Source organism: Oncorhynchus kisutch, linkage group LG2 (genome assembly GCF_002021735.2).
Source record: "Oncorhynchus kisutch isolate 150728-3 linkage group LG2, Okis_V2, whole genome shotgun sequence".
NCBI classification, from domain to species: Eukaryota; Metazoa; Chordata; class Actinopteri; order Salmoniformes; family Salmonidae; genus Oncorhynchus; species Oncorhynchus kisutch.
The window spans coordinates 56,583,683-56,655,771 of record NC_034175.2 but is presented as its reverse complement, the minus strand read 5'-3'; the positions used below and the strand labels follow the sequence as shown (position 1 = coordinate 56,655,771).

Here is a 72,089-nt window from a genome sequence, read left to right as displayed (position 1 = left end):
CTGTTTGTGTGTAGATGCTTGAGGGCTGAACGAGGAAGCAGAATGACTGTACTGATACTAAATGTATGTATGGTGCAGTAGCTTTTATTGACCTTTGAACTCATAAACAACAGCTGTTGACAGTTGTATTCTCTGTGGGTCGGTGATGTCACACAGTAGCAGCCCTGACTAGAGAGGAACCAGGATTTTAGACTTCCTCTCTGATACAGGATTTCCTTCTGGGCTAGAATGCCACTGGGCGGCCATTAGACAGGGTTAAATTGGGTTTGTTGTTCAAAGCATGACACACAATATTACTCTTTCTCTCTCTCTCTCTCTTTCTCTGACCCCCTCACAAATCAGTGTGTGCCCTCAGAGGCCCAATCTGTGTCTATTACTCTGGAGAAAAAAATTATGCTCTGCTATTACACACACACACATACACTAAATATACAAAACTATGTGGACATCCCTTCAAATTAGTGGACTTGGCTATTTCAGGGACACCAGTTGCTGACCGGTGTTTAAAATTGAGCGCACAGCAATGCACTCTCCATAGACGAACAATGGCAGTAGAATGGCCTTACTGAAAAGCTCAGTGACTTTCAACGTGTGTACACACAAACACTACCAGTCAAAAGTTTTAAAACACCTACTCATTCAAGGGTTTTTCTTTATTTTTACTATTATTCTACATTGTAGAATAATAGTGAAGCCATCAAAACTATGAAATAGCACATATGGAATCATGTAGTGACATCAAAATATATTTTATATTTTATATTCTTCAAATAGCCACCCTTTGCCTTGATGACAGCATTGCACACTCTTGGCATGCTCTCAACCAGCTTCACCTGGAATGCTTTTCCACCAGTCACGAAGGAGTTCGCTCATGCTGAGCACTTAGCTGCTTTTCCTTCACTCTGCGTTCCAACTCATCCCATTGTGGAGGCTATGTCATCTGATGCAGCGCTCCATCACTCTCTTGGTCAAATAGCCTGTACACAGCCTGGAGGTGTGTTTTGGATCATTGTCCTGTTGAAAAACAAATGATAGTTCCACTAAGCACAAACCAGATGGGATGGTGTATTGCTGCAGAATGCTGTGGTAGCCATGCTGGTTAAATGTGCCTAGAATTTTAACAGCAGTGTCACCAGCAAAGCAACCCCACACCATCACACCTCCTCCTCCATGCTTCACGGTGGGAACCACACATGCGGAGATCATCCGTTCACCTACTCTGCATCTCAAAAAGACACGGTGGTTGGGAACCAAAAATCTCTCATTTGGACTCATCAAACCAAAGGACAGGTTTCCACCAGTCTAATGTCCATTGCTCGAGTTTCTTGGCCCAAGCAAAGTCTCTTCTTCTTATCGGTGTCCTTTAGTAGTGGTTTCTTTGCAGCAATTCGACTATGAAGGCCAGATTCACGCAGTCTCCTCTGAACAGTTGATGTTGAGATGTCTTTTACTTCAACTCTGTGAAACATTTATTTGGGCTGCAAATTCTGAGGCTGGTAACTCTAATGAACTTATCCTCTGCAGCAGCCGTAACTCGGGGTCTTCCATTCCTTACTTGAAATGTTCCGTATTGACTGACCTTCATGTCTTAAAGTAATGATGGACTGTCGTTTCTCTTTGCTCATTTGAGCTGTTCTTGCCATAATATGGACTTGGTCTTTTACCAAATAGGGCTATCTTCTATATACCACCCCTACCTTGTCACAACACAACTGATTGGCTCAAATGCATTAAGAAGGAAAAAAATTACACAAATTAACTTTTAACAAGGCATACCTGTTAATTGATATGCATTCCAGGTGACTATTTCACGGAGCTGGTTGAGAGAATGCCAAGAGTGTGCAAAGCTGTCATCAAGGCAACGGGTGGCTACTTTGAAGAAACTCAAACATAAAATATATTTTGATTTGTTTAACACTTTTTTTGGTTACTAAATGATTCCATATGTGTTATTTCATAGTTTTGATGTCTTCACTATTATTCTACAATGTAAAAAATAAATAAAAATAAAGATAAACCTAGAATGAGTATCTGTTTCCATACTCTTTCTGGTACTGTGTGTATATGTAGATAATTTGTTCATATTTTTTTAAACTCCAAACATAAACATAGAAACAACAACTTAAAGACACACCCATACAACTACATCTCTCTCATCTGCCCAGACCCCCATGCTCACACCCCCATCCCTAGTGCCTGCATTATTGTTTGCCACCTGGACATAAATTGCACCAATAATTTTTCGGTCACCCATATGCCATTTTTATATTTCAATAATAAATAGATTTTTCCATTGTATTAATGATAGCGAATTGGATTGATTTCAAAAGAATCGTCCAGCCCATTTGGTATCTCACTACACCCCCATATGCTATGCCTTGAAATATGCAGACAGACGGATTCAAAGTAAGTTCACATTGTAATACTTCTGACAGCCAACTTTTTTCTCCGCCCATAACTTTTGGATTTAATAGCATTCCCAGAAATCATGGATTATTGAGTCATCATTAGTTTTACACTTAAGACATGACTCTGCCATTGTGCTGTAGAATTAGAGAATTTTGTCTCTTGTATAATGCATTCTATACATTATAGCCTGGATTAAGCATACATTTTAGTTAACTGTAATTTCATTAGTTATGCTCCAACTTTCTCTCCATCTTGTCTCAACATCAGGTCTTTTTAAGTCTTGGTTCCAATAGTTCCTTTTCTTTATGAGATTGTCAGTTGGATATGGGCTCTGCAAGGTTTTGTATATCTTCCCTAACATAGGAACATCCTTTTATGACTCAAATATGATTTCCTCAAGGTTGCTCTGATGTCCAAAATATGTCAAATCCAAATGTTATGTGAAAAGTAACATGTCTCTTTCCATTGTTGTATTGTTAAATGTTACTCTTACCTCTTGCTAACCACATTTACAACCTCTAATGATCAACATCCTGTTCTCTTTATGGCGAAAGTGGAGGGTGACCATCGCCCCTCGCTGTTCCCCTCTACCCACTCTGATAGTTATCAGCCAGTCATGCTTCTGGATGAGGCCTGTATGTGTTTATCTCTAACTTCCTTGGATAGCCCCTCAAGGAGCCATTTCCCTGTGAGAGATGATCAGATGGGCCTGTGTTATTAAGGCCTAGTGTGAATACTTCAGAAATGCATTCCCCTTCCCTTTTCCCCAAGCATGGGTTGAACAATCCAGTGACTCTTGGGCTCCCTCATGTGGTCTGACTGTGTATCACAAAGCGGAGCTACTGAACATGTGGTGTGTCACTAAGCTGTATATGGTGGCTGTTGCAGGGGAGATTTATGACTAGAATATAGGCCACTGACTGGTTTAGTAAATGATTCAGTCCTACGTTTTAGAATGTGATCATAGGCCATGCCTGTTTTTCACACACACACTCTGATTACATTTCCTCCTCCCACACAGTTTAAAAAACACACATACACATTTCTCTGTAGCTTTGACTTCCATATTTTGTGCTTACCCAGTTTAAAATACTGATTTGAGATTTGAATAGAATACCAATGAGAGAAGACTTCTGCTTTTAATGTACAGTAAGATAAGAATCTTCAGTTCCATCAGTTCCTTGAGGGCTTGCTATGCCATCTGTTGGTATGCAGGATTGACTAAGTGGAACGCCTTTAAGAAACACAATCTTCCACATTCACTCCTCAGTGCAGATGACTGTTTCCATGGCAATGAATGCAGCCCAGAGCCCAGCACTATAGAGTGCATCTGCATTAGTGGATATGAATAAGGGGTTATGCAAGTGTACGGTAACAGTAGTTACTCATACACTTGTAAGTGAAAGTGTGTTTTCCATGTCAGTGAATATTGCAGTATGCATTTATGTATGCTACAGTATGTGTGGTTGTATGGGTGTGAAGTGTGGGTGTGAATTACTATATGTACAGTACAATATGTGTAGGTGTTAGTTACTGACTTCCTGTCTAATGGATGGCGGCTGTTCTCTCCTCCTGCATGTTGGGGGCAGTATTCCTGAGGACCCATAAGAGCCTGGAGTCTGTTGACCCTCAGTTCACTATGAGGAGGAAGATGGAACAGCTGAGAGAAGAGCTGGAGCTGATGGAACAACTCAGAGACGTGAGAGCTTCTCTCTCTTTCTCTCTCGCTTCTGGAAGTTAACTCCCCAGTATTAGCATTATGTCCTCAGTTTGTGTGTGTGTTAAGGTGAGTGGGTTTTTACCCCTCTTGTCTCTCCTCAGAGCATAGAGAGCAGACTGAAGGTGGCTCTTCCTGAAGACCTAGGCTCCTCCCTCATGGACGGGGTGGTGCTATGCCATCTGGCCAATCACATTCGCCCACGCTCCGTGGTCAGCATCCATGTGCCCTCGCCTGCTGTGGTACGTCTTGGGGGTCAATGAGGGGTTAAAGATGGATGTGGGAATGGGTGATTTTATTTTTGTTACAATTATAGTCTCCGTTGAGCTCTGCGTTCTGTGTGACCCCGCAGCCCAAACTCAGCATGGCCAAGTGTCGGCGGAACGTAGAGAACTTCCTGGATGCCTGTAGGAAAATGGGCGTTCCTGAGGTGAGACACACCCCCTCCTTTCTGTTAGATAGTGGCACCTCATTGGTCCTGAATCAGCCACTTTCAGATTCACTGTTAGTTAGGATTTAACTGAGGTAAACTGATCTTCGATCTGTTAAGAATTTGAATAAAAGCCACAGTGCATCATTGGGTTTGGAATCAAGTTGTGGGTGGGCTGACTGGGAATCAGTGAACACACAGCCTGTATAGAACACAGATACTATACACACTAGTATTGAGGGTCAGAAAGGCTGGTTGCTAGTGCTGGGATGAGACTAGACCATTTGATAAGTCTACAACAAATTTATTTTATACAGTATTACCGTTCTAGGATATGTATTTGATATCGGGACCAAACGACTTTATAATCATCGCCTCAAAACAATCTGCCCAGTCAGAGCACAGAGTTTGATCCCAGAACTGGCACATCTAGCCAATCACCTTCCCATCCTCCTCTACTCCTCCTCCTCTGAGAGAGATGCATTGATAACACAAGCATTAAAGCTGCATTAAAGCTTCATCATCATCATCATCATCATCGCTACTCACTCCGGCTTTGGGCACCCTCTATACTTCAGAACTTTGACCTGGCTCTTGCTTGGTTCTGACCCCAGCTAGTGCCAAAGAAAAAAATGGAGCTGGTGTGCTGTCATTCCTGCAGAAAAACATGGCAGAAATTTTAGAATTTACTTGACTGAAAGATGTCCTGTGTGCATGGGATGGTTACTGTGTGTGTGTGTGTGTAATATGTGTGCGTGTGTGTTTGTGTAATATGTGTGCGTGTGTGTTTGTGTAATATGTATGCTTGTGTGTGAGAATCAAATTGACCCTGCTGACTCATTACTGTGTTGATTTCTCCTTTAGTAAATAGTCAGTAATTATAACCACTGTTTCTGTCACCCAGTGGTTACACATACAGTGGTAGTGGGACTCTTACCATGATGTAGTAAGCCCTGCTGTGTCAAAACCTCACACAACAAAAGCTGCCTTTTGTTCAATGTTTGAGTAGCCTGTTGGGACTGTACAGCAGAATGCACAGCAGTACCAATACCAACAGTGAGACTGTTGGCTGCTTCCTTAGACCTCCTGCTTGCTTGCTGTGGCTAGTCTGGTTCTCCTTGTATAACCTGGCCCTAGCCAACTTGTGCTCCTGCTGCTGATTCTACTGCTGCTTGCTGGCTGAAATGTCGCTGCCTCACTGAAACAGGTACTTTGCGCTGGATTGAAAGCTAATGCTAGCGAATGCAAGCGAAGGTGTAGCTGGCTAACACCACCCGCATCCTCATTGCTCCTAACGCTCCACACCCCAGCATGGCCTGCTTTCTGAAAGAGACAGAGTTCAGTTTTATAAATGTAAGTCACACACTCACCCACCCACCCGCTCGCTCTCTCTCTCTCTCTCTCTCTCTCTCTCTCTCTCTCAAAAAGCAGCCCTGCACATCGCCCTGGTAACCCACGCCTGCGCAGCCCTGCAAATAAATACACCTTGACCTCTGTTCCCACCGGTTAACATCCTGCCTTGTTTCTCTCTGTTCTATTTTCCTGCTGGACCACCCTCCCTCTTTCTTCTCTTCCTTTACCCCTTATTTGTTTTTTCCTGGCATTCCCTTCCCATTTTCTTCCTTCTTCCTATGGTATTTTCTGTTCTTCTTCCCTGTCTCATTGTTCTCCTCCACTTCTATCTGACTGGATTTCTCTTCTTCGTGTGCAATATCCATCGATGTTCCTCTGTGACCCCTTTCCTTTTATCCATCTGTATCATTCTTTCCCCCGTTTTTCATTCTTCTCCTTTCATTCCTTCTTCTTCATTCACCTTGTATGTTTCCTCCTCTTCCTCCTTGGGCCCTCAGTCTTCCCTCTGCTCAGCTTATGACATCATCCAGTGTCACCTGCGGCCGATCCGGGTCACCGTGTGCGCCCTGGTCGCCATGGAGACCCCCACAGAGGGGCGGGACTCAGACAGACAGGGAGAGGTCCCAAACCCAACCCCTGCCCCCGAGGCTTCTACACAGGTGGCCCAGGCTCCGCCTCCAGCATGGCAGCCGTGGGATCTGATTTGCTCGAGCCTGTTACACATGTTCTGTCTTCTCCTGCTGTTTGTGGCCTATAGCTGGAGTGAGCTGACGTAACACTACCTGTCAATCTCCTGTCAAAGCCCGCCCTCCTCTCAGCCCTGCCCTCCGCATGTGCCAACACTTCTCCTCCCCAATCCTCCTCTTTTTCTTCAACCTCTTGTTTCTGTGCTCTTCTCCTCTGTCTGATTCACACACACAAGTGTCTCTCATACACAGTTGCATTCATGCACAGATTGCAGATGCGCACCATTAAACTCTAATAAATACCGACTCACAACCTCACACACATGCATTCGTATACTGTCCCCACCAATAATGCACATTCCAACTGTTGAAAAGAATCCTGGAGCTTGTACACAAAAGTTACCTGAAGTCTCTCTACAACTCTTTGGCCAATGCGTCAAGTCAAGCCTGTCATGTCCGACTGTTCTTTTTATTAATGCCCTCCGGGGACACAGACACTGATTCCCCATGTGGTCATACGGTCTCTTGGTTCCATACAGCTTGTCTAGTTTGGGTCCAGTCCAGGTAAGCACAGAGCACTAGTAGAGCTCCTCCATCATGCTGGATCTTGGAGCTTTTTTGTTGCATTGGTCAGTCTCTTCAAGACTCCTCAAATACATTATATCAACTGTATTTACACCTGTACGTCTGTTTGAAGGAAATGGCAACGCTCAGTAGTAATGCCATCCATGAGACAACGACACAACAAACAGTGTATAGGTTTGGACCTAATAAACACACCACTTATGACTAGACTGTAAAATGTCACACGGCACACTGTCACTAAATAAAGTTCAATAATCACATCACTACTGCACCTCTCTACCACTCTACGTTACTCTCGTTCTAATATAGTGTATTTACCCTGGGGTAGTTACATGACTACGGTTCAGTATGTATACTTTTTGGCCCAACTGTTGTACTATTCTGTCTATTCTGTCAGGCCATATATTACGTTTCTTATTTTAAAACCCCAAGAGGGTACATTGGATGGAAGTTTGGAAGTTTTATTTTACCCAACTTTCTTACTCCCAAGCACCTGGACTGAATACAAGGTGTGAAAAGATCCATCATTTCTAAACATACAAACCATTTGCACATGCAATATTTCAGAACGGACTAATCTGGAGGTCTTATGTTGAAGGGCTAGTGAATATGATATGTGTTCAGTAATATGTGAACTGTACTAGAAGCTCATTCCTTTAAATGAGAACTTTGATACTTTGAGGCCAGCAGTGCTGCTACTGTCCATTGATTGATGTATGTATGTATGTCTGTAGTTGAATTTAAAGCAATGAGGGTTAACCTTCTTTTCTGACTTAATTTAAAAGCCATGGATGTAGTGTCCACAATTTCCCCCAAACCGTCCATCCGTTTCTATCCATATTTCCCTTTTAACTCTGTTAGCTTATTCACTGTTGTCATGTCAACCTTGCCAGCGACTATATTGGAGTGCAATTGGTTCGCCATTACTGTATACTATTAGTTGGCTGTGTTTTAACTCATAGTCAGTGCTGATTTTGATGGACCTTGAGACTTTTTCTGACTTGTATATCTGATGGTGTGAATGGAACTGGTAATAAATGTACAGTTTGGGGTTATTCTATTCGGTCTCTGTGTTGCTGTTCTCTGAAGGAGGATGATGAATTAAGTGCTGTTTCTTCATATAGGTTATTCAGCATACTTCCACATACACCTGTACTGTCTGTATGTTCACTCATCACCATAGTTGCATTGAGGTGTCTTTTTGATTGACTTGTTTTTTTCTGCCTCCTCGTCTCTCTCTTTATGTCCCACTCACTATCTCCGCTCCCTCCTCCCCTGACTCTCGCTCCCTCCTCCCCCCACTCTCGCGCTCTCTCGCTCTTTCTGTGTGTGGAACCTCGACAGGATAAGCTGTGTTTGCCTCATCACATACTAGAGGAGAAGGGTATGATCAAGGTGAGCGTGACGGTCCAGGCGCTGGTGGATGAGACCTCAACCAAGCAGGCTCTCTTCACGTGAGAGGGAAGGAGACCAACCTATAGACAGACACACACCACTTAGTCTGGGGTTCATTTTGTCAAAGTGACGAACACCGTTGCCATTGTACCTCCTGAAATAGTATTTTCCAAGGACCTGTAGCCTGTATCGCAGTCTTCCTTTCGTCATTCTTACAACCATGGTTTCAAGTTATAATGTGATGCATGGGGTGCCCTAAAACACAGTAGTGGGGTGTACTAATGTGGATATTCGAAGCTGACAGAGGTGTCCACATGGATGATTTTTAATTCTTACAGGAGTGCCCTGGTTTGTTATGGGAGCCTCCAGTACCCTTGGACACTCCTGTAGCTTGATCCCTGCCTACAACAACTTCTAGCATGCTGCACTGTGTATGATTGACTATGCATTTCATGGGCTGTCAGTTTCTACCCCTCTATTTCTAAGGCCAGGTATTATCACCCTCACTAATTTCAGACTAGACACCTAACACTCCAACATAGCGGTCTCTCTGCTACAGCTTCCCTATTTAAAGATATTTATAATAAATATGGCCACGTGGTTGAGAGTTGTATCCATTGAAAATAATCCCCAAAATATTTTTCTCTAATAGCTAATATATTTTAGGTATAGTTCTGTATACTGTATGTTTTACTTTGAATTTGTCTCTCACCTCGTCTGTAGAGGTTGAAATGTTGTCCTAAGATTGTGGGAACCTGGTGTTTATGAATTGGAATCTGTGGGTATGTAACTCAGAGGAGGTTGTGGGCTTACTACACTGTTATGATCCATTCCCTAGACTGCTTATTTGTCAATGGTATTACTTGCGTGTGTGTGTGTGTGTGTGTGTGTGTGTGTGTGTGTGTGTGTGTGTGTGTGTGTGTGTGTGTGTGTGTGGTGTGTGTGTGTGTGTGTGTGTGTGTGACTGCATGCGTAAGAGACAGAAGAAAAGAGTTAGATGGAATGAAAAAGAGCGAATGAATGGGTTTGTATGTCCTAGTACATTCTATACTGCTAAATAGCCTTGAAGTGTCTGGGGATGCTGACCATGTCAGGTGGTCATGTAGGACCAGCAAAGTAACTGAAATGCATTCACTGATTTAGAGACACTGTTGGCAGCATCTGAAGAGTAGTGCTTGAGTGCCCAAAATCCTACTACTACACAAACAGCAGAACACTCCAATATAAGCATACTAGGTGTGTGTGTGTGTGTGTGTGTGTGTGTGTGTGTGTGAGCGGTGGTGTTTTTTTTTTATTGTACAGATATAATGCATTTTCTACAGCTTGGTATCCAAAGCTTAAGCTTAGCAGTAAAATCAAACACAATGTTTCACTGGATAGATTTGACAGTTGCCAAAACAACTAAACAGTTTTTTTTTCAGAGCCACTTATGATCTAATGTCTTTAGTATGGTAATATCTTTTTTTATGAGAAGTGGTAATGTGAAGCTGTAATGTGATGATGGTTTGTGCAAGTGGGTTTCGTATTTAGAAAGTATTTCTAACTTTATTAATAGTATTTCTTTTAATTATTTTTGTTAAACTAACAGTCACTGCCATACATAATCAGCCACACTTCTCAGGCAAAGTGAACCATCTCTTAGAATCAGGATCTGGAGTGATCTTGTTAACATAGCTATAATGCAAAGTAATCATATTTACAACAGTACGACAATTCATGTACAGCTAACTGCCAAAACCGCTTCAATACACTTAATGCGCCTTAGCTGGAACTCTTGGAGGGATGCAATGCCATTCTTCCACAATTTGGTGTTTTGTTGATGGTGGTGGAAAACGTTGTCTCAGTCGCCTCTCCAGGATCTCCCATAAGTGTTCAATTGAGTTGAGATCTGGTGACTGACACACACACACACTTAAAATGATGGGCAACTGGGAATTTTTCTACATACATGACCCTAAGCAGGATGAGATGTCTTAATTGCTTAATTAACTCAGGAATCACACCTGTGTCGACACACCTGCTTTCAATATATTTCGTATCCCTCATTTACTCACGTGTTTCCTTTATTTGATCAATTACCTGTATATAATGTAGCTTATATTTAAAATAATTCACAATGCATAAAAAATATTTTTTTAAATATGCACATTAATGCTACTTTAATACTCAAAGTAATTGCCTTTCCACTTAGCTAAATATAACTACTAACGGGTAAAATTACCAGTATCCCCTTCTCCCAGTTCTAACGTTTCCTTCAATATTTGTATGATCGACCAGAGAGATGTGGAGACTGAAGGGAAATGTGACAGGGATATTTGTTAAGAGAAAGTTGCTGTGTAGTTTGTTTCACTTTTAGTCATTATGGAGGTTTGGGCCCTGCGCTGCAAACCTTTTTAGAATCTTAACGAGGGGACTTTACATGAAAAGAGATCATTACTTTACTATTCATTGATTAGTCATTCAATCCTTTTGACCTTTTGGGAGGTTGATGTTTATTGTCATGAATCTTGCCCTGGAGACAGAATTAAGGATTTATGCTAGATGGGCCAGCTGCAAAGTCAAAGTTGGCTATATTGAAAAAATTCATAGGTTTTTAAATTTATGGTTGGGCATTAGGGTTAGCAGTGTGGTTATGGTTCAAATCTGATATGACTTTGTGGCTGTGCCAGCTAGTGACCACTCTGCAGAGCTGCCTGCAGGGCAAGATTCATTACAATAAATGCCAACCTGTCTTTGGGAGTGGCTGTGTGGCTGCCTACAGGCCTGAAATGATCTGCACTTTAAAAATAAGTATTTATAGTTGTTTGTTTTGGCAACTAACAAATCTGAGCTCCATTTTGATTTAGAAATGTGTGTATGGCATAATATGAAATGAATTTGAACTATATCATTGTGAGAAATGTTATAACCACAGTGTAACTGTTGACTGCTGAGTGTTGAGCAGTTGTTTTCTACCTTTCTCTGTACATAGTCCTGAAAGCGTGTACTCAGTTTTGTACTTATGATTGGGAGGACATTTATTTTAAAGTGATGGTTTTTTTGTATGTTTTTTTTGCATTTTGATGTACCATATACAATTTTGTACCTTTTGTCAAATTGGTGTATTTGTTGTACAGCAATTTGGATTTGATTGCATGAAACACCCCTTTAACGTCACCGTAACTGCTGTGAATACTGTATATATTTCTCATCACTTTGAGTAAAGACCTTATCTGAAAGAAACAGTCTTATGTTTGGTCTTTAGTCCACATGTGTTTTGTATTGGTCTCAGATGTCAGTGTGTGAGCCTAAGGTCATAAGATGGAAACAAATGTAATCAAAAGGAGTAACATTATTTATTTTTTATCCAGTTGGAGTGACCATGTGGGTGGCAAGCTCCTCTTAACAAACATCCTGCTCTCACTATTGTATTTTTCTCATCTTGACTCAACACAGCAGGTGTGTTCATTTCAGCTCACCAGGCGTATCAGGTTAATGTCAGTTCACCAGGCACCTACGTCTCTCTGTATGGGACAGGTGCATAGTAGCAGGTGCACAGTTGGGAGGAGAAGGCATAGAGGAGAACGCCTGGTTGGGTTCTGGTCCAGCAGTCATGGTCTTAAGGGTTGAGGAACTTGGCATGGTGCTTAATGTGGTCGTTGATGAAGAAGTAGCTATGGTCGTAGCCCTGAAGGCGACACGGACATTACAATAACACTTCATCTGGTACAATACACAATAATTCCAATTCCAAACTAAAGTACAGCACATTAAATTGTTAAATATCAAACAGTTGCTGTAGTTGGCCACTGGGTGGAAGCACTGACCGGCTGCAGCCTGAACACCACAGGGATCTTCTCTGAGCAGGAGGCAATCAGGTTGTCAGGAAGCAAATGACTGGCCGACAGGAACTAGTCATCACTGCCCTGGTCGATCAGGATGTCCAGCTGAGGGCCGGAGTAGGATGCTGCAAGCACCGTGACATCATATGCCTGGAGAGCGGGATGATTCCATTTATTGGTCTGGAATTCTATTCCGCCAGCAGGAAACTCTAGTTGGTGTTTAGTATGAATTGATCCCTTTGATTTCTTCAACCCCCCCCCATACTATACCTCCCAGGCTTTCTTGTCTTTTCCCAGGTACCCATTGAAGGCCTTCTGGCTGGGGTTGCAGATGGTGGCAAACAAGAAACACAGACTGTAGAGAGGGGTGGGGGCTTCCTTCACATGTGTATATTACATAATGACTATATCATGAGTTGTAAGACTGTGACTTGCCATGCCTTGTGTTTTCCAGGGTTCTTCAGGGCTCTGTTCCCCCCCCCCCCCCCCCCCCCATGGAGTGGCCAGAAATATACATGTTCTCTTGGTCAGTGGGGAAGTTAGCGTTGATCAAATGAGAGAGTTGAGAGAAGAAAAAAAAAGAACAAAGAGACCGGGGGAGAGCTGTATCAGGGGACAGCAGTATCAGGGGATTCACAATAGTAAATGCTATCATGTGACCCACACACCTCTGACGTAGGCGTACATGTGGTAGTTGCTCTTCCAGGGCTCCTGGGTGGCGTTGGCATAGAAAACAGCCCCTGTGCCAAAGTCCCAGCTCTCATTTTTACCCTGTTACAACCACCTGAACACCAAAGAAAGAGGGGGAACAAGTGAGGGTGGGAGTGGTCGTAAGTGGGCTGGTGTCTGGTGCAACGATAATGGTTCCATGCTCAGAAGCTGCCTGCTGACTGCCAGCATTGGTGATGAAGTTCTGCTCCATGCAAGTCAATCCCGTTTAGTACAGACACATTAACATTCTCAGAGTCAAATCCATAGAGATACTGTGTGTTTATCTGCAGATGGTAGTTCATCATACATTATGTTAGTTTGTAGAACTCACCTGAGAGCCAGTACAAGACAGGACACTTCCCATTCTCAGTCTTTGGAGGCAGGTTGATGGAAAAATTTATTTGACACTTGAGCTCAGTGCTGGACAAAGACATGCATTATGTTACATTAATGACTAGTTTTCCACCAAAGGTGGATTCGAAATCAAAGGTATATAATATATAAAACGAAATTAATTCAAAAACTGCAGTGTGCTGCATTGATGTATTACAAATGTGGCTATAGTCACGTGAGATTGACCTTCTGGTAGCCACTTGAGTGAGGGCCATAGTTCAGTTACCTTTGACAAGCCCACGTAAGAAAGTGTTACATAATTATTGGACTTCTTTAAAAAATCTTGCTGCAAAAGTTTTGATTAAAATATAACATTGCATTTTTTTTAAACTACTACTAGAATGTTATGCATGCTAAAAATGAAAGTCGCGGCTCATAGTCCACAACTGCATGCAAAATTAGAATAGAAAATTGTTCGAATGTCATTGGACAGCCAGGGCAGAGGACTCGACAAAGAAGGGTCCAACCAAGGAGAGGGTCCCAAAACAACACGAGCTAGATACCAGCCACATGAAGACTTCCGGTTTTCGGACTTTGCTTTCAAAATAAAGGTTTGTGATAAAACGCTATGCGTGTGATACGAAATAAATATTTTTTTGAGCTTTGCAATCAATGCATGTTAAAATTCTGTAAACATGTTTTTTTATGAACAATTATAAATACAATGGGTAAAATCTAAACTAAACTACTAAATATAAACTGCTTTAAGATAAATAAGAAAAAGCCTATATGGTGGAGCACATTGAAAAATGGTTGGAGCTTAAGTAAATTAATGTCAAGAACATAATATACAATTAATTATTTTGATTGTATGAGTCTTATTTATTGGTGCTATTGTTCAAGGATTCAATTTTGAAATGTAATTTTTAAGAAAAGTATTACTGTATTTTTGTTGTATTGCACAAACAAATTGCACTGTACAGGAAAAAATATAGGATTGTGTCTATAAAACCAGGGTCCAGTCTACTCACTAGGGTCCCTAGAATACAGATCAGATGTGTTTGAACAAAAAGCTAAGTAAATAGGAAGTGTTGCAGGACTTTTAATGTGGTCAAACAGCTTAAAATTGGGTGCCTGGACTCTATGTAGAAATATAACACTGTATAGGAAAAAGGATGATTTGTGCCGATGTAAAAGTGGGGTGGGAAGTACTCAGAATCTATATATGGTGTTAACTTCAGTGTTGCTGGCCTTTCACTCCGCCCATTACATGGGCCACAATGCAAATCACTGCATATGCATACATATGGGCTTATAGAGAGAGAAATATGATTTGTGCTGATGTAAAAGTGGGTAGGGGAGTATGCAGTAGGCTCTGTACAATCTATATATGGTCTCATTTCACGAGGTTCTGATATATGGAGTGTTTCTGGACTTTTACTGTGGCTAAACAGCTTAAAATGGGGTGCGTGGACAATACGGTACAAATATAGCACTGTACAGGAGAAACTATTATTTGTGCCGATGTTTCATTCTCAACTTTTTCTTTCAGTAATTGCAGTGAATTGATTTAATCAGAATCCAAAAGTTATTTATTTGTGCGTTCAGATTTTATGTTTCTGAACACTGATGTATCTAGTCCAATGTCACTTCTGTTCTGAGCGTCCAAACATCGGAGGTCGGCGTTGGCTATTAATTCCCTGTGCACCTTATGCGGCAGTATTATGTAATGGCAATGCAAGTTGGTCCATCTCTGGTGCTCGAAATGGTCTTTATATACCATCTTCATCTGAATGTATGATATCGCCTGAATATGAGACATGGAAATCTAGTGCATTCGCAGTGTCCAGAATAACACATTTTATCTTGCATGAAGAATGGCTACAGTATCCATTTATTTTAAGATATGTCTTTTTATATCCTTTTCTGAGCCACTGAAAACTGATATGGAAAATGCACTACCCAGTAAGGATTGGACTCTTTAATCTTTCCTGCAAATAGGCTTACCCATTAAAACTTTTTGAAATACCTACCACTTCGTTTGCCTCATCTGACAAAGCACATTTCATTGTATCCTCGCTTATTTCAGTGTATCCTCGCTTATTTCAGTGTATGCTGCTCAGTTGTCAGTTTTTACGATTTCCTCATCTGATAAACCTCTTACACAACTTTATCTCGAAGTGCTAGTTTCATTCCCAAAGTCTTGGAAATTAAAACGACCACTTTTACATCGGCACCACTGACACTTCCTCATACAAACTCTTGGCCACATCAGGATGAATGCAGTTTCTTTATCCTCAAAAGTGTATACATTTTGCATATTAAGTTTTGCAGTCTAAGGGTGAATGTCAACTGCTTCTCTGAGCAGTTGACATTTCCTCATTTAAACTCTCCACAGGCAGGCAATCGGTTTAGAACCTGAGCCTCATTTACATGATCTGTTTGTACCATTTTGTTTAATTTCACCTTGTCACTAGCAATATAATGTATAAATGTGTCACAGTCGTGTAGATATGACAGTCTGTCTTTGAAGAAGTTGGCTTCTTAACTAATCACCTGTTAATAATCGGTATTTGGCACCTCCATTAGCGCAAGGCAAGTACATGAAAGTCGTGTATGGAATGGTATTTTATTTCACAGTAGCTAAAAACATTTTTTTTACTGTTAAGGTGTTTTGTGTTTCCAACTGATATTCAACAGAAAAACAGAAAATTAATGTATTGTTTTGGAATGAATATAACATGCAGGATTAAATGTAGGCATGACAAGAGATGGAACATTTTGGTTAGTAGAACCCCAACTGAGTATTTTCCACCCCAGTTTATTTGCAATTATTAAAATATTACATCACATTAATATGCTTTTGGGTCACATATTTGCCATGTATTTGGAGATGACAGTGACAACTCTAAAAGTGTAGCTGTCCATGGTGCAAATGTCAACATAACATTTCCTATGAACTGTTTTGTATTGTAGGGATTCTAGTGAGTAGACTGGACACACAATTATGGACACACAATCTATTGTTTTCCCTGTACAGTGCTATATTTGTAACATACAGTGTCCAGACAACCCACTTTAAGCTGTTTGACCACAGTAAAAGTCCAGAAACCTATGACATGACACAATATATACATTCTACAGACCCTACTGAGTATTCCCTACAATACTTTTACTGTGGCACTAATAGTTTTTGCTCTATATGCCAATATGATTCCATATTCAGTGATTCGCATTGTGGCCATTTATTTGACCTTGGAACATGTTTTAAAACCCAAATTGACTCAACGTTAATGTGTAGACAATTATAAATGCACGTTTTTGACACGTTTCCACTGTTACGTGGGGGACTTTTATTTTGAATGTTTCCGAAATTCCTTGACCCGGAAGTACTTTTCTTTTAGCGTTGCTGACGATACGCTGATCAATACAGTCAACGCTCTATAGGTAGCCAAATTGAACAATAACATCTGCAAAAAGCACCAACTTGAATGCATGCAGCCTCTGGAAAGCGCTAGGTAAACTCACGGGGCAAAAAGTCTTAAAAGGATGAGCATGCAGCTACTGTAAATTACAGACAGAACGTGCAACATCGTATAGGTTTATGTATAGCTGTCTGGCTTATTCTAGCCATTCCTATCCTACAAGCAAGCTGCAATTTTGCATGTTCCCGTAACTTGTACTTTGTGATTATAGCTAGATACATTGCAAATAATGATATGATGTACACTGACATACATTGTTTAAATTACGACTGAAGGGAATAACTTCACTTTGGCTACTTCCCCACTGTTTGGGTTCCAGAGTCCAGCGTGTGGTTAACTTAAGACGTCATGAGGACGCATCCCCTACCATCTCCATTCTACAAGTATATGACGACAAGCCACCGAAGGGTGGCGCTGTAGTCAAAGAAATGTTGAGGCCCCTGAGTAAACTGTAAAACTATTGCTGTCTCCCTATTGAAAAACATAATTTAAAAATGTATGACTTAAAAAAGGAAACAAATAGTAGCATGATCTATTCTGTTCATCAGAGTCTGTCTGTCTGCCTTACTAATTATTATGTATTATTCTTAAAAATATGTAAAATGTGTTTTACTTGTCTGATTCACTTCCTGTAATTAAACCATTACACTAAAATCATGTACTTCCAGATAGCAATTGCTTCCTGGAATAAACAATGCTTACATTTCTGCTAGGACTAGGCCCACATGAGTGCCTCCCCACTGGGCAAAAACTGGTTGAATCAACATTGTTTCTACTTCATTTCAAAAAAAATATTCCATGTGATTCCATTAAATCAATGTGGAAAACTGATTACATTTTCAAAAGTCATCAACGTAAGGGAATTTAGTATTTTTTTCACCCAACTTTTAACCTAAATCCAATGACATGGTGACATTTTGTGTTGATTTCAAGTTAGATTCACGTTAGTTGACAACTCAATCAAATGTAAATCAAAACTAGATGTGGAACTGACATCTGTGCCCAGTGGGTCATCTCCCCGAATGCAATCAGGGCTGGCGGTAATACGTTATATTGGTACCTGTATTAACACGCCTCATCCAAAAACAAATTGGAACCAAATTGGAATAACAAGAAGCTCGCTGGAGCGAGATGACGTTAATCAGCAGAATAATTAGCTCTCTCCAATATAATGATGTGTCTTACAGACCTGAGGTCATTTAAGTTGCTGCAGCATAATCAAAGTGGAAATGCTCATCAGCTCAAAATAAACCTTGCTCGGCTACAGTCTAGTTTGAAGAAGCCATCAGCCATCTCACTGTTTTGGATGGTTGAATGATCCTCATTCGCCAGCACTTTTGTTGGTGACACATGCATTCTGCGTAAAAGTGTCAAGTAGCCATTTGGATTGAGGGCCCTTTTCTTGTCAAATAAGGTTCTTTATGATTATGCAGCTGTGCATGTGCTTGTATATGAATCCTTTACAGTGACTTCAGAAAGTATTCACACCCCTTGACTTTTTCCACATTTGTTGTGTTACAGCCTGGATCAAATTTAAGATTTTTTGGTTAAAGGGAAATTATTATATTTTAGAAATTTTTTACAAATCAATTAAAAATAAATAGCGGAAATGTCTTTAGTCAATAAGTATTCAAGCCATTTGTTATGGTAAGCATAAATAAGTTCACGAGTAAACATTTGCTAAATAATAATATTTAACAGTGAATTTCAAACACAGATTCAAAGACAAAGTACAAGGAGATTTTGCAGTGCCTCGCACAGAAGGGCACCTATTGGTAGATGGGCCAAAAAATAAACAGACATTGAATATCCCTTTGAGCATAGTGAAGTTATTAATTACCCTATGGATGGTGTATCAATATACCCAGTCCTAACTCAGTAGCCGGAGAGGAAGGAAACCACTCAGGCATTTCACCGAGGCCAATGGTGACTTTAAAACAATTACAGATCTTAATGGCTTTGACAGGAGAAAAGTGAGGTTGGATCAACAACATTGTAGTTACTCCACAATACAAACCTAACTGACTGAGTGAAAAGAAACATACGTCCTGTTTTTAACAATGCACTAATGTAATACTGTAAAAATGTGGCAAAGCAATACATTTTTTGTCCTGAATACAAAGTGTTGTTATGTTCAGGGCAAATCTAATACAACACATTACTGAGTACCACTCTCCATATTTTCAAGCAATAGTGGTGGCTGCATCATGTTATGGGTATACTTGTAATTGTTAAGTACTGGAGAGTTTTTTCAGGATAAAAAAAGTAAACAGAATGGAGCTAAGCACAGGTAAAATCCCAGAGGAAAACATGGTTCAGTCTGCTTCCCACCAGACACTGGAGAAGAATTCACCTTACAGCAGGACAATAACATACTATAAAAAACAAGGCCAAATCTACACTGGAGTTGCTTACCAAGAAGGCAGTGAATGTTCCTGAGTGGCCGAGTTACAGTTTTGACTTAAATCTACTTGAAAATCTATGGCAAAACCTGAAAATGGTTGTCTAGCAATGATCAACAACCAATTTGACAGAGCTTGAAGAATTTTGAAAAGAATAATGGGCAAATGTTGCACAATCCAGGTGTGGAAAGCTCTTAGAGACTTACCCAGAAAGACTCACAGCTGTAATCGCTGCAAAAGGTGCTTCTAAAAAGTATTGACTCAGTATTAAGTTAATGAGAAATTATTAATATAATTATAAAACATTTATATATATATAGTTAGTTAGTTGGGCAAGTGTTGGTCCCATGTTTCATGAGCTGAATAAAATATCCCAGAATTTTTCCATATGCACAAAAAGCTTATTTCTCTCAAATTTGGTGCAGAAATTTGTTTACATCTCTATTAGTGAACATCCTTTGCCAAGATAATCCATCCACCTGACAGGTGTGGCATATCAAGAAGCTGATTAAACTGCATGATCGTTACACAGGTGCACCTTGTGCTGGGGACAAGAAAACACCACTCCAAAATGTGCTGTTTTGTCACACAATCCAATGCCACAGATGTCTCGTGTTTTGAGGGAGCGTGCAATTGGCACATTTATGTAGTGTATCAACATCTTACATAATGTATGGAGTCAATATGAGACAAAGAAATATGTAAAGATCCATCTCAATATCACGCCTTGTGGATACTTAAGATATGAATACATTAACATGTGTGACATGGAATGTCAATGGAATTGTGCAGCCAGAGAAAATAATGAAGGTATGTTCTTATTTTTAAAAGAAAACATCTGTTGTTTACAAGAAACTCATCTATCAGCATTAGAAAGTGAAAGGTTTGGGTGAGCTTGAGATGGATTGGCGTTCTCTTCCACTGACTCCTCAAGATTCAAAGGAGTATCAATTCTCATTAATAAAAAAAGTCCCATTTAAGCCTACATAAATTACAACTGACCCAAATGGACGTTTTATAATGATAAAAGGAAACCTGTCACAAGAAAAAGTCACTTTATTGACTTGCTATTGCCGAAATGAAGACGACCCAAAATGAATTAACGACTTTATACTAAAAGGATCTCAATGTTACAGGAATATTATATGGCGGGTGATTTTAACTGTGTGTGAGATGCAACGTTAGCCAAGTCGTCAACTAAACTATATACTCTTAGAATGCCAGGGATGGGTGTTCCCCAGTTTCTGTGTTGTTGTGGGTTTGTATGTGTGTGTATTTCAGGAAATGGCTTCCTGGATTCTAAGAAGCTGATTGGTCGGCCCCATCGCAGGGGATACAGCTGTCTCTGCAATTACCAACTCCTTCTCCAGCTTGATAAGAGCCAGTGTTCCTTCCCCATGGAAGAGGGCTTCTTTTTATGTCCTGCGTTGATTGTTGTGGTGGTTAGTAAAGGTTTTGTGGATATTATTTTGTAGTCGCTCCTTCTGAGGTATGTGTATGCCAATAGGACTTAGTGTTTTTTGGTTATTGAAATTGTTCGCTTAAAGTATTAGTAATTATTCTGTTTAATTTGTTCCCAAGGGAGGAAGGGGAACGCACCTTGGTAGTGTTTAAGCAAGAGTCCTGTGGGCATACATAACCCGTAGTAGTTCATCTGTCTATGCACACTAGGTAAGACCTGGGCGGACCACCCCCTGTATTTTGGTTAGCGCGCCAGGTGGTGCTAAATGTTAGGTAGGTAGTGGGAAGGCAGGTAAGGTAGGAGAGGGGACTCTTTAATTTTTACTTTCTTTGCTTTGGTTCCATCCAGCCCTTTTTCCCCACTTTACCGTGTTAAGGAATAACTAAATTCCCTGTAAACGGTATTTTTCTCTGCCTCTGTCGTCCTTCCCTGCACCTACATTCACATACTTTTTCACTCCATGTGGAGTTGAGATGTAGCGGGGTGTTGCGTTCCCTCCAAGAGGCGTACGTAACAGTGTTCGATTACCACATGGGACCAGTATGACAAATGGATGCACTGTAAGTTTCTCTGGATAAGGGTGTCTGCTAAATTTCAAAAATGGAAATGTCTAAGGCAGGAGTGTCAAACTCAGAGGGCAGAGTGTCTGCGGGTTTATGGTTTTTCCTTTGAATTAAGACCTAAACAACCAGGTGAGGGTAGTTCCTTAATAATGAATTACCTTAATTAATCCAACAAGTACAAGGGTGGAGCGAAAACCTGCAGTCACTCTGCCCTCCGTGGAATGAGTTTGACACGTGGTCTAAGGTATGAAACCACAACATCAAAGAGATGGGTCTATGTGAACTGTGGAGATATAAACATCCAACTAAAAATCAATGCTCCTATTACTCTCATGCCCACAACTCATATTAAAGTATTAACTTTTTTAATGTAAACTGTTTTTTAATTGACTGTCTTTTTAAATGTAATACCTTCTTAGAATAATTACGGACCATAGCCCATTGTATTTCACGTTTATGCTTAAACCTCCTATGCCAATATCAAAGACTTGACGATTCAGCATGATGTTACTTTGAGATAAAGAGTTTACCTCATATCTCAACACACAGACATGTTTTTGGAAATATGCTCAACGGCCAGTTTATTAGGTACTGGGTCGGACCCCCCTTTGCCTCCAGAACAGTCTGAATTATTCGGGGAATTTTACAAGGTGTTGGAAACTTTCCATAGGGATCTTGGTCCATGCTGACATGATGCCATCACACAGTTGCTGCAGATTGGATGGCGGTACATTTATGCTGTGAACAGCCCATTCCCTCTCATCCCAAAGATTCTCTATTGGGTTGAGGTCTGGGGACTGTGCAGGATACTCAAGTAAACTGAACTCGCTGTCATGTTCCAGACAATGTTTTCCACTCCTCAATTGTTCAATTTTGGTGATCACATGTCCACTGGAGCCGTTTCTTAATATTTTTAGCTGATAGGAGCGGAACCCAGTTTGGTCATCTGCTGCAATAGCCCATCCCTGACAAGGATCGAGGCGTTGTGTGCTCTGAGATGCAGTTGTGCACACCACTATTGTACTGTGCCTTTCTTTCTCTGTTTGTGACCCGCCTGTTAGCTTGCACGATTCTTGACATTCTTCTTCAACCTGGCACCGACAATCATACCAAATCATACCATAAAAGTCACTTAGGTCTCTCGTTTTGCCCCATCAACTGAATGCCTCGATGCCAGTCTGCCTGCTTTATATAGCAAGCCACGGCCACATGACTCACTGTAGGATCGATACCTTTTCGTGAACAGGATGGTGTACCTAATAAACTTGCTGGTGAGTGTAATTGTAGATAATGAAGTATGCCCTACTGTTGTGTGGGAAGCTCTTAAAGCATATATGAGAGGTTGTACCATCTCTTACTCTTCACATAATAAAATGAAGACCAAAAAAGAGTTTGAAATAATAGAACAGAAAATCCATGACTTAGATAGACATGTGCATCGCGTCACAAGGATCTTTAAACAATTCCTGGAAGCTGAAATTTCCCAGTTCGTCCATGGTCCGCATACTCACCAGACATATCACCCATTGAGCATATTTGAGATGCTCTGGATCGATGTGCACGACAGCATGTTCCAGTTCCCGTCGATATCCAGCAACTTCTCACAGCCATTGAAGAGGAGTGGGACAACATTCCAAAGGGCTCAATTAACAGCCTGATAAATTCTATGTGAAGGAGATGTCACACTGCATGAGTCAAATGGTGATACTGACTGGTTTTCTGATCCACACCCCTACCTTTTTTTGTGACCAATGTGCATTTCTGTGACCAACAGATGCATTTCTGTTTTCCCAGTCATGTGAAATCCATACATTAGGTGTCACGCCCTGGCCTTAGTATTCTGTGTTTTCTTTATTATGTTGGTTAGGCCAGGGTGTGACATGGGTGATTTATGTGTCTTGTTTTGTCTAGGGGTTTTGTAGTTTATGGGATTGTGTTCAGTTAAGTAGTCTAGGACAGTCTATGGTTGCCTGGAGTGGTTCTCAATCAGAGGCAGGTGTTTATCGTTGTCTCTGATTGGGAACCATATTTAGGCAGCCATATTCTTTAGGTATCTGGTGGGTGGTTGTTCCTGTCTCTGTGTTTTGCACCAGTTAGGACTGTTTCGGTTTTTCCACGGTTTCTCATTTTGTATAGTGTTCACGTTTTCATCTTTCATTAAAGATGTTTATAAATAACCACGCTGCATTTTGGTCCTCCTCTCCTTCCCAGGAAGAAAACTGTTACATTAGGGCCTAAATATATTATTTAAATTGACTGATTTCCTTATATGAACTGTAACTTAGTAAAATCTTTGAAATTGTTGCATTTATATTTTTATTCAGTATAGTTAATGTAAATTTGTGCGATTTAAGAACTCTGAAAAAACATCCAAATGAATCCCAGTTATCTTCGGTTAATACAGACTAATTTGAGGAAGTGTATACTGGCTTCGGCTTCTCAAGAGGGACAAACAGTACTATTGCCTATTTATTCTCGTTTTTCAAGCAAAGGTCTTTTTAAGGGAGTATACGAGGCACAGATGTTCACTTTGCCTAGCTGAGTACTGCTAGGAGAAAACCAAACCTAGTATGCAGGTGACATTAGGACTCGCCACTCAGTGGTTGTGGTGTCTGTTTGGTTCAGTTGGTGTAGCCTTTGATGGACCAATATGGGCCGAGAGTAAATCTTTACTGTTTTCCTTCTCTTTGAACCATGTGTGGACAAAGTGATGCTCCTATTCTAACTGTTGAGCATTGAAGACAGAGTAAAACACACTTGCCTGATTAAAGGTTTGTGTTAAATTACCTACCTGACAAAGACGCCAATGACCTCATAAATGGATTGTGGTTTATGTGTGAGTGTGTGTCCCGAGTTATATGTGTCTGCTAACTCGCACGCACTCCCTTGAAGATGTAACCAAACAATCAAACTGCCCACTGCTAACAATGATTTCATTGGTTGTTGCCACATTGAGATGTACTGTGTGCCTCATAATCAAATACCACCACATTCCACCTCATGATGTTGGACTGCCGGTCGATGACTGCCATAGGCCAGAGAGTGAAGTCGGAATTGTTCTTATTATGACAGCCGTGGAACTCCAGATATGTGCCATGTGCGAAGTGGATATGGAGAGTACCAAGTGACTGAAATTCCTACCAATACTGCAAATGGCACAAGTACGAATTTGGTCTGAATTGTTTTGGTTTTCTAAGCTGTTTCAAATTCCACTCTGTTTTTCAGTTATATCTCATTGCTGAGATCAAACATTGCCCATTGAGGTGTATTAAAATGCATATTGATATTTTTTCATCATAAAATCCATACTGATTTTAATACCTACTCCAAGCACTTCAATATGACATTCTTTTTCATTTGTCTTATGGCGAAAGATTAAAAGGAATCGATTAAACTGCTCTGCTGTTGTGAAAATCCAAGCCAAATACACAACAACAAAAAAACAGAAAAACAGCTTGAATGAGATGAATTAGAGACTAAAGCCCTTGATAGAAACAGTATCTGTGAGAACATTTTCAAAGGCTTATTGAAGTAAAGGATAAACAGCCTGGTTAAAAACCCATCACCTGTCCACCATTATGATTGACACTAGGGTCACAGTAGCCAGCACTCTGACAGCATCTCTCACTCTCTCTCTCTCTCATTCTTCCCTCCATCCCACTGACTGTCTTGTTTTCCCGTTTTCAGTTGCTCTAGGTCTCTTACGCTCCTTTCTCCCCATTCTTAATCAGTACCACTCTAGACTGACACAAGCTCAGTCCCTAAAAGAAACCATGGAGACTGGAATATGAGCCTACTATACCCTTTCTCCTCTCTCCTTCCCTCTCTCCTCACATTTCTAATTAATCCATCCTTCTCCCCACCCAGCTACTGAAGGAATTCCCAAATAATAATTAAATTAATGAGACTTAAATTAAACCCCTGTACCCCCTTCTTTTACTCCTCTTAACATTACCTTAGGTGGCCGTGTCATGATGTAAGACAGGAAGGACCATGTGGCCCCTGTCTCCAGGCTGGGAATTGCCTTTGTTGTTTTTCATGTATATGTTATGTAGTTATGTTAGGCTTCAACTTGTTTTAATTGGGCTTTTTTATTATTTCCCTGTGAGAATATCCTCATGATCCCATGACATTTGCTTTTTTCTTCCTGGCTAATTACCCATTTCTATGTCTGTTGATGGATCACCCAAGTTTGATTTTAAATGGTGAAGAAGTTATAATGATCAGGGCTGATGGCTTCATGAATCATTTAGTGGAAGTTGGGTAATTTCAATAAAGAGGGATTGGGGAGCATGACAGGTGGGTTTACAGATGGGTAATGATGACAGTGAATGGTGTATGTGTGTGTGGCACTTCACTAATTCTAATACATATCAGCCATCGGGGACTGGCATTTCACATCCCCACACACTACCTTCATGGATATGATTCTCATACATGAATGATTATCATCATCATTATCGCATATTCTTGATCAGACATGCACCCAAACAAGCACTCAAACATGACAAGCAATTGGGGTGGGTGGGGGGTGTGTGTGTGTGTGTATGTACACATCTGCTTGAGTGTGCGTGCATAAGTGTTATCGAATAACAAGTTTTATCCCCTGAGATTTGGGGGATAAAACTCCTAAAAGAGATGTTTATTTTTACGTGCTGAAAATGAACATTGCCCACACACTTAGACACTTTGCTTCTCCTTGGTCTGCAGTTTAAAAAAAACAGGTCTGCTTTGACCTGTCAGACATACACACTAAAATGACCCCACACACTCATAAAGGCTTACATTTCTATTTTACTTTAATCTGAAAAAAAAAAAAATCTCATTTGGGTCAAGAAAAAAAATCGACTCCATAAAATACACAGAACTCTCTCCGTCGGAGTTAAAGTGGTCACCCAGGCAACATCAACATTGTCTATGTTTCAAAAAGAAGCATCAGTTCAATGCTTGAGTAGGGTTGAGATCAGAGGAACTGGTGGTAGAGTGGCGATGGTGGGTTCCCTATGAAAAAGAGGGAGGGGTTATAACAGATCACATCAACCATAGGTACAACAACTCTTAGTGCAAATGAGTCCCACACCTTTAAAAGGAAGGTCCTTTAGCCCCCTGAACTATGCCTAGGAATCTGTCAACATATACACTACCATTCAAAAGTTTGGTGTCACTTAGAAATGTCCTTGTTTTTTAAAGAAAAGCTAACTTTTTGTCCATTAAATTAACATCAAATTGATCAGAAATACAGTGCAGACATTGTTAATGTTGTAAATGACTATTGTAGCTGGAAACGGCTGATTTTGTTATGGAATATCTACATAGGTGTACAGAGGCCCATTATCAGCAACCATCACTCCTGTGTTCCAATGACACATTGTGTTAGCTAATCCAAGTTGATCATTTTAAAAGGCTAATTGATCATTGAAAACCCTTTTGCAATTATGTTAGCACATCTGAAAACGATTGTTCTGATTAAAGAAGCAATAAAACTGGTCATCTTTAGACGAGTTGAGTACCTGGAGATCAGCATTTGTGTGTTTGATTACAGGCTCAAAATGACCAGAAACAAAGTGAATAGGCGACTCCGGGATGCTGGCCTTCTAGGCAGAGTTGCAAAGAAAAAGCCATATCTCAGACTGGCTAATAAAAATGAAAGATTAAGATTGGCAAAAGAACACAGATACTGGACAGAGGAACTCTGCCAAGAAGGCCAGCATCTGGGAGTCGCCTCTTCGCTGTTGATGTTGAGACAGGTGTTTTGCGGGTACTATTTGATGAAGCTGCCAGGACTTGTGATGTGTCTGTTTCTCAAACTAGAGACTCTAATGCTTAGTTCGTGCACCGGGGCTCCTCACTCCTTTTTCTATTCTGGTTAGAGCCAGTTTGCGCTGTTCTGTGAAGGGAGTAGTACACATCGTTGTACGAGATCTTCTGTTTCTTGGCAATTTCTCGCATGGAATAGCCTTCATTTCTCAGAACAAGAATAGACTGACAAGTTACAGAAGAAAGATCTTTGTTTCTGGCCATTTTGAGCCTGTAATCGAACCCACAAATGCTGATGCTACACATACTCAACTGGTCTAAAGATGGCCAGTTTTATTGCTTCTTTAATCAGAACAACCGTTTTCAGATGTGCTAACATAATTGCAAAAGGGTTTTCCAATGATCAATTAGCCTTTTAAGATGATAGACTTGGATTAGCCAACACAACGTGTCATTGGAACACAGGAGTGATGGTTGCTGATAATGGGCCTGTATTTCTGATCAATTTGATGTTATTTTAATGGACAAAAAGTTAGCTTTTCTTTCAAAAACAAGGACATTTTCAAGTGACCCTAAACTTTTGAATGGTAGTGTACATCTTCATTAGACTACATCCCACCTATACACATTTCTGTATCTTTATACTGCATGAAGGAAACACAAGAAAATACAAAAATTAGCTCCGTATCTTCGGATAACGACAACAAAAATACACAAATTTATTTACGGACTGGCACAATGTATTTACACAAATATATATTTGTATATGGTGTATGAAACAGTTCCTTACAAACATATTCACCCCCTTGACATTTTTCCTATTTTGTTGCATTACAACCTGTAATTTAAATAGATTTTTATTTATTTTTATTTTATTTATTTGGATGTAATGGACATACACAAAATAGTCCAAATTGGTGTAGTGAAAAAAAAAAAAAATGTATCAGAAAAGTGGTGCGTGAATATGTATTCACCCCCTTTGCTTTGAAACCCGTAAATAAGATCTGGTGCAACCATTTACCTTCAGAAGTCACATAATTAGTTAAATAAAGTCCACATGTGTGCAATCTAAGTGGCACATGATCTGAGTATACTTCCACCTGTTCTGAAAGGCCCCAGAATCTGCAACACCACCAAGCAAGCAGCACCATGAAGACCAATGAGCTCTCCAAACATGTCAGGGACAAAGTTGTGGAGAAGTACAGATCAGGGTTGGGTTATAAAAAAACATACAAAACTTTGAACATCTCACAGAGCACCATTAAATCCATTATTAAAAAATGGAAAGAATATGGCACCACAACAAACCTGCCAAGAGAGGGCCGCCCACCAAAACTCATGGACCAGGCAAGGAGGGCATTAATCAGAGAGGCAACAAAGAGACCAAAGATATCCCTGAAGGAATCTCCACAGCGGAGATTGGAGTATCTGTCCATAGGACCACTTTAAGCCGTACACTCCATAGAGCTGGGCTTTATGGACGTGTGACCAGAAAAAAGCCATTGCTTAAAGAAAAAAATAAGGAGACACATTTGGTGTTCGCCAAAAGGCATGTGGGAGACTCCCCAAACATATGGAAGAAGGTACTCAGCTTAGATGAGACTAAAATTGAGCTTTTTGGCCATCAAGTAAAACGCTATGTCTGGCACAAACCTAACACCTCTCATCACCCCGAGAATACCATCCCCAAAGTGAAGCATGGTGGTGGCAGCATCATGTTGTAGGTATGTTTTTCATCGGCAGGGACTGGGAAACTGGTCAGAATTGAAGGAATGATGGATGGCGCTAAATACAGGGAAATTATTGAGGGAAAACTGTTTGTCTTCAAGAGATTTGAGACTGGGACGGATATTTACTTTCCAGCAGGACAATGACCCTAAGCATACTGCTAAAGCAACACTTGAGTGGTTTAAGGGGAAACATTTAGATGTCTTGGAATGGCCTAGTCAAAGCCCAGACCTAATTCCAATTGAGAATCTGCGGTATGACTTAAAGATAGCTGTACACCAGTGGAACCCATCCAACTTGGAGGAGCTGGAGCAGTTTTGCCTTGAACAATGGGCAAAAATCCCAGTGGCTAGATGTGCCAAGCTTATAGAGACATACCCCAAGAGACTTGCAGCTGGGGGGGGTAAATAGTTATGCACGCTCAAGTTTTCCGTTTTGCTGTCTTACTTCTTGTTTGTTTCACAATAAAAATATTTTGTATCTTCAAAGTGGTAGGCATGTTGTGTAAATCAAATGATACAATCCCCCCAAAAATCTATTTAAATTCCAGGTTATAAGGTAACAAAATAGGAAATATGCCAAGGGGGTGAATACTTTCGCAAGCCACTGTAGCTTAGGTACTAGTCTGTTTAGTTAATAATCCACTCCTTGATGTGTCATTGTGAAACATCTTTGGCACACAAGGAGTGGAATGTTAGCTAAACAGTCTGGTATCCAGGCTATGATCATTTTGGGGAAATGTATCCCCTCGTGGCCCCTGGCTATTGCTGATAATTTTGCTTTAGCTCAGTTGTTCTCTTCTGGTGTAACTAGTTTAAGTGTTTGTGAGGCAGGTTGTGTCTTTTCCTCTCTCTGTACTCCCTGCTTCCTACAGCTTATCACTGTATTCGCGCGTGGACAGATTTTGACGGGAGTGGACCCTCTCTCTTCACATATTCCTCTCTGGCATGAGTCTCACCACAGAGCTACTGAACACATTCCAGCACAGGAACCTCCGTTCCAAAGGTTTCCTTCCGGAAACAAGGTGAGATCGTGATCAAAACACAGCACATCTCACTAGGATTATGGGAGATTCAGTCCTCACAGGCTCACAACCTCTCACACAGCTGATGCTCTCATCTTGGTCCCTGGGTGCCTTGTCGTTGTCTGAGTTTGATTTGGTCCTCCACCACTGTGGGCCCCATTCCTGAGGGACCCCATTTCCTCCAGGGGCAGGTGGGTGGAGTTGTAGGCCAGTGGAGGGATGGTATTAACCAACATGAGCTGCAGAGGCTTCCTCTCCGGGCTGTACTGGCAGCGTACGTAGCGGGAGAAGGCTGCACGGTACGTTTTGTTGAACAGAGTGTATACCAGAGGGTTGACGGCTGAGGAGAGGTATCCCACCCACACGAACACGTTCAGCAGCCCCCCCATCACCCACGGGTCACAGTTCATGGGGTTGCACACCACTGCCAGCACATTGGTGATGAAGAAGGGACACCACATGACCACGAACAAGAAGAAGACCACACCCAGGACCTTGGTGGCCTTCTGCTCATTGCTAATTGACTGCATGGTACGACGCCCGTACCGCGGGTCCACCCCAGCCCCGCCAACCCCTCCTCCCACCCCTCTCGTGTCGCGGCTGAGCGAACGCCTGAAGAAGAGCTTCTCTGAGGAGAGCGAGGACTGTGGGAAAAATCCCAGGGTCAGGGTGGCACTCCACTTGGGCCTGGGCACGAGCTGGTCCAGGCAGAGTGTAGCCTCATTCTGCAGGGCGCTGATGGTGAGGAAGTAGGTGACCACCATGATGGTGAGGGGGACGAAGAAGGCCACGAAGGAGCCTACCAGGACGAAACTGTCATCTGTCAGCAGGCAGCTGCCATCTTTAAATACCTTTGTGTGGTCCCGCAGGCCTAGGACAGGGATGGGCATGGAGATACCTACAGAGAGACACAGAGAGAAGTTATTTTGGTGTGAGGTTTGTGTGCTTGTGTGTGTTCCATTTCTTGAGATTTCAAAGTAATTTTCTACAGCTCGTCTCTGCCTAAACCAGAGCACTGTGGCGCTTCAAGATTGTACCAGTAATATCAAAAAGTAAAGAAAGTCAACAATCATAGTCAACCTGTTGCTCATTCCAACCGTAAATCAAGCCACCAGGGCAGGATCCTCTTGCATTATTAATGCAATAGCCCTCATATCGCCACTGTCTGCCCACCAGGACATATAAACCCTGCAATTTCCCCTCACAGATTCAGTCAGCACTATTATCATTAGCGTCCAATAACTGGATTTGGGAGAGTGAGGGACAGATACATCTGGAGCCATTCACTATGGCTTTCATCCCCACAGCAACACAGTTTGATGCAGAGACCCTAATGCCCTCAGGGAGGAGGTGCAACTGGCCTGACACTGACTGACATTTTGGGGTTCAGAGCAGGAAAATAGACATGGAATTAAGATCCCATCACTTTAGGCGCATGGGTAACATATTCAATGATTTATAACCACCCATTTGCAAGTATACTGAACAAAATTACAAACACAACATGCCACCGTTTCAAAGATTTTACTGAGTTACAGTTCATATGAGGAAATCAGTCAATTGAAAGTTAATTAACATTCCACTCCTGGACATGTCATTGTGAAACTTCTTTGGCCCAGTTAATTCCTTTGCATCCTGATCCGAAAGAAATTAAATAGTCCCTCGTTTTATTACACGTTCATGACTTTGCTTGGAAGAAGGATGAGTACTTCCTGTTTCTAGCTTCATTATTGTATATTCTATTCCTCTTGTGTTACTATTTTTAATATTTATGTATATAAATATTAAAAACTCTGCATAGTTAGGAAGGGCTCGTAAGCAAGCATTTCAGAGTAAAGTCTACCACCGTTGTATTTGGCACATGTAACAAATACAATCTTATTTGATTTTCTGACAAGGCCACAGTCAGCATTTTATTGTCATATTTAGGAGGCCAAAAATCCATCAAAATGCTTGTATACCCAGAATTCAGAAATAATCAAAAGATATGTTTTGTCTGCGTTTCTCTTCACCCTGATGATCTCCTCCCACTTGGCACAAACTGGTTAAATCAATGTTGTTTCCACGTCATTTCAATGAAATTACTTGGAACCAACAAGAATAGATGTTGAATTGACGTCTGTGTCCAGTGGGCCCCCTCTAAAAATATACAGTGCATTTGGAAATGTATTCAGACCCCTTCCCCTTTTCCACATTTTGTTATGTTAAAGCCTTATTCTAAACTGGATTCAATCATTTTTTTCCCTCATCAATCTACACACAATACCCCATATTGACAAATCAGAAACAGTTTTTTGCAAATGTGTTAGAAATAACTATTCAGAACTATTCAGACCCTTTACTCAGTACTTTGTTGAAGCACCTTTGGCAGTGATTACTGTCATGACTTCAGCCGAAGTCGGTTCCTCTCCTTGTTCGGGCCGCGCTCGGTGGTCAGCGTCGCCGGTCTTCTAAGCCATCGCTGATCCACTTTTCATTTTCCATTTGTTTTGTCTTTGTTTCTACACACCTGTTTTTCATTCCCCTAATTATTGTTCATGCATTTAACCCTCTGTTTCCCCCATGGTGTTGTGCGGGATTGTTTTATGTCATGTTTGGTTAGTTGGTGACTGGTTATTTCGACGGGTGCTGTTTCTTGCCCGTGCGTAAAAGTTGATGTTTGTGTGTTTTGTGTTTGGGCAAGTCTATTGTTTTACCTTGCACCATTCATTATTCTGAGTAAAGTTACATTGCTCCCAATTCTCTGCTCTCCTGTGCCTGACTGCATACACCAGCTACACCCACCATTCTGACAATTACAGCCTAGAGTCTTCTTGGGTATGACGCAAAAATCTTGGCACACTTGGGGAGTTTCTCCCATTCTTCTCTGCAGATCCTCTCAAGTTCTGACAGGTTGGTTGGGGAGCATCGCTGCACAGCTATTTTCAGGTCTCTCCAGAGATGTCCAATTGGGATCAAGTTCAGGCTCTGGCTGGCCACTCAAACTCCAAGTGGGCTGTCATGTGCCTTTTACTGAGGAGTGGCTTACGTCTGGCACTCTACCATAAAGGTCTGATTGGTGGAGTGCTGCAGAGATTGTTGTCCTTCTGAAAGACTCTCCCATCTCCACAGAGGAACTCTGGAGAGCTCTGTCAGAGTGACCATCGGGTTCTTGGTCACCTCCCTGACCAAGGCCCTTCTCCCCCGATTGCTCAGTTTGGCCAGATGGCCAGCTGTAGGAAGTGTCTTGGAGGTTCCAAACTTATTCTATCTAAGAATGATGGAGGCCACTGTGTTCTTGGGGACCTTCAATGCTGCAGAAATGTTTTGCTACCCTTTCCCAGATCTGTGCCTCGAGACAATCCTGTCTTGGAGCTCTACAGACAATTCCTTCGAGTAATGGCTTTGGACTAGCTTCACGTTGCCCTGGGTCTTCAGTGGTTTCTGTAGAGCAGTGCAGCAGCACACCCGGCACAGCAGTTGGAGACAGACCAAAGAACACATACCTGATCCAGACATCTCAACCATCTCTGCCATGTTTCCACACTAACAAGTCCACACCAGAACCACAGACACAAAGAGCTCCGGGTTGGAGACCACACTAGACACAAAACATGAGCTTAACCCCAGGAAGAGGAAATGTTAAACTGACCTTAGGTCAGTAACTCTGCTCTGTAGGAGCAATTTACTACTACTCCAATAAACACAGCTCGGCTAATTATTTATTTCAGTGGCAGTTACATTATCATGGAACTGCTGATGCCAATACGTACATTTTTACGGCTTTGGTTATTGCGTGTTTCTTTGTTCGAGGAAACTATAGCTCAGTGTGTCTGAAGTGAGAAAAATAGCCCCGGGGGATGCTTTCAGTCTCTGTCTGTCAGACCAATATTGAGGCACAATACATGACAGAGATACAGGAAGCTGTAGGAACCTCCTTAATGATTCAACAGGAAAGAAAATAACTGCTGGTTTCAAAGACCAAATAGTACTATTTTTTAATTGAGCTTGGCAGTCTTACAAAAGTTATTTTGTTTGATATGAAAAATTAATAAAGTCCTGGTCATGGCAAAGGAACATTCCTTGGTCATGGCAGGATGAGGTGGGTGTGCGTGTGTATAGGATGAGGTGTGTGTTCTGTGTATGTGTGGGGTTTTGTAAGGTCTTCAGGGATGTCTCTCTGTGGTAGCATTTTTGTGCAATAGGCTGGGCAGTAGCAGCACTGTTCCAGGGTTTGTTTAACACCATACATCATCTCAGTTCTGTGTAACATCAGCTACACTTCAGCTTCTCTCTCTCTCTCTGCCATGTGCAGATAAACGAGAGGAGAGGGGGATGAGACCTAACATGTAAATAAGCAGCAGTGACATACATAATCTTATTTAATTTGCAGGCGGCAGCGTATCATATTCTAGCGCTCCGCTTGGGACCAGGAACCTGTGGAATGGTGAGTCATATCTGTAGTTCATTTCTCCCTACATTGTGTATTGTCTCTCTCTGCTTCCCTGGTTCTATGTGACATTGTCCCTCCCTGCCTCCCTGTGTCTCTACACAGCATGACTGGATCATTAGTGGTGGTATTGAACCATTGGAAAGGAGCCACACAAGTCATTGACTACAGCTCAGTGTTCAACACCATAGTGCCCTCCAAGCGCATCATTATGCTAAGGACCCTGGGACTGACCACCTCCCTCTGCAACAGGATCCTGGACTTCCTGACTAGACACCCGCATGTGGTGAGGTTAGGCAACAACACATCCCCACGCTGACCCTCAAAACAGGGGCCCCTCAAGGGTGTGTGCTTAGTCCCCTCCTGTACTCCCTGTTCATCCACAGGGAGGAAGCCAGAAATCTGTCAGTGTGGTGCCAGGACAACAACCTCTCCCTCAGCAAAGGCGCTGATTGTGGACAACAGGAAACAGAGTGCCGAGCACTCATATCGACGGGGCTGAAGTTTAGTGTGTGTTCTACATCACTAAGGACCTATCATGTTCCAAACACACCAATAGTCATGAAGAGGGCATGACAATGCCTCTTACCCCTCAGCAGGCTGAAAATATTTGGTATGGGCCCTCAGATCCTCAAAAGCTCTACACCTGCACCCTTGAGAGCATATTGCCTGGCTGCAACACCACTTGGTATGGCAAATGCTTGGCATCTAACCGCAAGGCACTACATAGGCTAGTGACTATGGCCCAGAACATCACTGGGACCGAGCTACCTGCCATCCAGGACCTCTATACCTCTAAAAATGGTCAGACTCTAGCCACCCAAGTCATAGACTGCTCTCTCTGCTACTGCACGGCAAGTGATACCGATGCACCAAGTCTGTAACCAACAGGACGCTGAACATTTTCTACCTCCTAGCCCTAAGACTGCTAAATAGTTAGTTAAATAGTTAATCAAATACAGTGCATTCAGAAAGTATTCCCACCACATAACTTTTTCCACATTTTGTTGTTATACAGCCTGTCACGTGTGCTCCCTCTCCGGCCTCTAGGTCACCAGGCTGCTCGTTAGGGCGCACACCTGTCACCAGCGTTATGCGCATAATGACACTCACCTGGACTCCATCACCTCCTTGATTACCTGCCCTTTATATATATCACTCCCTTTGGTTTCTTCCCCAGTTGTCATTGTTGCTGTTTTATGTCGGTGCGCTGTTTGTGTTTCTTGTTTTGTTCATTTCTTAATTAAATGTATTCACTCCCTGAACTTGCTTCCCGACTCTCACCGTACATCGTTACAGAATGACGACTCAACAAAAGGAAGCATTGGGGAGTGTTTTTTTGTGTTGTGGTGATGTCGGGTCCGGGTGTTGGAACCAGAGCTACCTGGGAGGCCTCAGACAGTATGTAGGCTCCCATGAATACGCGGGTTGGATTGGCTCCCATGCCTAAGCTGAGTGAACAGGTTCCCGTGCCTCACCCGAGGCAACTGGGGAGGTCTCAGCCAGCTCATCAGGCTCTCATTCCTCAGCCGGTTCGTCTGGTTTCTGTGCCTCAGCGGAGGCGACCAGTCCTCTACGGATCCACGGGATCGTCCCTGTGGTTGGCGTCCTGTGGCTGGAGCCGAACGCGCCGGGGAGGGAGTACTGTCACGTATGCACTTTCTCCGGCGCTCTAGGTCGTCATGCTCCTGCACCTCAGCCGGATCGACAGGTTCCCGCACCTTAGCAGAGGTGACCGTTCCGCTCCTGATCCCCGGGATCGTCATCTTGGTCGGCGTCCTGCAGCTGGAGCTGCACGTCAGGGAGGGGAAGGGGTACTGTCACGTGTGCTCCCTCTCTGGCCTCTAGGTCACCAGGCTGCACGTTAGGGTGCACACCTGTCACTAGCGTTACGTGCATAATGACAAAAGCTTTTCTAATGAATAAAAAATGAAATATTTAAAGTCAATAAGTACTCAACCCCTTTGTTATGGCCTAAATAAATCAACATTTGCTTATCTAGTTACATAAAAGTTGGGTGAATTTTGGTGTAATTGAGTCAGGTTTGTAGGCCTCCTTGCTTGCACACTTTTACAATTCTGCCCACAAATGTTCTATAAGATTGAGGTCAGGGCATTGTGATGGCCACTCCAATACCTTGACTTTGTTGTCCTTAAGCCATTTTGCCACAACTGTGGTAGTATGCTTGGTGTCATTGTCCATTTGGAAGACCCATTTGCGACCAAGCATTAACTTCCTGACTGATGTCTTGAGATGTTGCTTAAATATATCCACATAATTTTCCTCATGATGCCATCTAGTTTGTGAAGTGCACCAGTCTCTCCTGCAGCAAAGCACCCGCACAACATAATGCTGCCACCCCCGTGCTTCACGGTTGGGATGGTGTTCTTCGGCTTGCAAGCCTCCCCCTTTTTCCTCCAAACATAACAATGGTCATTATGGCCAAACAGTTCTATTTTTGTTTCATCAGACCAGAGGACATTTCTCCAAAAAGTACAATCTTTGTCCCCAGGTGCAGTTGCAAACCGTAGTCTGGCTTTTTTTATGGCGGTTTTGGAGCAGTGGCTTCTTCCTTGATGGGCGGCCTTTCAGGTTATGTTGAGATAGGACTCGTTTTACTGTGGATATAAATACTTTTGTACCTGTTTCCTCCAGGATCTTCACAAGGTCCTTTGCTGTTGTTCTGGGATTGATTTGCACTTTCCGCCCTAAAGTACTTTCATCTCTAGGAGGCAGAATGCGTCTCCTTCCTGAGCGGTATGGCGGCTGTGTGGTCGCCTGGTGTTTATACTTGCGTACTATTGTTTGTACAGATGAACGTGGTGCCTTCAGGCATTTGGAAATTGCTCCCAAGGATGAACCAGACTTGTGGAGGTCTTGGCTGATTTCTTTTGATTTTCCCATAATGTCAAGCAAAGAGGCATTGAGTTTGAAAGTAGGCCTTGAAATGCATCCACAGAAACATCTCCAATTGACTCAAATTATGTCGTTTTGCTTCTAAAGCCATGACATAATTTTCCAGAATTTTCCAAGCTGTTTAAAGGCACAGTCAACTTAGTGTCTGTACACTTCTGACCCACTGGAATTGTGATACAGTGAATTCTAAGTGAAGATATCTGTCTGTAAACAATTGTTGGAAAAATTACTTGTGTCATGCACAAAGTAGATGTCCTAACTGACTTCCCAAAACTATATTTTGTAAACAAGACATAGGTGGAGATGTTGAAAAACTAGCTTTAATGACTCCTAAGTGTGCGTAAACTTCCGACTTCAACTGTACACGTTTCCGACATTTTCAGACCACTAAACATCTATTGATTTAGAACCACAAAGAAAACAGGAGCTGCCTCCACTATTCAAGCAACTTTAACATTTCAACATCATCAAATCAACCCTGCTTAATCTAATATAGTGACAAAAAAAAAACAATTTAACCTCTCTCTCTCTCTCTCTCTCTCTCTCTCTCTCTTCATAGTTGAAGTGTACCTATGATGAAAATTACAGGCCTCTCTCATCTTTTTAAGTGGGAGACCTTGCACAATTGGTGGCTGACTAAATACTTTTTTGCCCCACTGTATATCACTCCAGTGTAAACTGCTAAATTGTAATTACTTCGCTGCTTGGGGCCTATTTATTGAATTACCTCCTAACTTCATTTGCACACACTGTATACAGATTTTTCTATTGTGTTATTGACTGTATGATTGTTTATCCCATGTGTAACTCTGTGTTGTAGTAGTAAACAAAAAAGTAGTAGTAAACAAAAAATGATACTCAAATCAAAATATATTTTATATTTGAGATTCTTCAAAGTAGCCACCCTTTGCCTTGATGACAGCTTTGCACACTCTTGGCATTCTCTCAACCAGCTTCATGTGGAATGTTTTTCCAACAGTCTTGAAGGAGTTCCCACATATGCTGAGCACTTGTTGGCTGCTTTTCCTTCACTCTGCGGTCCAACTCATCCCAAACCATCTCAATTGGGTGGAGGTCAGGTCATCTGATTGTGGAGGCCAGGTCATCTGATGCAGCTCTCCATCACTCTCCTTCTTGGTCAAATAGCCCTTACACGGCCTGGAGGTGTGTTTTGGGTCATTATCCTGTATAAAAACAAATGATAGTCCCACTAAGGGCAAACCAGATGGGATGGCGTATCATTGCAGAATGCTGTGATACTGTGAATGCTGGTTAAGTGTGCCTTGAATTCTAAATAAATCACCTACAGTGTCACCAGCAAAGCACCCCCACACCATCACACTTTCTCTTCCATGCTTCATGGTGGGAACCACATGTAACCGATGTGAAATGGCTAGCTAGTTAGCAGTGTGTGCGATAACAGCGTTTCAATCGGTGACGTCACTCACTCTGAGACCTTGAAGTAGTTGTTCCCCTTGCTCTGCAAGGTCTGGGGATTTGTGGAGCGATGAGTAACAATGCTTTGAGGGTGACTGTTGTCTGTGTGCAGAGGGTCCCTGGTTCGAGCCCAGGTACGGGTGATGAGAGGGACGGAAGCTATACTGTTACATTGATGCTGTTGACCCGGATCACTGGTTGCTGCAGAAAAGGAGAGGGTGAGTGAAACCGATGTGAAATGGCTAGCTAGTTAGCAGGGTGCGCGCTAATAGTGTTTCAATTGATGACGTCACTCGCTCTGAGGCCTTGACTTAGTTCTTCCCCTTGCTCTGCAAGGGCCATGGCTTTTGTGGCGCGATGGGTAACGATGCTTCGTGGGTGTCAGTTGTTGATGTGTGCAGAGGGTTCCTGGTTCGAGCCCAGGTATGGGCGAGGAGAGGAACGGAAGCTATACTGTTACACACACATGCAGAGATCATCCGTTCACCTACTCTGCCTCTCAAAAAGACACAGCGGTTGCAAATTCAAATTTGTACTCAGACCAAAGGACTGATTTCCACTGGTCTAATGTTTATTGCTCGTGTTTCTTGGCCCAAGCAAGCATTTTCTTATTACTGGTGTCCTTTAGTAGTGATTTCTTTGCAGCAATTCAACCATGAAGGCCTGATTCACGCAGTCTCCTCTGAACAGTTGATGTTGAGATGTGTCTGGTAACTCTAATGAACTTATGCTCTGCAGCAGAGGTAATTCTGGGTGTTCCTTTCCTGTAGTCTTCCTTTCCTGTAGTGGTCCTCATGATAGACAGTTTCATCATAACTCTTGATGGTTTTTGCGACTGCACTTGAAGAAACTTTCAAAGTTCTTGAAATTTTCCGCATTGACGGACCTTCATGTCTTAAAGTCTTTACTTATTTGCAATGTTCTTGCCATAATAAAGCTGGTTGAGAGAATGCCAAGAGTGTGCAAATCTGTCATCAAGGCAAAGGGTGGCTACTTTGAAGAATCTTAAATCTAAAATATATTTTTTGTTTAATACTTTTTTGGTTACTACATGATTCCATATGTGTTATTTCATAGTTGTGAGGTCTTCAAAATGTAGAAAATAGTCAAAATAAAGAAAAACCCTGGAATGAGTAGATGTGTCCAAACTTCTGACTGGTACTGTAGGCCTACCTTGAAAATCTGACATTTCCTCAATTTGGTGCATTAAAAGTCCTTGTAAAAATTGTAGCCAATTCATAAGTTATTACATTTTTTAAATCTGTTTTCATGAGAGATTTGGCCTCTTTCGTTTGTTTCCGCAGCTTCAATTGAAGGGTGTTGAGTAACTCTGTCGCGTTAAAACCAGGTGCGGTTATTATGACGACAGCATCCAACGTTGGCTTCAACTTGGCTTTCCATACAAATCCTTCCATTACAAAAGGAACCCGTTTTTTGGTCGCTTTCTCATTATAAAACAGTGATGTTGAGATTCATGCTACCACTATTCATGGCTGCGTCGGCCATGTAAGCTACAGAAAAATCGTCACGCATGCATCCAATTTATTTAGTCAGGCAATGTCCCATATATTCTCACATATTTTAGAATGTAATAATAATTAGAAAATCAATGCATTGGCAAGGCCAACATTTTTTTAATTATACTTAGTGCTAATGCCTCCCTACTTGTTGGCCTTTTTGGCCTAAATGCATTATTCTTAGTGCTAATGCCCTCCCTACTTGTTGGCCTTTTTGGCCCAAATGCATTATTCTTAGTGCTAATGCCCTCCCTACTTGTTTGCCTTTTTGGCCTAAATGCATTATTCTTACAGTGGTAATGGGGGGTGTTATATATTAGGGCTATATGTACAATTATGTAAATTATACAATTGTATAACATTGAGGTCAGTGAAAATAACAATTAAGTGCTTGGAAAAGTCCCTGAAAGTCCTTGAATTTGACTTGCCAATGTCTTAATGAACCCTGCTTAAAGGATTATAGTCCTAGTCCTATGTTGTTGTAGCTGGAGTTATGGGCCCATTTGCATATATTCACACTTATTCCTCTAAGTGCACATGTGGAACTGCACGAAAATCCTTTTTATTTTTTGTTTCAAACCATTTTGAAATGTTGATCCCAATGTCACACATTGGCCCCATTATTTATAGAAAGACCCACATGCTCTCTCTTCTTCTCCCTCTTCCTCACTCTCTCTATCTCTTTCCGTCTCTCTAAAGTAAGAGGGCATCATATACTTGTGCAGGCTTGTCTTCCTTCCAGTCTCTTACCCACAGAGATGGTCCAGACAGCCATGATCTTGAGGCGAGCCTTGGTTCGGGAGTTGAAGCGGCTGTGGTGGAGGGGGTTTCTGATGGCGATGTAGCGGTCCAGAGAGATGGCACACAGGTGCATGATGGAGGCTGTGGAGAACAGCACATCCAGGTAGATCCAGATAGGGCACAGGTCCGAGGGCAGGGGCCACCAGTGGTCTGTAGGGGCGACACAGGGAAAACTCAATGAACTCTGGGAAATAGTTTTTTTGCGGATGTACTTTTTTTTACAGAGGAAATTAAACACCAATTACAGCAACCCTGTCTTGTAATGGGAATACCAGTTACAAGATATATGTGAGACTTTCAGCACCTACCACATTTATTTTTATGGAATTGGTGTTGGTTGTAAAATGCATTTGCAGAGACAGTGGAGTTTTTATAAGAGTTGTTGGGTAGTAATAGCAACTAAAAAGATTGTTATGAGGTGACCAAAACACATAAAATAGAATGACTCAGATGCGTGGAACACCTCCAAACCCTCTAAAACATAGCGTGTGTGTGTGTTTTAAAGTAAGTCTGAGGTTCACAAACACAGCGCAAAGCAGCCTTTCTCAAAATGTACAAGGCAGTTTAGAGAAGCTGTAGCTACATCCCCCATACAGACACAACTAAATACAACCTCCAAATGAAAAGAGTACACAGTAAAAGTACAGAATAAAGACCAGGCATTAGAATGTGATAATAAGCTGGAGATAGGGAATCTCACTGTTGGCAAGCGCAGTCAGATGTGGTAGTTACACTGTTTCTCTATTCTCCAATTTATCCTCCTCTATTTCTCTTTCTCTCTGTTGGGAGGTCACAGACTCCCTCGCTCCTCTCCTCTCTCCTGAAGGAGAGCCTTACGTAAAGCATGTTTATTTTGACTGATTGTCACGGACTGACAGCCCTATGTCTCTCTCTTTCTCTTCCTTCCTCTTTATCTCTCTGTCTCTCCTTCTCTATGTCAGCCCACTTCATCACTCTTTCTCACTTCTCTCTTTCCTCTCCCATGGAGGTGGAAAAGGATTAGACATCCAGCAATGCTAATGCCTCTTTCTACATCTTTTTATCAGCAACTCTCTCTCCCCTCTCTCTCCATCTCTTACCTCTCTCTCACCTCTCTCACCTCTCTGAAGTGGGAAGTCATTAGACCTCAAGCTGTCCCAGCATGCACTTCTCTATCGTATTTGATATTTTGGTCTGCCCATCTGAGTGCCATAATGGATGGAGGGAAGAGAAAGAGAGGTAAGAGTGAAGATAAAGGGAAGGGGGATGAAAATGGACCCAGTCTATGTTTGCAGATTAGGATCTTATAATGATGATGATGTGCCTCCTGTGGTCTGTATAGTCTAGAACATTCCCTACACGATTTTGCCATGAACTTTCATGATCGGGGTGAAATCCTATGAACTTGGGCTAGGACCAGTACATTGGGCAGGTCAAGGACGCACCGATGATGGCTGTTCTGTTCTCCAGACCCCTGTCGGATATCCTGATATGTTGGTTGTGCATCTTGTGCTACAATGTGATTTGGCAAGGACTGCTGCCAATAGCCGATGAGCACTCAGCATGTGAGACCAAAACAATGATAGCGAAGAGGAAAGGAACAACAACATGCAAGTTGTGGACCGAGTTGATGGAAGACAGATGGTTGAGCTGTGGAGAGAAATCCGGTTGTCACGACTTCCGCCAGAAGTTGGCTCCCCTGCCTGTTCGGCGGTCGTCGTCACCGTCCTACTAGCCGCTACCGATCCCTTTTTCCTTTGTCTGTTGGTTTTGTCTTATTAGTTTCACCTGTGTGTATTTTGGTTTAATTAGCTTCCCTATATGTAGTAGTTTGACCCGCCCTTGTTTTGTGCAGGATTGTCTTTTGTTACGTGTGTACATATTAGGTCGTGGTGTATTTTATTTTCTATACTGGACACCCTGTGGTTTTGGGTTGTCTGGTATAGTGTCCTGCGCCCTGTATTGTATTGGGCTTATCAGTTTGGTGTGCAATAGTAAAGCACTTTACTCCGTTACTCTCTCTCTGCGTCTGATTCCTGCACACACACCTAGTCCCGCGATACCGGTGCTCCGGATTTTGCTCATTTAGACCATTTGGTTGGTCCTTAAGTGAAATCTCGACCCACAAGGGGCACAGGGGCGTGCAAATGGCCCCATTATTATTTTATACAATTCTATATTCTGCACCTCTGTCTCTTTTTTGATGTTTCTACACATAACAATGTGCACACTAATAAAACAGCTTACTGTTTGCATGTCAACATTTTTTCCCTATGAAAACGGAGAAAAGCAAGGCAGGATCAACTAGGGAATCATGGTGTAATGCGAGCACACGCATGCTGGGGTTGATGATGGATGGAATGAAAGATTTGGGGAAATGCGAGCAAGTTAAGATTTTAGAAGTGGTGTAGTGTATGACCAGCAGAGCCTGCCTGATTTGGCTCCATCCCACCCTGTCTTTCTGACCTGCAGCCATGATGCTGGTCTAAGGCTGGGCAGAGCAGCCACAGTGAATTACCCTTCAACGCTTTTTGAAAAGAAGTCTGCTGAAAAGGGACCTATTTTCACTCCTTTCAAAAACTCTTGACACCGTAGCATTTCACAGCTCCGGCGGATAAGTGCACACGCTCGTCTGAACACCCTAAGAAAGAGGACAAGTCGGGTTAAGTTATTATTTTTTTTGCTTGTCCGCCTGCTGTACCCAGTGGGGTAAAAACTGGAAACAAAACAATATTGACTGACGGAAGCAGAAGAGAGCCCAGAGGCAGAGAATCCACAGAGGGAGGCTGTATATTTTCATACAGATATTGGCAGGGGCATCAATCTGGGCACTGGAGATAAATGAAAGAGCTTTTCTCCTCAAACTCGCTGACAGCTTCAGGCTTTCTTGCCTTCCCCCTGACCAAAGCTGGATTTGTGTTTCCTACCAAACAGAGAGCAGGGTGGAGGGAGAGAGGGGGAGAAGAGTGGTAGAGAAAGGGAAAGAGGACGAGTAAAAGATAAAGTGAGAGGAGAGGGGCATAGATGGAGAGAAAACAAAGAGATAGAGAGCTAGAGACCTGCATGACCACAAATTGTATATACACCAAGTTTTTCATCAACGACTCAGACATAAAGAGTCGCTCCAGAGACGTGAACAGGGTTTTTCTCTCTAACCCGATCTTATTTACTTCCTCAAGGCTGCCATACTGTATGTCAGTGGTGAATTGTAAATAGTGTATTTCTAATGTTTCTCTGTAATCTCTCTGTCTCGCCCTTTCTATCCTTCTCCTCCTCCTCCTCTCTCTCTCTACCTCTCTACCGCGCTACATCAAAGAAATTCTAAAAGTTGCTTGTCACAGTCATTACCATAAAGAATGAGTCTGACTTTATAAACCCTAAATCTCTCCACGTACACGTGAAATAAACTAATTGACATGAAAGCTCACAGAACTCTATTCCACCAGGGTCAGTGGGGTAAAAATGGGGTAAAAATCTTGACACAATGACAGGTTATTCCAACATAATGTATGTGCTCTGACAAAACCAATCCTGTATATCAGCTGGAAGATTGTGATTCTTATTCAGAACAGCAGGAGGCCTGCTCCTTTTGAGAAGATTACATTCACAGTTATTACATTCTGTTCAGAACCTAGAAACACACCGTCAGACCATGTGACTGTGTGTATGATGTTGAAACAGCCAGGAAATGTGTTCGTAATAATAATGCAGCGCTTCTATTCATCTTCAGGTGTGTCTTTAGAAGAAGAGATGGAGATAATTGGAGATGAGAGAGAGGGTGAATACGGAAAGCTCTGAGATAGAAGAGAGTAGAAGGCAATTTGCTGATCATCAATTTGCTGAACAGTACAGCCCAAACAAACACGTCACTTGGGGGTGAGAGGTGAAGAGCAGAGTGACTAACCAGCCACGTAACCCGCAGACGTCTGGCGGCATTTTTATGAGATCCTATGCAACCTTATATTTTCTGTGGGCCGAATCCAAACTTGAGATGCGTGGGCGTAACTTAAACCCTTTGTAAATGATGCATGGAAACTGAAATTCAATTAAAATCACTGTAACCTCGCATATTTGATGAAAATGAGATCTGATGGGGCGAAAAATCTAACCATCTCTTCCCGCTTGCACTCTGTAACAGACATGTCTTATGATCTTCACCAATGACCTTACACAGCTAGTTAAAGGGCCGACCAGGGTGACTTGTTGCTCTAAAACACAGATTGATTTGGTGTTCAGTAATAAACCAGAGAGAGTGACTAAATCATTCAATATGGTTACTGGGCTATCTGATCATAATCTGACACTTATAGCCAGAAAGCTGTCTAAGAGCAGGTTTAACCTCTCTACTGTTAGAAAGCCGGATCAACTAAGAATACCTAGGAGTGAATTAAACTATTTTGAAAACGCAATTAAGGGAATTAACTGGAATGATCTCTTGTCCTATACAGACGTGGAAGCTGATAGTCAGGTTTTTCTATCCACAATCCAGACTACAATAAATGGTTTCCTAAAGAAAATCAAATCCAAGCCTGGCCAAAAGAGCACTCTTCCTTGGCTAAATGGAGAAATCTGGAAATTGATGAAAGAACGAAATTATGCTCTAAAAATGAGCATGACAGATGTAGGTTTACCATGTTGAGAAATAAGGTGATGAAAGAAATCAGACAGGCCAAGGCAAACATTTTATTAACATAGTTGGTGAAGCAAAGGGAAATTCTAAATTGATCTGGGATAATCTAAAAAAGTTAACAGGGAAAGACCATAGTAACACTGCAAAAAGACTATAAATCATGGTGAATAACAATCTAACACAGGATGCTGTCAAAATAGCAATAGCCTTCAATTCCTACTTTATTGATTCTGTCAGGGTACTAACACAGAACCCCTCCACTGGTTTCTTGGGCTCAGTGCTAGTGAATGACGCTCAACCTGTCTTCATCATAAGGGAGGTTTCTGAGTCAAAGGTGAACAAGGTGATTAGCTCACTAAAGTCACTCATTGGCCCCATTACTAAGGTCACCAACACATCTATTGGTCTCGGGGTGTTTCCAAGGGTATGGAAGCCGGCCATAATAATGGCCATCTTTAAAACAGGCGACCCTGCTGACGTGAATAACTACAGGCCCATTAGTATACTACCTGTGGTGTCAAAGGTTGTTGAAAAGTGTGTAGCAGAACAACTGATTGCCCATCTCAACAACAGCCCCTTCACATTACACTCCATGCAGTTTGGCTTCAGAGCGAAACACTCCACTGAAACTGCTTTCTCCTGGAAAATGTGAAGTCCAAGATGGACAAAGAGGGCGTTTTTTGGGCTGTGTTTCTGGACCTAAGGAAGGCTTTTGATACTGTTAACCATGAGATTCTCATCACAAAATTGTCCAAGTTCAACTTTTCCCCCGATGCCTTGACATGGATGAAATCATACCTTGAAGGCAGTACTCAGTGTGTCAGAGTGAGCAATGAACTGTCGCCCACTCTTAGCTATGACGTGGGCGTGCCCCAAGGGTCAATACTGGGGCCTCTCCTGTTCAGCCTGTACATTAATGATCTGCCTTTTGTCCGTACTGGGTCTGAAGTTCAAATGTATGCAGATGATACAGTGATATATGTGCATGGAAAGAGCAACAACAAGCTGCACAAGAACTCACTACTGTAATGGTCCAGGTTACAAAGTGGCTCAGTGACTCGTGTTTGCATCTCAATGTGAAAAAAAACAGTTTGCAGTTCTTCACAAAGAGGGCAACAGATGCTATTGAGCCAGATGTCTATGTGTCAGGGGAGAAGCTCCAGGTGGTATCTGATTTTAAGTACTTTATTCCAACCTATTTTTTAAAAAGCATGTGATAAAGGTAATTCAAATAACCAAATTCAACCTAGCTAATTTACGATTTATACGAAATTGTTTGACTACAGAGGTAGCAAAACTGTACTTCAAATCTATGATACATACTGCTTGACTAGTTGGCCCCAAGCTTGCTGTACAACATTAAAACCTATTCAGTCTGTCTACAAACAGGCTCTCAAAGTGCTTGATAGGAAGCCCAATAGCCATCATCACTGTTACATCCTCAGAAAGCATGAGCTCCTGAGTTGGGAAAATCTTGTGCAATACATCGACGCATGTCTTGTATTCAAGCTCCTAAATGGCCCGGCTCCCCCTCCACTCAGTATTTTTGTTAAACAGAAAACAGAAACATATGGCAGCAGATCCACAAGGTCTGCCATGAGAAGTAACTGTATAGTTCCCTTAAGGAAAAGCACCTTTAGTAAATCAGCTTTCTCTGTGAGAGCTTCCCATGTCTGGAATACACTGCCATCAGACACACATACATAACTGCACCACATATCACACTTTCACAAAATGCATGAAGACATGGCTAAAGGTCAATCAGATTTGTGAACATAATCCTTAGCTGTGTATTGCCGCTTTCCATGTTGTCTGTTGTCTGTGGCTTGTGATGTGTGGAAACACTTTGTTGCTTTTATACATTTTGTCTTGCTGCTTTTTGTCCTATGCTGCTCTGTCTGTATGCTACATCTTGCTTGTCCTATGTTGCTCTGTGTGTGCTCACTGCTCAATGATTGTCTATATTGTAATTGTTTTTAATAACCTGCCCAGGGACTGCGGTTGAAAGTTAGCCGGCTGGCTAAAACCGGCACTTTTACTGAAACGTTGATTAATGTGCACTGTCCCTGTAAAAATAAAATAAACTCAAACTCAATTCAGGCCAGTTAAGGGACGGATCAACATTTACTGGGGGCAGGGGTGGTCTAAAACAGGGGAGTGTTGTCAAACTTATTTTATATATATATATACATATATTGCTTTGGGGATGGTTGTGCCTTTTTTCATATTGAAGGCCAGCATCCCGGAGTCACCTCTTCGGTGTTGATGTTGAGACTGGTGTTTTGCCGGTACTATTTCATGAAGCTGCCAGTTGAGAACTTGTGAGGCGTCTGTTTCTCAAACTAGACACTCTAATGTACTTGTGCTCTTGCTCAGTTGTGCACTGGTGCCTCCCACTCCTCTTTCTATTCTGGTTAGGGCCAATTTGCGCTGTTCTGTGAAGGGAGTAGTACACAACGTTGTACGAGATTTTCAGTTTCTTGGCAATTTCTCACATGGAATAGCCTTCATTTCTCAGAACAAGAATAGACTGATGAGTTTGAGCCTGTAATCGAACCCACAAATACTGATGATCCAGATACTCAACTAGTCTAAAGAATGCCAGTTTTATTGCTTCTTTAAACAGAACAAAAACCTTTTAAAACTCTGCTAACATCATTTCAAAAGGTTTTTCTAATGATCAATTAGCCTTTTAAAATGATACATTTGGATAAGCTAACACAATGTGCCATTGGAACATGAGTGATGGTTGCTGATAATGGGCCTCTGTACGCCAATGTAGATATTCCATAAAAATCAGCCGTTTCCAGCTACAATATTCATTAACAACATTAACAATGTCTACACTGTATTTCTGATCAATTTGATGTTATTTTAATGGACAAAAAGTTAGCTTTTCTTTCAAACACAAGGACATTTCTATGTGGCCTCAAACTTTTGAACGGCTGTGTATATTTATTAAAATGTTAATATCATACAGTGGACACAGGCCTATAGGCCTTTGCATGCAATACCCTGATATATTTAGTCCTCAAATCTGTGACAACTGAACCGTGAGGTGGACAATTATTGTTTTAGGAAAGTAGCCTAAAAACCAATACAAGTGCTACACATCGAAACACAATGAATAATGTGTGTTATATGTTTGTTATAGGCTGTTTTTAAGGTAACGTAAATGTGTCTCACTTGGCCAATATCCCTTGTTTATTGATGGTGCTGGCTGCACCAGACTGGATCTGAATGCATATGGGTGTCCGGTAAATGTATCAAATGTCTGGTGCATTAAAATCTTCCCTGTCATGTTGTCTGGTGCTAAATTGTCCTGAAGGAAACTCTGAAATGGCCTAGTTTTTATGAAGAATATTTGCTTGAAAATGTGTCGCCAATAGGATGGAAACCTAGCTAGTCAAGTGTCATTTTGATTATGCCTGCGCATCATGGTTCACCAGCAGCCCCACACATCTAAAGAATAAGCTACAAACCAAACAAGCTTGTAAGAATTGTACTTAAACTTCCCCCTCATACTCATCTGGAGGTTGAGCATTTTTCGTCTCTATCTCTGTAATCAAATCAAATCAAATGGTATTTGTTACATGTTCCAAATACAACAGGTAGACCTTACAGTGAAATGCTTACTTTCAAGCCCTTAACCAACAACCAGTTTTCAGAAAATTACCACCCCCCCAAAAAAAGAAATAAAAGTAACAAAGATCAGCAGTAAAATAACAATAGCGAGGCTATATAGAGGGGTTACCGGCACAGAGTCATGTGAGGGGGCACCGGTTAGTCGAGGTAATTGAGGTAATATGTACATGTAGGTAGAGTTATTACAGTGACATTGCCGTAGATAATATTAGAGGGTAGCAGCAGTGTAAAAGGGGGGGGGGGGGGCAATGCAAATAGTCTGGGTAGCCATTTGATTAGATGTTCAGGAGTCTTACGGCTTGGGGGTATAAATAGTTTTAGAAGCCTCTTGGACCTAGACTTGACACTCCCGTACTGCTTGCCATGCGGTAATGTGTCTGTATCTATGTGCAGTGCATTCAGAAAGTACTCAGACCATTTGACCTTTTCAACATTTTGTTACGTTACAGCCTTATTCTAAAATGTATATATATAAAGAAAACTCCTCATCAAATCTGTACATACAATACCCCATAATGACAAAGCAAAAACAGTTTTTAGATTTTTTTAATTTTTTTAATCAAAAACAGAAATATCTTATTTACATAAGTATTCAGAACCTTTGCTATGTGTCACGATCGTTATAAGGAGTGGACCAAAGCGCGGCGTGGTCATAATTTATTTAAATGTGAACCAGCAACAAAACAATAAAGAGAAACAAACAAACGAACCTACAGCCTTGTAGGGCTCAAAAGCAACAATACAAAAACAAGATCCCACAAACAACAAGTGGAAAAGGCTGCCTAAGTATAATCCCCAATCAGAGACAATGATAGACAGCTGCCTCTGATTGGGAACCATACCCAGCCAACAAAGAAATCGAAAACATAGAATACACATAGAAATAATAAACTAGAACACCCCCCAGTCACACCCTGACCTACTCCACCATAGAAAATAAAGGCTTTCTATGGTCAGGACGTGACACTATGAGACTCAAGATTGAGTTTAGGTGCATCTTGTTTCTATTGGTCATCCTTGAGAATTTTCATGAGTCCACATGTGGTAAATTAAATTGATTGGACATGATTTGGAAAGGCACACACCTGTCTTTATAAGGTCCTGCAGTTGACAGTGCATGTCAGAGCAAAATCCAAGCCATGTGGTCGAAAGAATTGTCAGTAGAGCTCAGAGACAGGATTGTGTCAAGGCACAGATCTGGGGAAGGGTACCAAAACATTTCTGCAGCATTGAAGGTCCCCAAGAACACAGTAGCCTCCATCATTCTTAAATGGAAGAAGTTTGGAACCACCAAGACTTTTCCTAGAGCTTGCCACTCAGCCAAACTGAGCAATCAGAAGAGAAGGGCCTTGGTCAGGGAGGTGACCAAGAACTCGATGGTCACTCTGACAGAGCTCCAGAGTTCCTCTGTGAAGATGGGAGAACCTTTCAGAAGGACAACCATCTCTGCAGCACTCCACCAATCAGGCCTTTATTGTAGAGTGGCCAGACGGAAGCCACTCCTCAGTAAAAGGCACATGACAGCCCTCTTGGAGTTTGACAAAAGGCACCTAAAGGACTCTCATACAATGAGAAACAAGATTCTCAGTCTGATGAAACAAAGACTGACATTTTTGGCCTGAATGCCAAGCGTCACGTCTGGAGGAAACCTGGCACTATCCCTACAGTGAAGTATGGTTATGGCAGAATCATGCTTTGGGGGATCTTTTTCAGTGGCAGGGACTGGGAGATGAGTCAGGATCGAGGGAAAGATGAACAGAGAAAAATACAGAGAGATCCTTGATGAAAACTTGCTCCAGAGCACTCTGGGGCGAATGTTCACATTCCAACACAACATCGACCCGAAGCACACAGCCCAGACAACGCAGGTGTGGCTTCGGGACAAGTCTCTTAATATTCTTGAGTGGCCCAGCCAAAGCCAGGACTTGAACCCGACCATAAATCTCTGGAGAGGCTTGAAAATAGCTGTGCAACGGATCTGCAGAGAAGATTGAGAGAAACTCCCTAAACACAAGGTGTGCCAAGCTTGTAGCGTCATACCCAAGAAGCGGCGAGGCTGTAATTGCTGCCAAAGGTGCTTCAACAAAGTACTGAGTAAAGCGTCTGAATACTTATGGAAATGTGATATTTCTGTTTTTTATATGTAATACATTTGCAAAAAATTCTAAAAACCTGTTTTTGCTCTGTCATTGTGGGGTGTTGTGTGTAGAATGGTGAGGGAAAAAAGAACGTAACGTAAGAAAATGTGGAAGAAGTCAAGGGGTCTGAATACCTTCCAAATGCACTGTATCATCTCATCATCAGCTGTTAACTTTTGTCTTGTAAAAAAGTTGCTGCATTATACCCTATGGGGTTCAGTAATAATAGGCCTAATAAATGCAGTATGAATGAACGTCTAATTTACACATGTCCATCTGTCTTCACTCGTCCCTTCTGCAGATTCATTATTATGGCTAGTGCTATCGGCTTTCAGGGCCACCTATTTATTTACTTGTTAAGGTTATTTTAATTGCAGCTGCAGAATTTTTAAACAAGCATATCCTTAGAATACCGTTGCTTTAAATCAGTGTGCATGTGGGCACACGCTGGGCACAGATGTAAGTTCAACGTTTAATTTGAATTTAGTTGAGTTTTCAACTAATGTGAATTCAAACAAAATAACCTTAAGTCGATTACTTTTTGCAAATCCAATCACTTTTTCACATTTATTTAATATTTTGGGGGGTTGAAATGACATGTAACCAACATTGATACAAACCGTTTTTACCCATTTTGAAGCAACTATGCCCAATATGAAGCACCATTCCCAGAAAGTTGTGGGAAGGTTGTATGCAAAATAACCATAGAATAACAACGCTCTCAACAAGCTCTAAGAAACATATGGTTCTCAGAACGTTATGTGCTAGCTGGGTAATCGCTTCAGGAAAAAGTTTGGAAAAACAATTATCCTACTAAGGCTCTTGTAAGTTTGTTTCTGTATATTCTGTTCATGTCTCTCTTGTTGTCTTTCTCGATTGAATTGTTTAATTTCAAATGCGTTATTGGCATGAATGCAAGATACAATTTTGTTGTTGAATTTAAACAAATCTAACTTGGTTATAGAGTGATATGAATGTTGTAGAATGTACTAGAGTGACTGAGAGTCACATACATCATTTCATAGCCCTGTGGCCACTGACCTTGACACGAACACAAAGCAATAAAACACGATAACCAATGAGAAAATCTAGGAAAGAATACAGTGGATAGGAGCAGACAGTTGAGGTGTAACGGCAGATTGCAGGGATCAGACCAAAACGCAGCGTCCATATCGTTTATTATAAAACATAAACTGAACACTAGGAAATACAAAACAATAAATGTGAACAATAACGAAAACCAAACCGAAACAGTCCCGTGTGGTGACAAACACAGACACGGAGACAAACACCCACAAACCAACAGTGAAACCCAGGCTACCTAAATATGGTTCTCAATCAGGGACAACTATAAACAGCTGCCTCTGATTGAGAACCATATCAGGCCAAACACAGAAATAGAAAAAACATAGAAACACAAACATAGACTGCCCACCCCAACTCACGCACTGACCATACTAAAAGACAAAACAAAGGAAAATAAAGGTCAGAACGTGACAGGAGGTAGTCGTCTCTTTCTGTCTGTCCATGTCTGTCTCTCGCTCTGTCTCTCAATGTGTCTATTGCTCTGTCTCTCCTTCTGTCTCTAATTCACTCATTTCCTCTGAGACCTTTGACTTTTGCTGCAGTTTGGTGTTTCAGGTAACATCAGTAGTCATCCTGGGTATTCTGACTGGGCTTGAATCCCAGTTCATTTGGAAACATCGGATTAGCTTCACCACAACACCTGTAGTTACAATCTATACCCTCACACATGTCAGAGAAATGTCCAAATAGAAGGAAAGACACCAGTCTTTCTACATTATTTACACATTCTACAATTCCACATAATATTCAGAGAATGAAGCTGACACGTACAGTCCATCTACTGTGTGCCATACTATTTATGTCATAAAGTGTTCTGCATTCATTTTCACCCAACCAAAGAAAATTTCTCAGTCATCAGTAACTGATGTCTGGTCCACAGGTTCATAGTTTGGATAACTGAGATTTCTTAACGACGACTCTGAGAGTACAATGCAGTATATGTCACACTTGCACACCTCACACAGTGAGGCCAATAGTTACAACGCTTGAGTCAATGGATGAGAGTCATGGCAACTAGCCATTTGGATTTAAACTGGGGTTCATCATCACCCTGGTAACAGCATTTATGTATGACGTGTTCCCAAATTGTCTATCACCGTGGATACAGTGTTCATTACTGATATCCTGTATTATTCTGGGGTTCAATAGCAGTATTTTTTGTGTTTGATACCAGGTTCTTAAAAGCCAATACTGACTGTGTGTGTGTGTGTGTGTGTGTGTGTGTGTGTGTGTGTGTGTGTGTGTGTGTGTGTGTGTGTGTGTGTGTGTGTGTGTGTGTGTGTGTGTGTGTGTGTGTGTGTGTGTGTGTGTGTGTGTGTGTGCGTGCGTGCGTGTGTGTGTGCTTGTGTGTGTGTGTGTGTGTGTGTGTGCGGTGCATGCATGTGTACAATCTGTCATGGTTGATGCCCCCATTCCTGGTCTTGACGTTGGTGTAATAGGGTTTTATAACTAGTTAGAGGAGGACTGGAAGCAGTCAGAGACTCCAAAAATAAACACAGAGCCGTATAAATAAATACATCCACCAATCCACTACCTCTGCCTCTAACTGCAGCATTTACACAGTAAAGCGCTGGTGGGCTCCAGTAGGTAGAATTTGAAACACGGGGCCTGTACCAATAATACAGACGCATAAACAGTGGATCAGAAACAAACTATCAAATATCCATGACTATGACATCATGTACCAAAGAACCCCAAATGAGGGGTAGTTATGTTGCTCAAATAACAGTGGGAGGATAAGCAAGAAAAGATGTTTGCCTCTCTTGATCTCTCCATTTCTCTTTCTCGGGTCTGTTTTCTAAATCCTTTCTCAAACTGCCCCTGTATCAAACACCTATACACTCAGTCAGCCTCCTCTTCTCTCTGTCTCTCTCTTTCTCTCCCTTTCTCTCGCTCGCTCTCTCTTGTCCCTCTCTAGTCCCGTTTATACCTGGGGCTAACATGTGTCCTTTGTCCTGATCTTGTCTTACATTCTAATTTTGCCCACATTTCCCAAAATGTGTGGTATTACAATGTGTCTGTTATCCGTCCACTGTGTCTACATTGTGAACAGGTTTCCTGGTCCCTTATGCAAATTATTTCACAGCTATTCTTTCAAATAATATTTATTTATTTATTGTAAGACACATTGATGTTCTCGGTCAATGGTACCACCTGCCAATGATTTTAGAGGGCAAAATAATGATGATTTAAATAGTTTCTCTATCCCAATATGTCGACACTTGTAAGATATCCAGACACAATGTGTGTCTGACTATCTCAAGAGGTGGGCAGGATGATCTGATCACATTTCAGATCACAATGTGTCTTTTGATTGTCTACACCTTTCTAAAAATGTCGGCATATTCAGAATGTGGACAAGATCAGGACAAAGGATGCAAGTTAAAACCGGGTATAAACAGGGCTTCTGTCTCTTCCCTCTGTCTCTCTCTCTCGTTCAGATGTTTCTCTCCCAGTCCCTCCCTTGATTGAAGCATCAGGAACTCTATCATTCCCATCTCTTGTCTTTCGCCCTAGAAACCAATTTGTTTATTTTCCTCCTCTTGTATCTCTCCGTCTGTGATTTACCTGAGGACTACAAAGCAGCATCGATGAGTTAGCCAGCTAACTTTGATAAACAACCAGAAACGTACATACTGTATGTGTTTTTGGTTGTTAAGTAGACCATGCCAATTTGAAGTTCATATCTTTAAAAAATATATATTTAGGCAAGTTAACAGGCTAACTCCTTGATCCTGCATTGTTGTATACCCCTATTTTGCCCTGCGAACACATCTGGTTCTCTGAGAGCAGATAATGACAAGGCTTTGTTTTGTGTTTGGTTGTATCTGAGAGGAAGCTGCTGAGACTCAGTCTTTCCTTCATTTTTTTGTCCTTTAGCAGACACTCTTATCCAGAGCGACTTAAAGGAGCAATTAAGTGCCTTGCTCAAGGGTACATCAACAGATGTTTCACCTAGTCAGCTTTAGGATTCAAACCAGTGACATTTCGGTTACTGGCCCAACGATCTTAACCGCTAGGCTACCTGCCACCCTAATCCTCATGCTGGCTGCTCTTTTGAATCTTGTTTTGCTGCTGCTGGCTTGACCTGAAATTTCCCCCGTGTCTGGCTAAACGTCAGAGCACAAACCAAGTTTTCTCCCTAACCACAAAACCACTCATCTCTCTCTCTCTCTCTCTCTTGTTCTCTCTCTCTTGTTCTCTCTCTCTTGTTCTCTCTCTCTTGTTCTCTCTCTCTTGTTCTCTCTCTCTCTCTCTCTCTCTCTCTCTCTCTCTCTCTCTCTCTCTCTCTCTCTCTCTCTCTCTCTCTCTCTCTCCCTCTCTAGTCCATCACCCAGGGGATTAGGTCTATTTTTACCAAGGGGGTAATCTTCTTCTATAAAGACAGTCTAAAGAGCGAGGGTCAAAGGATTTTACGGGGTTATATGAAACACATTTCCCCTTAGTTAAGCATTAGTCATAACCCACTGGGCAAAAAATGGTTGAATCAACGTTGTTTCCACGTAATTTCATCCCCAGAAAATCTATGCGATGACGTTGAATCAACATGGAAAACTAATTGGATTTTCAAAAAATAAACATAAGGGTATTTCGTCTTTTTTCAACTAACTTTTACCTAAATGAATGTTTTGATTTCACATGAAAATCAACTTAAAGTCAAACTAAACTAAACGGTGAACTGATATGTGCCCAGTAGGAAGACAATGATTCATTCTCTATGTCATGATCTAGACAACACCAAGAAACTAGAGCACACTTACTGCATCGGCAACAGAACATGGCATACCTGCCTGTCAAAAATTTCTGTCTTCAAAAACACAAACTCTGAAAAGAGGTCTCTGTTTTTCTCTGTCATGCACCCCTCTAAGAGTGAAACAGTGCATGAGCGGAAGCAAAACAAAGCAAAGGAAAGGAGAGTGATTAAAGCCATGAAAGTGGTGGAGGTGGGAGACACAGACCAGGTATCAGGATCCTGACATAACCGAGAAGAGAGAGAGACAAATCAATAAAGAGATTAAATCATTTCCTTATTTCCAGAGGGCAGTAGAGCTAAATGAGTGGCGAGGCTGAAGAAAGGTGCTGTCTTCCTAACAGTCCCACAGGACAGGACTGGAGGGTCTGGCTAACCTCCATTAAGACCATAACAGAGTACTCTGTTCTCATGAACATCCAGACGTCGCCTTTGGTGACTACTCAGCCCAGTTAAAAGTGTCTATAAAACAGAGTGATTGATTATAACTAAGTGAACCATGAAGGCCTTAATCTCGCAAGCCTTCTAAGAATGGCTGTCAGGTGAGACTATTCATGTTCATCTTCTACCTTACCTTGAATCAGAGCCCTGTGGTGCTGTAATCTGGTGTCACATCACCGAAAGGCAGACAATTAATAAACCCTCACATAATCTATGGCAATAGCAAGCTAATAAATTATTGGTTGACTCTGGACACTGTTCAAAGGGTAAAACATCATTTATATGCATTCATAAGAATCAAGACGTCTAATCCCCAACAGCATGTAATAGACAGACAGGCCTGTAATACAGTTGTTGTTCTCTCTGTAATGAAAAGATTCTCTGTTTGCTCAGTCTTTTCATGTGCCAGATGAATCCAATCCACTGTGGGCAATTTAGCGACAAAGTAGCAACACAAGAAAATAATGACAAAGTATCTGACGAGTTTCTGTTGGCATCCCAACGTTTAATGAGTTCTTTTGTCTGCTTATTAAAGGGGAACAGCAGAGGTCGTACTTTTCACAGAAGCACACTTCCTTCAGACTCATTTACTACACTCCTCATTTTCATGCAAATGAGGTCTCTACTTAGGGCTTAAAGCTCCTTATAAAAGCAGACTTGTGACATTTACACATTTAGAAAGGCATGGAGAGGAACTTAGGAAACAACAGACTGTCTAACTCCAATCCCTGGAGAAGCTGGAAAAGAGAGAGAGAGATCTATTCAGAGAGAGTCAGCACTCTATTCAGAGAGAGTCCTCTCCACTCCATGTTTCAGGTGAAAAAAATGTTGGTGACATTCATTACTTGCACAAAGCATTGTGGGTATGTGGTATGTTCACCAGACCAGATGGGGGTGGAGGCTTCTAGTAAGGGGACCATAAATCAAAATACAAAGCCATATAGGCAAATATCTGACAGCTTCCATAGTATGACTGTACATGTCTATCCAGCTTCCATAGTATGACTGTACATGTCTATCCAGCTTCCATAGTATGACTGTACATGTCTATCCAGCTTCCATAGTATGACTGTACATGTCTATCCAGCTTCCATAGTATGACTGTACATGTCTATCCAGCTTCCAGAGTATGACTGTACATGTCTATCCAGCTTCCATAGTATGACTGTACATGTCTATCCAGCTTCCAGAGTAAAGATCTCTAAGGGATGCTCGCAATATAGCTCATATTCAGTAACAATCTCAGTAATTGGTACTTTCAATGCTACCAGATTATTAGATACACCCGTCTAGAACAGGGTCAGACCCGGCCTAGCCTCCAAAATAGCCTGAATTCTTTCGGAGCATTCCACACAATGTCGGAACCGTTCCACAGTTGCTGCAGATTGGACGGCGGTACATAGGTGCTTCCGAGTGGCGCAGTGGTCTAAGACACTGTATCTCAGTGCTAGAGGCATCAATTCCAGGCTGCTCACAACCAGCTGTGATTGGGAGTCGCATAAGGCAGTGCACAATTGTCCCAGTGTCTTCCGGGTTAGGGTTTGGCCGGGGTAGGCAGTCATTGTAAAAAAGAATTTGTTCTTAAATTACTTGCCAAGTTAAATAAAGGGGGGAAAAATTATTCAACATTCATGCTGTGAACAGCCAGTTCCATCTCATGTCAAATATGTTCTATTGGGTTGAGGTCTGGGGACTGTGTAGGCCAATCAAGTAAACTGAACTCGCTGTCTGGTTCCAGGTGATGGTTTTCCACTCCTCAATTGTCCAGTGTTGGTGATCGCGTGCCCACTGGAGCCGCTTCTTCTTGTTTTTGAACTGATAGTAGTGGAACCCTGCGTGGTCATCTGCTGCAATATAGCCAATCTGTGATAAGGATCAACAAGTTGCGCATTCCGAGATGCCTTTCTGCACACCATTGTTGTTCTGTTTGTGGACCGCCTGTAAACTTACAAGATTCTTCTTCGACCTTTCTCATCAACTAGCTGTTTTCGCCCACAGGACTGCCGCTGACTGGATGTTTTTTGTTTATCGCCATGCAAATTGTTATGGCCATGCTAACGTTCAATAGAACAGTAACAAGATGCCTGTCTGTCTACTTTATATAACAAGCTACAGCCATGTGACTCACTGCCTGTAGGAGCGATACATTTTTGTGAACAGGTTGGTGTCGGTAATAAACTAGCCGGTGTATATAACATATATATATAACCAAAATATCAACACATTGCAAAACCACAACCACAAAATGTATTGAATTAAAATTCTCCAAATATTTATCTGCTTCTTATTGAACCACTTGTGAAAAACCAAACAGCTGGAGTTTCCACGCATGACTTAATCATTCTAACAATTTTAATAATAATGTTAAACAACCAACTAATTCTGTACAACACAACAATGAAGAATATCAGCTCCAGCATACATTGATAATAATAAGATTTTGGGAGATTGTTAGACTTCAGTGCAGCTTTCGATATCATTGATCATAACACATTGCTTAAAAAACATGTTAGATAGAACACAGAGGGTTTTATTTCATGGAAGCCTCTCTAATGAAAATTAGTTTGAGTGTGGTGTAACACAGGGCAGCTGGCTCAGCCCATTATTGTTTTCTGTTTTTACTAATGACCTTCCACTGACCTTGAATAAAGCCTGCGTTTCCATGTATGCTGACGACTCAACAGTATACACGTCGGCTGCAACAGTAAAATAAATAACTGACACCTTTAACCTCACTAGGGTATGTGGGATGCTAGCGTCCCACCTGGCCAATATCCAGTGAAATTACAGAGCGCCAAATTCAAATACAGAAATACTCATCATACAAATTCAGAAAACATGCAAGTATTTTACATAGGTTTAAAGATTAACTTCTTGTGAATCCAACCACGGTGTCAGATTTCAAAAAGGATTTACGGCGAAAGCATACCTTACGAATATGTGAGAACATCACCCAGCAGACTAATCATTACAAACAGTAACCAGCCAAGTAGAAGAGTTACACAAGTCAGAAATAGAGATACAATTAATCACTTACCTTTGATGATCTTCACATGGTTAGACTCAGAAGACATTAATTTACTCAATAAATGTTTGTTTTGTTCGATAAAGTCTCTTTATATACAAAAACCTCCATTTTGTTTGTGCGTTTTCTTCAGTAATCCACAGGCTCAAATGCAGTCAAAACAGGCAGACAAAAAATCCTAATTCTATCCGTAAAGTTCATAGAAACATGTCAAACGATGTTTATATTCAATCCTCAGGTAGTTTTTAGCCTAAATAATCGATAATATTTCAACCGGACAATAACGTCGTATAAAAGGCAAACAAGAAAGGCACTCTTTCGGTCGCGCGCATGAAAAATCTCTGTGACACTGCAGGGTCCACTCAGAATACAAGCCTGAAACAATTTCTAAAGACTGTTGACATCTAGTGGAAGGCATAGGAGCTGTAATTTGAGTCCTAAGTCAATGGATACTGTAATGGCATTGAATAGAAAACAAAAAGAAATCCTACTTCCTGGATGGATTTTTCTCAGGTTTTCGCCTGCCAAATCAGTTCTGTTATACTCGCGGACACTATTTTAACAGTTTTTAAAAATCCAAATCTACCAATTATATGCATATCCTATCTTCTGGGCCTGAGTAGCAGGCAGTTTAATTTGGGCACGCTTTTCATCCAAAATTCCGAATGCTGTCCCCTAATCAGTTTTAGATTGAGTAACTAGAAATAGGCTGGTGCTAAATATCTCAAAAACTAAAAGCATTATTTTTGTGAAAAATCACTCAATCAAACCTAAACCTCATCTGGATCTATTATTGAATAATGTGGCGATTGAGCAAGTTGAGGAGTCTAAACTGCTGGCTGTTACCCTAGATAGCAAGCTATAATGGTCCAAACATATAGACTCAATGGTTACTAAAATAGGAAAGAGGTCTGCTTTCTTGACATCTCAGTCAACCCAAAAAAAAACATACGCAAATTGCAGTTTGTCCAGAAGAGAGCAGCATGCATTGCATTTAGATGTACACAGAAGGTGAATGTCAATGACATGCATTTCAATCTCTCCTGGTTCAAAGTTGAGGAGAGATTTACTGCATCACTGTTGGTCTTTGTGCGAGGTGTTGACGGTATCTGTTCAAGCCGTTGGCACACAGTTCGGACACTCATCGACATCAAACAACACGTGCAACCAGAAGTCTCTTCACAGTCCCCAGGTCCAGAACAGAGGCTGGGAAGCAAACAGTATTAAATAGAGCCATGACCGAATGGAACTCTCTGCCATCCCAGGTAACTCAAGCTAGTAATAAAAACAGATTCAATAACCAGAGAAAAGAACACCTCGTGGCACAACAGGGACTGTGAAGAGACACACAGACATTGTTTCCTGTTTGGACCCCAGAAAGAGAAGTGCCTGCCTCGGCAGCAGCTAATTTGGGATCCTAATAAAAATGAAATACATACTAAATACTACTATAAATAAATGAAGAGTTTCATTCCAAAACACTATATATCCATTTTCAGAAATGTAGGTAAATTAGCTTTTATTGTTTAAATAAATTATGAAAGAGATTGGTGTGTTTTTTTCACTATCTAATCATTGTATGGGGTTGTTCAATGACAGACATATTTATTTAAAATCTATCACTTGATGGTTATATTTCAGAGACAAATAATCAGTTTTTTTTTTCCAAAATGCTATATGCCTCACTCAGAGAAATAAATAGTACTGCTAGGTTTTACACAGTCAAATGTAACAAATAATTAAATTTTTAATAAAGAACTGTACACATGATACATTTGTGACATCAATATTTAATAAAAAAATATATATAATAACTCAATACAGTAATAGGAGATCTGTATGTAAAACATTTACATTTGACATTTTAGTCATCTAGCAGATGCTGTTATCTAGAGCGACTTACAGTACCTGCATTCTTCTTAAGATAGCTAGGTTAGACAACCAAATCCTGTACAGTCAAATATACAGGATACGACCATTCCATTCCAGATAAGCAATGGATATATAGCATTTTGTAAAAAAAACGAAAAAACACTTTCATAAAAATCTAAAATCTATGAATACAAAATCTGAGAACAGTAACGTAAATGTCAAATATACAAAACACACTCTTGTTGATAGACTTTGTAAGTATTATGATGTCATTCTCTGTTTTCTGTTTTTTTGTACGTCTTTACTGTGCTGTGTCTGAGCCTGTACGTGTGCAAGCCAAAGACAAATGTAAATGTTTAACCAAACAATGAGACAATACATTTTTGAACTTGAGCTGGAACTCACCATAGAGAATTGTCACCATGGAGATGGGCATGACCAGGATGCCCAGCAGCATGTCGGCGACAGCCAGCGACATCAGGAAGTAGTTGGTGGCGTTCTGGAGCTTCTTCTCCAGAGACACTGCGATGATGACCAGGATGTTACCTGTCACTGTAACGGCAATGACCGCCAGGATCAGCAAAGCAGCCCAGTTCTTGTCCACTGTTTTCATCCCCTTCACACACTGCGATGATGCCAGAATCCTTGCTTCATCACTGTAAACCTTGCCGCTATGCGTCCAGTTGCCTGGCGGAAAGTCATGCACATTGCCGCCATCATTCCCGTTACACCCATTTGAAAAATTCCTGCTTTCATTTCCCAGAAGTCTCTCTGGACCATTAGGCCAAGGGTCAGGGTCGGGGTCAAAGGACGGAAGCGTTATGGCTCTGACGGCAGAAGAGATCAACTCCGATACGTTCCCATGCAGGTTCATTATGTCAGTCGCCATACACCTCCAGCACGTCCCTTACAATGGCACACTAACTCTTACAAGTCTGTTACGTGGTGAGAGAGGAGCAGAGAGGGATAGGTCTGGTCCTTAAGAGTCTCCACATGCTCAGAGCTCAAAGTCAACCCTCATAACGTCTGTCAAACTACATGTGGGATTAAGTCAGAGAAGGCTGTCCATGGGTACAGACTTCACCTCGGTTAATTCTTGAAGTAGTCGTAGCTAATGACGGACGGAAACGGAGAGAAACAATAACTTAGCAAAACCCCCCCGAACAATAGAGAGCTCTATGACTTTTGCTCTGTTCCAAGTATTCCAAACCGGAGGGCAAATACCCTAAGCACGATATCTCACATTCAATCCTTTTCTCAGGTCCACATTATTACCTGTTGATCAAAGAGGTTGAATCCATTTGAAATCAGGAAAGTATAATGATAAGAATGTGCTCAACTCCAGTGTGCCAGTTTGGACAGAAGGTATCCACACTGTCAGAAGGCAGCGATCGCTCGGTTTAAACCTGACATCGTCATTTCAATGGAGAAGATGAGACAGGAGGTATGTGTTTGTCAGAAAATTCTCAGGTGTCCCCTGCTGCGCTCGCTAGGAACTGCACCTGTGTGTCAGTGCTATGGAGATGGATCAACAGCATAATGAGTGACGACAGGTGTCACAGACACTCTTCCTCCCTTTCTTACTGTCACACACACTTCCAGCCAGGTCCGCCCTCTGTGCTGGGAAGGTGGTGAGTTTCGCCGGATGTGATGGATGGAAAATGGTGGTTTGGGAAAAACAGTCACACTGAAAACATTCCTCTACCTTTTCTCCTTTTTTTTCTTCCATATTCCTTCAGCCCTTTAGTCCAGCCTCTACAGAGCCCATATCGTTTTGATTCCTCTTTGACAAAAGACAGGGTCTTCAGGTCCCCTGATTATTAGGAAGTCCCCTACAGCTTTACACCTCACCTCAGCCACCAGTCACTGAGCAATACTCCACTGTGTGCCGTTTCTTCTCCCTCACACACACACTCACATGCGCTCTCTCTGCCTGCCTGCCTGCCTCACTCTCTCTCTCTCTCTCTCTCTCTCTCTCTCTCTCTCTCTCTCTCTCTCTCCCTGCCTCTTGTTCACTCTCCCTGCCTCTCTCTCTCTCCCTGCCTCTTGTTCGCTCTCCCTACCTCACTCTCTCTCTCTCCCTGCCTCTCGCTCTCCCTGCCTCACTCTCTCTGTTCTGCTCCCCTCTCCATGCATCTCTCTCTCTCTTCCTGGTTCCCTCACTCTCTCTCGGTCTCCCTCTCTTTCTCTCTCTGTCACTCTCACACAGGGCAGGCTTTCTGTACTGTATTTCAGGCAGTTCTAGGTTAGGTCTTCAGTTTACACACAGTAGCTTTAGGAGTTGTTCTGTGAGAGCTCATAAAGGTATTGCTTCGCAGTGAGAAATCAGTTGAATCCAGGCAGCATAGTGTGCATACAAGGGTCTTTCTGAGCAGTGTCTGTGCCAAGTACCACAGAGCAAGAGAGCACTCTGTTGTGCACGTACCCCCCTGTTGTGCCCACCGAAGGACCACCTCATTCCTCCCACTCTTGGGTCTCTCACATACTTTAACGAACGTCGAAATGGGTAGACCAAGGCGCAGCATTATTTGGGTTCATCACTTGACACATACTCGCTCAAACAGAAACATGTAGGAAGACAAAGTACAAGCACACACACACATTACATATTTAGATACATACTCAAGCATACATGAAAAAAAAGAAACGTCCCTTTTTCAGAGCCCTGTCTTTCAAGGATAATTTGTAAAAATCCAAATGTCTTCGCAGATCTTCATTGTAAAGGGTTTAAACACTGTTTTCCGGCGCCGACAGAGATGGCCGCCTCGCTTCGCGTTCCTAGGAAACTATGCAGTATTTTTTTGAACGTGTTATTTATTACATTGGTATCCCAGGTAATCTTAGGTTTTATTACATACAGTCGGGAGGAACTACTGGATATAAGAGCAACATCAACTCACCATCATTACTACCAGGATTACGACTTTCCCGAAGCGGATCCTATGTCTTGCCCACCACCCAGGACAATGGATCGGATCCCAGCCGGCGATCCAATACAACGACGCTGTAAAAGGGGCAGACGAAGCGGTTTTCTGGTCAGGCTCCGGAGACAGGCACATCGCGCACCGCTCCCTAGCACACTACTCGCCAATGTCCAGTCCCTTGACAACAAGGTTAAGGAAATCCGAGCAAGGATAGCATTCCGCTTCACGGAAACTTGGCTTACTCGAGACACGCTATCGGAGTCGGTACAGCCAGCTGGTTTCTTCACGCATCGTGCCGACAGAAACAAACATAAAACAAACATAAGAAGACGAGCGGGGGTGTATGCCTTATGACTAACGAGACGTGGTGTGATCATAACAACATACAGGAACTCAAGTCCTTCTGTTCACCTGACTTAGAATTCATCACAATCAAATGTTGACCGCATTATCTACCAAGAGAATTCTCTTCGATTATAATCCCAGCTGCATATATTCCCCCCCAAGCAGACACATCGATGGCCCTGAACAAACTTTATTTGACTCTGTGTTAACTGGAAACCACATATCCTGGGGCTGCATTCATTGTAGCTTGGGATTTTATCAAGGCTAATCTGAAAACAAGACTCCCTAAATTCTATCAGCATATCGATTGTGCTACCAGGGCTGGTAAAACCCTGGATCATTGTTATTCTAACTTGCAAGGTGACCGGAAACATGACCAAATCCAAACAGTGTAGCTATTCCCTCCGCAAAGCAATCAAACAAGCTAAGCGTCAGTATAGATACAAAGTAGAGTCGCAATTCAACGGCTCAGACACAAGAGATATGTGGCAGGGTCTACAGTCAATCACGGATTACAAAAAGAAAATCAGCCCTGTCGCGGACCAGGATGTCTTGCTCCCAGACAGACTAAACAACTTCTTTGCTCGCTTTGAGGACAATACAGTGCCACTGACACGGCCCGCTACCAAAACCTGCTGACTCTCCTTCACTGCAGCCGACGTGAGTAAAACATTTAAACGTGTTAACCCTCGCAAGGCTGCAGCCCCAGATGGCATCCCCAGCCGCGTCCTCAGAGCATGCGCAGACCAGCTGGCTGGTGTGTTTACGGACATATTCAATCAATCCTTATCCCAGTCTGCTGGTCCCACATGCTTCAAGAGGGCCACCATTGTTCCTGTTCCCAAGAAAGCTAAGGTAACTGAGCTAAACGACTACCGTCCCATGGCACTCACTTCCGTCATCATGAAGTGCTTTGAGAGACTAGTCAAGGACCATATCACCTCCACCCTACCTGACACCCTAGACCCACTCCAATTTGCTTACTGCCACAATATGTCCACAGACGACGCAATCGCAACCACACTGCACATGGCCCTAACCCATCTGGACAAGAGGAATACCTATGTGAGAATGCTGTTCATCGACTACAGCGCAGGATTTAACACCATAGTACCCTCCAAACTCGTCATCAAGCTCGAGACCCTGGCTCTCGACCCCGCCCTGTGCAACTGGGTCCTGGACTTCCTGACGGGCCGCCCCCAGGTGGTGAGGGTAGGTAACAGCATCTCCACCCCGTTGATCCTCAACACTGGGGCCCCACAAGGGTGCGTTCTGAGCTCTCTCCTGTACTCCCTGTTCACCCATGACTGCACGCCTCCAACTCAATCATCAAGTTTGCAGACGACCCTACAGTGGTATGCTTGATTACCAACAACGACAAGACGGCCTACAGGGAGGAGGTGAGGGCCCTCGGAGTGTGGTGTCAGGAAAATAACCTCACACTCAACATCAGCAAAACAAAGGAGATGATCGTGGACTTCAGGAAACAGCAGAGGGAGCAACCCCCTATCCACATCGGCGGGATAGTAGTGGAGAGGGTAGAAAGTTTTAAGTTCCTCGGCGTACACATCATGGACAGACTGAATTGGTCCACCCACACAGACAGCGGGGTGAAGAAGGCACAGCAGCGCCTCTTCAACCTCAGGAGGCTGAAGAAATTTGGCTTGTCACCAAAAGCACTCACAAACTTTTACAGATGCACAATCGAGAGCATCCTGTCGGGCTGTATCACCGCCTGGTAAGGCAGCTGCTCCGCCCACAACCATAAGGCTCTCCAGAGGGTAGTGAGGTCTGCACAACGCATCACCGGGGGCAAACTACCTGCCCTCCAGGACACCTACATCACCCGATGTCACAGGAAGGCCATAAAGATCATCAAGGACAACAACCACCAGGGACCGAGAGACTGAATAACAGCTTCTATCTCAAGGCCATCAGACTGTTAAACAGCCACCACTAACATTGAGTGGCTGCTGCCATACATGTAAAAAATGTGTCACTAGCCACTTTAAACAATGCCACTTAATATAATGTTTACATACTCTACATTACTCATCTCATATGTATATACTGTACTCTATACCACCTACTGCATCTTGCCATCTTTATGTAATACATGTATCACTAGCCACTTTAAACAATGCCACTTAATATAATGTTTACATACCCTACATTACTCATCTCATATGTATGTACTGTACTCGATACCATCTACTGCATCTTGCCTATGCCGTTCTGTACCATCACTCATTCATATATCTTTATGTACATATTCTTCATCCCTTTACACTTGTGTGTTTAAGGTAGCTGTTGTGAAATTGTTAGGTTAGATTACTTGTTGGTTATTACTGCATTGTTGGAACTAGAAGCACAAGCATTTCGCTACACACACATTAACATCTACTAACCATGTGTATGTGACAAATAAAATTTGAATTGATTTTGTTCCATGAACAATAAATGAACATGCACCTGTGGAACAATCGTTAAGACACTAACAGCTTACAGACGGTAGGCAAATAAGGTCACAGTTATGAAAACTTAGGACACTAAAGGGGCCTTTCTACTGTCTCTGAAAAACACCAAAAGATGCCCAGGGTCCCTGCTCATCTGCGTGAACGTGCCTTAGGCATGCTGCAAGGAGACGTGAGGACTGCAGATGGGGCCAGGGCAATGAATGGCAATGTCTGTACTGTGAGTTGCCTAAGACAGCACTACAGGGAGACAGGACGGGAGACATCTTCCTCACAGTGGCAGACCACGTTTAACCACACCTGCACAGGAACGGTACATCCGAACAAGCCAGTTAAGGACACATTTTTATCTACAATGACGGCCTATACCGGCCAAACCATTGTGCACCGCCCTATGGGACTCCCAATCACTGCTGGTTGTGATACAGCCTGGATTCAAACAAGGGTGTCTGTAGTGACACATCAAGCACTGAGATGCAGTGCCTTAGACCGCTGTGCCACTCAGGAGCCCATATTCATTGAGAATATGAAGTGACAGCCGGAACCACATATAGGGTGATCTCATATAAAATACCCAAATAACAAGATGATTTCGCCAGACATTCATGACATTATATGATCTACCAAGACATTGATTCAGTTTTGATCTAACTTTACTAAATTAGCACCATTGTAAGAAGTGGCAGCACTACACCTCTACTCCCACTGCGCTGAACAAGCTAATTGAAGGTTACCTAGCCTACCCTTTTGCCTCGCACAAAATTTGGCGATGCAGAAAAGAGAAACCACAAGTGTGGCTGTTTTATGAAAATCTGGGAATATGTGGCCAAGGAAGCATTTTTGGTTGGTGTCTGGGAATGTAAAACAGTTATGAAGGGAAGTTAGACTTTTTAAACAAGATTGAGTGAAGTAGCAGCAAATATGTTGAATGAGCAACTAATGAGCAAGTTCGACGAAATAACCGTATCTTTCAATCTAATATGGCTATTTACTTACTTTTGTAGCTCTTTGTCAGAAGCACGCTTTTTGTAAGTAATTAGGCCTAAATGTCCTCTCCAAGTGTTTAGCTGGAATTTAGCCCGAAAGGATTTGAGAAATGTGATTGGTTGACACTAGGCCTATGACATTGGCCTAGGTCTCGTCTTGCACTGCGCAGAATATTAGATCTCAACAGCGATTGGAGTGTTTAACATCATCAGTACCACATCCTTATGATATATCTAAGCACAACATGACCGCAAGAGACGGGTTGGAATGTCTGACTGAAATATGTGACAAATAAGTCTTTTTTTTTTTACAAATTAGTGGTGTTTTTTGGATTATGTGTGTTTTGTATTGCTACTGTAGGTATTACTGCACTGTTGGAGCTAGAAACACAAACATTCATTGCACCAATAAATATCGATTTGATTGGATTTGTTTGAATTTGTTTGGTTGCGGGACAAAAGGAAAAATGCAGGACTGTCCGGGGCAATGTGGTCACCCTAACCACATAACAGAGATGACTCAGTTAGTTTGTTTGCGCTTTCAATTAGCTATATGCTAATTTGTGTAGCAAAGCGCTACACTGCGGTGGTGTTGACTGAATAAGTCAACATTAATTAGAGCTGAAAAAAACCCTGATGTAAGCAGAGGCTGCTGCCTGGCAAAGATAGCTGCCTACATTTATACACACACACACACACACACACACACACACACACACACACACACACACACACACACACACACACACACACACACAACACACACACAGGCACACACAGACACAAACATACACAGCCCCACACACACAAAACACACTGTAGTGATAAAACGAGGCAGTTACAGACACATTATATTACCACTCTGACAGTCAGACGCACTCAAAACATTGTTAACATAACAATACTATTGAATGCTTCTGCAGGAAGAGCATAAATTATACAAATCATACACAGCTGCTGTTCTTTTCCAACAGAACCAAAGTTTAAACATTGCAGATGTCAGCTACAGTGCATTACAGAATCAACTAGAAGGACTATTGAAACTCCACAAATCCTGTTGATAGAGCTGATAGATGAGAGTTGCCTGCAGGTCCCAAACCCATATTTCCTATAGCTTGGCCCTGCTACCGCTGTGCTGGGTCAAACCCTCTAATTCATATCGTCCCAGTCCACTCCTCTCTCACTCCTCTCCCTCCTCTCTCACTGCCCTCTCACTCCTCTCTCAATGCTCTCTCACTCTTCTCTCACTCTTCTCACTCCTCTCTCACTGATCTTTCATCTATCTCCCTCCTCTCTCCCTGCTCTCTCACTGATCTCTCTCCCTCATCTCTCACTCCTCTCTCACTGATCTTTCATCTCTCTCACTTCTCTCTCACTGATCTCTCTCCCTCATCTCTCACTGCTCTCTCACTCCTCCCACTCCTCTCGCTCCTCTCTCATTCCTCCACTCCTCCTGCCAAAATAATTCATCCCAGGCAAGGGAGATCCATTCATTTATGACCGGAATGCTTAATAAAGTGCCAAAAAAAAAGGCATCTGTGGAGATTTACTGTAATCAAGTGGAATAATTGAATCCTTTGTCATGATGCACAAAAGAAAGATTTTTCTAGGAATGTATTATTATATGACTTTTCCTCCCTGTCCCGTTTTTATCCACAGGTCTCTACCCATTCAGACACATACAACTTCACTGTCACTCTTACACTTACACCCACACACACCCTCAGACCTACACTGTTGCTAAAATTATTATTGTTTCGATTCATTACCACTATTACGCTGCTGTTCATTGACTATTGATAGACATTACCATTAGTAGATATATTTATTTATCCTATTTACATATGGTAATATACTAATGGTATTTGAAATAAGTATTTATATATTCCTGCTACCAGTCACTTTTCATCCCTGGTTACATGTACTGTATATCTTCCTGTCATGCCTACACTGACACTCTTTCACACACACACACCCACCTACCCACCACTTATGCTGCTGCCATATTGTTTACTATTATTATTATTTATCCCGTTAACAGTCACTTTCTCCTAACCCTGCCTACATATATATACAGTAGCTACCTCAACTACTCCAGTATCCCTGCACATTTTACATTTGGCACTGACCCTGTATATATGTGTATATATAAACTTTTAACTGGTACTATATATACACTACCGTTCAAAAGTTTGGGGTCACTTAGAAATGTCCTTGTTTTTGAAAGAAAATGAAATTCATGTCCATTAAAATAACTTCAAATTGAACAGAAATACAGTGTAGACTTTGTTAATGTTGTAAATTAATATTCTTGTCACGGGCGTCGTAAGAAGTGGACCAAAGTGCGACGTGGTGAGCGTACATTTCTGTTTATTTTGGTAAATGTCTCCAACGAAACGACCGTGAAGCTTAACATAGGCTATAATGCCTCTAACAAAGTCAACTACCCACAAACAACAGGGAAAGAAGGCTGCCTAAGTATGATTCCCAATCAGAGACAATGATAGACAGCTGTCCCTGATTGAGAACCATACCCGGCCAAAACAAAGAAATACAAAAACATAGAAAATAGAACATAGACATAGAATGACCACCCCACATCACACCTTGACCTAATCAAATAGAGAAATAAAACGTCTCTCTAAGGTCAGGACGTGACAATTTTAGCTGGAAACAGCAGATTTTTAATGGAATATCTACATAGGCGTACAGAGGCCCATTATCAGCAACCATCACTCCTGTGTTCCAATGTGTTAGCTAATCCAAGTTTATCATTTTAAAAGGCCAATTGATCATTTGTAAACCCTTTTGCAATTATGTTAGCACAGCTGAAAATGGTTGTTCTGATTAAAGAAGCAATAACAATTGGCCTTCTTTAGACTAGTTGAGTATCTGGAGCATCAGCATGTGTGTGTTCAATTACAGGATCAAAATGGCCAGAAACAAATAACGTTCTTCTGAACCTCGTTTCTCTTGTTCTGAGAAATGAAGGCTATTCCATGTGAGAAATTGCCAAGAAACTGAAGATCTCGTACAGCGCTGTATACTACTCGCTTCACAGAACAGCTCAAACTGTATCTAACTAGAATATAAATAGTAGTGGGAGGCCCACTGAGCAAGAGGACAAGTACATGAGAGTGTCTAGTTTGAGAAACAAGGCAAAGGGTAGATACTTTGAAGAATCTCAAATGTAAAATATATTTAGATTTCTTTAACTCTTTCTTTTTTACTACATGATTCCATATGTGTTATTTCATAGTTTTGATGAAGAAAAACCCTTGAATGAGTAGGTGTGTCCAAACTTTTGACTGGTACTGTATTTATACTATATATACTATATATCAAGCCTAAATAGGTTCAGGAGCAACATATCACATAATATGTTGCATGGACTTACTCTGTGTGCAATAATAGTGCTTCAAATGATTTTTGAATGACTGTCTCATCTCTGTACCCCACACATACAATGATATGTATGGTCCCTCAGTCAAGCAGTGGATTTCAAACACAGACTTAATCGCAAAGACCAGGGACGTTTTTCAATGTCTCTCAAAGAAGGACACCTATTGGTAGATCGGTAAAAAGAGCAGACCTTGAATATCCATTTGAGCATGGTGAAGCTATTAATTACACTTTGGATGGTGTATCAATACACCCAATCACTACAAAGATACAGGCGTCCTTCCTAACTCAGTTACCAGAGAGGAAGGAAACCGCACTAAAGTAATACTCAAAATATCTGGCAAAGCAATTCACTTTTTGTCCTGAATACAAAGTGTTATGTTTAGGGCAAATCCAAAACAACACATTACTGAGTACCGCTCTCCATATT

General features: G+C 41.9%; 3 protein-coding genes across 10 annotated transcripts in view; 1 reads left to right on the top strand and 2 right to left on the bottom strand.

The window, feature by feature from the left end:
* LOC109868725 (leucine-rich repeat and calponin homology domain-containing protein 1) overlaps nt 1–11,797 on the top strand; it is a 118,014-nt gene extending 106,217 nt beyond the window's left edge. For 4 of the 8 annotated variants that reach the window (XM_020458474.2, XM_020458458.2, XM_020458467.2 and 1 more), the window contains 4 exons: nt 3,999–4,108; nt 4,231–4,368; nt 4,479–4,556; nt 6,407–11,797. In XM_020458474.2, coding sequence (XP_020314063.1) covers nt 3,999–4,108; nt 4,231–4,368; nt 4,479–4,556; nt 6,407–6,685 — 605 coding nt within the window. In that variant the 3' untranslated portion in view covers nt 6,686–11,797. The remainder of the gene's footprint in view (nt 1–3,998; nt 4,109–4,230; nt 4,369–4,478; nt 4,557–6,406) is intronic. The other 4 variants (XM_020458480.2, XM_031798269.1, XM_031798262.1 and 1 more) reach the window with 1 other exon arrangement.
* Nucleotides 11,798–12,030: 233 nt separating this feature from the next.
* LOC109904601 (S-formylglutathione hydrolase) lies at nt 12,031–13,541 on the bottom strand. The gene is given in 9 exon segments (XM_031802164.1): nt 12,031–12,242; nt 12,382–12,546; nt 12,667–12,751; nt 12,832–12,863; nt 12,866–12,965; nt 13,067–13,169; nt 13,172–13,180; nt 13,231–13,332; nt 13,442–13,541. Coding segments are annotated over 9 exon segments (765 nt in total). The 3' UTR covers nt 12,031–12,173.
* A 15,862-nt stretch (nt 13,542–29,403) lies between these two features.
* Nucleotides 29,404–63,478, bottom strand: LOC109902889 (5-hydroxytryptamine receptor 2A). The gene is made up of 3 exons (XM_031798217.1): nt 61,934–63,478; nt 40,911–41,111; nt 29,404–30,759 (listed from the first exon to the last, which is right to left on the bottom strand). Exons 1-3 carry the CDS (start codon nt 62,415–62,417, stop codon nt 29,936–29,938), a joined length of 1,509 nt encoding a protein of 502 aa, XP_031654077.1. The 5' UTR covers nt 62,418–63,478; the 3' UTR covers nt 29,404–29,935.
* Nucleotides 63,479–72,089: the final 8,611 nt, after the last annotated feature.

Bases quoted from the DNA above. Each gene is read 5' to 3' on its own strand.
- LOC109902889 (XM_031798217.1), bottom strand. From the start codon at position 62,417: ATGGCGACTGACATAATGAACCTGCATGGGAACGTATCGGAGTTGATC. The intron at 41,112-61,933 runs GTGAGTTCCAGC...TCGCCCCTACAG, and splicing joins CATGGTGACAATTCTCTATG to ACCACTGGTGGCCCCTGCCC. The intron at 30,760-40,910 runs GTAAGAGACTGG...GTCTCTCTGTAG, and splicing joins TGTCTGGACCATCTCTGTGG to GTATCTCCATGCCCATCCCT.